The sequence below is a fragment of the Populus nigra genome, chromosome 8 (assembly GCF_951802175.1).
Source record: "Populus nigra chromosome 8, ddPopNigr1.1, whole genome shotgun sequence".
Lineage (NCBI taxonomy): Eukaryota > Viridiplantae > Streptophyta > Magnoliopsida > Malpighiales > Salicaceae > Populus > Populus nigra.
The window spans coordinates 11682431-11752926 of NC_084859.1; the positions used below are offsets into that span (position 1 = coordinate 11682431).

General features: G+C 34.4%; 6 protein-coding genes and 4 non-coding genes across 26 annotated transcripts; 2 read left to right on the forward strand and 8 right to left on the reverse strand.

Moving 5' to 3' along the window:
* The first annotated feature begins 13762 nt into the window (after positions 1 to 13762).
* On the forward strand, positions 13763 to 24511 carry LOC133701442 (type I inositol polyphosphate 5-phosphatase 2-like). Of its 12 annotated transcripts, none has more exons than XR_009843565.1 (14): positions 13763 to 13785; positions 14678 to 14708; positions 14826 to 14928; positions 15011 to 15103; positions 15481 to 15568; positions 15659 to 15763; positions 18569 to 19430; positions 19913 to 20097; positions 20794 to 20902; positions 21377 to 21525; positions 21744 to 21966; positions 23008 to 23137; positions 23244 to 23417; positions 24007 to 24511. XR_009843565.1 is itself a non-coding variant. In XM_062125362.1 (12 exons), exons 1-11 carry the CDS (start codon positions 13778 to 13780, stop codon positions 21934 to 21936), a joined length of 1926 nt encoding a protein of 641 aa, XP_061981346.1. In that variant the 5' UTR covers positions 13763 to 13777; the 3' UTR covers positions 21937 to 21966; positions 22191 to 22541. The 12 variants fall into 12 exon arrangements, 4 of the variants coding, with proteins under 4 accessions (XP_061981346.1, XP_061981344.1, XP_061981345.1 ...); XR_009843566.1 differs by having other exon boundaries at positions 23097 to 23137; XR_009843568.1 differs by lacking the exon at positions 24007 to 24511 and adding an exon at positions 23489 to 23973.
* A 377-nt stretch (positions 24512 to 24888) lies between these two features.
* On the reverse strand, positions 24889 to 24977 carry LOC133702449 (small nucleolar RNA Z101). Its single transcript, XR_009843739.1, has one exon. It is a non-coding gene; the product is annotated as a small nucleolar RNA Z101 (small nucleolar RNA).
* A 72-nt stretch (positions 24978 to 25049) lies between these two features.
* On the reverse strand, positions 25050 to 25140 carry LOC133702448 (small nucleolar RNA Z101). Its single transcript, XR_009843738.1, has one exon. It is a non-coding gene; the product is annotated as a small nucleolar RNA Z101 (small nucleolar RNA).
* A 58-nt stretch (positions 25141 to 25198) lies between these two features.
* LOC133702454 (small nucleolar RNA snoR14) lies at positions 25199 to 25286 on the reverse strand. Its single transcript, XR_009843744.1, has one exon. It is a non-coding gene; the product is annotated as a small nucleolar RNA snoR14 (small nucleolar RNA).
* A 53-nt stretch (positions 25287 to 25339) lies between these two features.
* LOC133702451 (small nucleolar RNA U61) lies at positions 25340 to 25427 on the reverse strand. Its single transcript, XR_009843741.1, has one exon. It is a non-coding gene; the product is annotated as a small nucleolar RNA U61 (small nucleolar RNA).
* A 1468-nt stretch (positions 25428 to 26895) lies between these two features.
* LOC133700410 (ribose-phosphate pyrophosphokinase 1) lies at positions 26896 to 31241 on the reverse strand. Its single transcript, XM_062123927.1, has 8 exons — positions 30887 to 31241; positions 30098 to 30271; positions 29443 to 29691; positions 28879 to 29022; positions 28627 to 28794; positions 28286 to 28355; positions 28039 to 28120; positions 26896 to 27422 (listed from the first exon to the last, which is right to left on the reverse strand). Exons 1-8 carry the CDS (start codon positions 31031 to 31033, stop codon positions 27242 to 27244), a joined length of 1215 nt encoding a protein of 404 aa, XP_061979911.1. The 5' UTR covers positions 31034 to 31241; the 3' UTR covers positions 26896 to 27241.
* A 1659-nt stretch (positions 31242 to 32900) lies between these two features.
* LOC133702065 (uncharacterized) lies at positions 32901 to 37957 on the reverse strand. 3 transcript variants are annotated; one of them, XM_062126247.1, is made up of 2 exons: positions 36536 to 37957; positions 32901 to 33224 (listed from the first exon to the last, which is right to left on the reverse strand). In XM_062126247.1, exon 1 carries the CDS (start codon positions 37722 to 37724, stop codon positions 36540 to 36542), a length of 1185 nt encoding a protein of 394 aa, XP_061982231.1. In that variant the 5' UTR covers positions 37725 to 37957; the 3' UTR covers positions 32901 to 33224; positions 36536 to 36539. The 3 variants fall into 3 exon arrangements, with proteins under 3 accessions (XP_061982231.1, XP_061982234.1, XP_061982232.1); XM_062126250.1 differs by having other exon boundaries at positions 32901 to 33238; XM_062126248.1 differs by lacking the exon at positions 32901 to 33224 and adding an exon at positions 33390 to 35883.
* A 3052-nt stretch (positions 37958 to 41009) lies between these two features.
* Positions 41010 to 44715, reverse strand: LOC133701111 (pentatricopeptide repeat-containing protein At1g31430). 4 transcript variants are annotated; one of them, XM_062124919.1, is made up of 3 exons: positions 42722 to 44715; positions 41875 to 42595; positions 41010 to 41291 (listed from the first exon to the last, which is right to left on the reverse strand). In XM_062124919.1, the coding sequence occupies exons 1-2, from the start codon at positions 44712 to 44714 to the stop codon at positions 42582 to 42584; spliced, it is 2007 nt and encodes a 668-aa protein (XP_061980903.1). In that variant the 5' UTR covers position 44715; the 3' UTR covers positions 41010 to 41291; positions 41875 to 42581. The 4 variants fall into 4 exon arrangements, with proteins under 4 accessions (XP_061980903.1, XP_061980904.1, XP_061980901.1 ...); XM_062124920.1 differs by having other exon boundaries at positions 41875 to 44273; positions 44408 to 44609; XM_062124917.1 differs by having other exon boundaries at positions 41875 to 44715.
* A 5603-nt stretch (positions 44716 to 50318) lies between these two features.
* On the forward strand, positions 50319 to 56947 carry LOC133700732 (pyruvate kinase isozyme G, chloroplastic). The gene is made up of 12 exons (XM_062124375.1): positions 50319 to 50698; positions 51235 to 51516; positions 51966 to 52131; positions 52837 to 52971; positions 53097 to 53207; positions 53311 to 53399; positions 53610 to 53672; positions 54223 to 54398; positions 55315 to 55414; positions 55641 to 55789; positions 56402 to 56510; positions 56597 to 56947. The coding sequence occupies exons 1-12, from the start codon at positions 50486 to 50488 to the stop codon at positions 56708 to 56710; spliced, it is 1707 nt and encodes a 568-aa protein (XP_061980359.1). The 5' UTR covers positions 50319 to 50485; the 3' UTR covers positions 56711 to 56947.
* Positions 56948 to 60449: 3502 nt separating this feature from the next.
* LOC133700872 (protein NRT1/ PTR FAMILY 7.3-like) lies at positions 60450 to 65428 on the reverse strand. The gene is made up of 5 exons (XM_062124575.1): positions 65402 to 65428; positions 64922 to 65036; positions 62275 to 62492; positions 61539 to 62104; positions 60450 to 61320 (listed from the first exon to the last, which is right to left on the reverse strand). Exons 1-5 carry the CDS (start codon positions 65426 to 65428, stop codon positions 60450 to 60452), a joined length of 1797 nt encoding a protein of 598 aa, XP_061980559.1.
* Positions 65429 to 70496: the final 5068 nt, after the last annotated feature.

Here is a 70496-nt window from a genome sequence, read left to right on the forward strand (position 1 = left end):
CTATACCAGTGATCCACACTTTTCCCACCACAGGCTAGTTTAAATCAATTTCAATGCATATCCTCGCAAATTTCCCTTGTTCGATGTTCACCGTATTCATAGCAACCCTAACTGGAGCTCCCAACGTTGTGGCTAAAGCCAGCAAGAAACTTTCATCATAAGACACCACGGTGAGGTCTGGGATACGTACCCACACTAAGGTGCGATCTAGGCCCAATGGATGACACAAAGCTAGGAGACCATGTCCTCACTGTCAAGTAATGGTAAAAAAATATCCAAGGAATTAACCCCGTTCATCACCTTCATCCTATCGTTCTCCTGATCAAATCTCACCATAAAATATCCGTGCCCCACGTCCATGAGTTCAAAACCACCATTTAGTCTTCATATAAGCTTCAAACGAGAATTCTTTTGAATATAACCAATGTTCTTACCCAAAAATTTAACAATTAACGAATCCCCATGGATAGCACAGCTCATTAAACTTTTCGTCATTTAGAAATATCTTTGGCAGCAACCTATTCCTATTTTCTTGTTCTATCCTCACCAACTGTTTCTCTATCATATCCACCTTTCCTCTAGGGCACAACAGGCTTTTAATTCCAAGCACTTATCCCTAAAGGATACTTTCCCCTGCTACATTTCATCTGCTCCGTCTTTATTGCACAGTCCTCCTCCACCGTCTGGTGGTTTGTCCGGCAAAGGTTCTCCCCTAGAATCACCATTCGCATATTCTGCCTCCATTTATCCTATTAGTTATTTTCTGGACTTATTTAAAAAAATAATTATAATTAAAACAGTGAAATCTTACATAAATAAATGGAATAGAACATGTTGCATGGGCTTTGATGTGAAGATTTTTTTATTTCAGGTCAAAATACATTATAAATTTTGACACACAGATTAGGAATCTCCAACATAAAGGCGGTTCCTCAAAATAAGAAGAAAAAAAAAACAAACATAAATTGATGAGTGGTGAGTGATGAGTCAGTCCACGAAAAGTAAAGATTTATCCTGGCCTAGCAGTACGTGCTGTAAAGTTATATGCATATCCAAGATAAGAACTGTGCCTGCTGCTGGTGGTTTTGTGTTTCTGAGCCAGTGACAGATGCTGCCCAATTGCCTTTATTTCAATTCCTCATGCTTATCCTCTGTTCATTCATGAGCTGGGGCAACTTTTGGATGGTTTTTTCATAATCTCTGTGGCTGTCATGAACAAAAAGACTGGTTGGTGGCCTACAAGAATATTTCCTGATTCGTCACTGTCACGGGGTGCGCGACGTCGCGGCGATCGTCCACCCTCAGGGGGTGTGATGGGGGTATATATCTAGTAAATATGGTGAGACAAGGAGTTCTTTGTCTCTTAGCAGTGAAAAATGGTGTGGGAGTCGCCACCTAGTATTTTGGTCACTAGGAACCCTAACTGGTCTCAGAGATCGGGCACGGGGACTGGTTGCGTAAAGGGAAGGTTTTAGCACCCCAAATACGCCCTACCTAAGGTAAGCTGCTTTTGTTGTTTGTCTGATAAAATCAAGGTCCCGTTGTGTTTCCTAGTTGTTGGTCCATCTATGGTTCAAGAAAAGTCCTCCTCAATAAGGAGGTCCTTATCTTATCGGGTAAAACCTAACCGTGCTAATGTCTATGACAAAAAAACATATTTAACATCAGGAAAAAGTTTTGTGTATAAATTCATAATCCCATATCTAAAAAATAAAACAAAAAGATTTTTTTAGAATTTTTGAAATATTGGCCTAGTTCTCATGGCTTGAATAAACTGGTTATTAAAGCCAAAATGCATGTTAATACATATATCGTTTTGAAATTTTCTTTGTTGTATGAAAAATATGATGTTGTAATATTTATATATATATATTGGAGAGACTAGGCCGTATTTTAAAACAAAACATTTTTTAATTATGTATATATTTTTTGTTTTGACGCAAATCGGGTACTTTAATACCGGGTTTGTATTCTTACGGTACAAAAGTACAACCAAATATTAATCCATTTTGGTGAAAATATGTAGAAAAATCACAAATATTTTTAAAGATATTTAGGAAATTTTTGAAAGCAAAAGACATTTTTATTTTGAAAATCTTTGATGTTTTGACGAAAACCGGGTATTTTAAAACTGAATTTTGTATTTCTATAACATAAAAATACAAACCAAAAGTGATCAAAATACAATAATAAAATTACCAAAAAAACATATATTTTTTAAATAATTTTTACAGAATTTTCTTAAATTTATATATATATATATATATATATAACAAAAATATATATAATATATAATATTAAATCGGGCTGGGCCGGCCCAACTAACTGGGTTGGGCCGGTCTCAGCCCCAAGTGTTGGGCCGATTTCGGCCCAAAATTTACTGGGCCGATTTCGGCCCAAAAAAAAACTATTACTTTCTTCTGGGCCGGAACCGGCCCAGAAGATTAGGCTGGGCCAGGACCAGCCTGGCCCAGCAACAAAGCTGGCGGGGGGAATTATTTTCCCCCCACCCTCCTGCATGCAGAACGTTATTCGTTCTGCATGCAGGAAACAAAACCAAATGCAGCAACGGAGGGGAAGAAAAATTACCTGGCGCGGAGCAGGCGGCGGCTTGCTGCGTTTCTGGCGGTGCTGTGGCGGAGGCCGGTGGCGGTGTCGTGGCTCACGGACGGCGGCTCCAGGCGGCGCTGCGGCTGTTTCCAACGGTTCAGTCCGTTTCCTCTTCTCTTCTTTTTGGTTCGTTCCTCCCTTCCTTCTCTCTCCTTCTTCTTCTCTCTTCCCTTCCCTTTCAATCTCTCCTTCTCCTGCTTCTTCTTTTTTTTTCTGCCTTTTTTTTCTTCTCCTCTGTTTTTCTTTCCTCTGTTTTTTTTCGTTCTTCTTCCCCTCTGTTTTTTTCTTTCTCCCTCTTTCGAGTCCCTTCCCTCCTGGTTTTTTTTTTGGTTCAGCGTCCTTGGCTCCCATTTATAGAGCCAAGGGCATGGCTTTTTTACAGCTCACATGGGGGGGCAGCCGGCTGGTCGGCCATGGGCACGGCTGCCGAGGTTCGGCGAGTGGTGCGCGGTGGGTGGTCGGCCATTGTGTTCGGTCGGTGGGCTCCAGGCGAGAGAGAGAGGGGCCGGCCAAAAAAATTCAAAAAAAAGCAACATTTTTTCCTTCTTCCCCGCTGCCTGTTCGGGGGGGAAGAAGAAAGATGAACAGTGTCGTTCAAAACGACACCGTTCTGCTCTTTCCCTTTTTTTTTTTTTTTTTTTTGAATGGATGAAACGGCGTCGTTTTGGATAAAACGCGCCGTTTCATTTAAATGTGGCGCCAGAACGCGCCAAAGTCCAAATCAGCCCTCAATCATCTTTTGTCCCTTCAATTGCATCCCTGCCGAATTCAAACCCCGTCCCTATATTTGGCCGCGTTTTTCACTTTGGTCCTTGGCCTCTGAATTATGCAATTGAGCCCTCAATTGACCAAATAACTTCAAATTTCTTCAATTAAGTCCCTAATTGGCCCTTAAACTTCAATATTTATGCAATTAAGCCCCTGATTTGACTTAATAAATTCCTAAAAAATATATTTTGGCCCCAGAACTTAAATTTCTTCCAATTAAAGCCCAAATTGACTTAAAAATCAATTTTTCTTGCAATCAAATCCCCTATAAAATCATTTAAAAATCCAATTAAATCCAAAAACATCCAAATTTGGGCTTTTCTCCTCAAATTTCAAATTTTCCTTCTCAACAGGGCTCTCATCCTTCAAGAATATACTGTCAAAAATCCAATCTTTGTATTTTTAACCTCCTTGACTGATTTTTCTGACCATTTGCTGAGCGCTTCTGCCTCCTGTTATTTTTCTAACCTCCTTTGGCTGTTTATTTTATTTCATTTAATTGGGGACCCAAAAATGGGTTACAACAGATGCCCCCTCTTTATAAAGCTTACGGAGCAGAGGTTCTGCGCAGTAAGTTTTATAAAGATAAACCAAAACTGAGCTCCCGAAACTGATTTAGTCGGAGCTCGATTGCTCTGAAACTTTGTCCTTACAACAATCCTCCTTAACCCAAAAACTATGATCAAAATTTAGTCATCTCGAGATCCCTTCTGGTGATCTCCTTTAACCCCAAAAACTTGGAATCTCATCTGGCGATTCCTTTACCCATAACCAAATACAAAAACACGTATGTGGTCTCATTATGACGGGTGACCTGCCCGAATGGGAAAAGGAAAGAGTGGTCTCATTATTATGGGTGACCTACCCAGGGGGAAGAATGGCCTCATTATTATGGGTGACCTACCCAGGTAAAAAAAATGAAGATTGGTCTCATTGTATGGGTGACCTACCCAGGAAAAATGATGGTCTCATTGTATGGGTGACCTACCCAAGAAAAATGATGGTCTCATTGTATGGGTGACGAACCCAAGAAAATGATGGTCTCATTGTATCGGTGACGAACCCAAGAAAAATGATGGTCTCATTGTATGGGTGACTAACCCAAGAAAAATGATGGTCTCATTGTATGGGTGACAAACCCAAGAAAAATGATGGTCTCATTGTATGGGTGACCTACCCAAGAAAAATAATGGTCTCATTGTATGGGTGACCTACCCAAGGGGAAGAATTCTTAGTAAACTCGATGCTTTTCTAAGAAATAGTTTCAATACGAGGTCCCTTCTAGCGACCTTCCTTGATGAATGTCGAAGTACGAGATCCTTTCTGGTGATCTCAAATAACTTGAAATCCCATCGGGCAATTCCTTTTACCAAAGCTAAAACATGAAGTTCCTTCTGGCGACCTTCATCGAAATACAAAATCCCTTCTTGCGATCTCCTTTATCCAAACAACTTGGAATCCCATCTGGCGATTCCTTTTATACAAAAGCTGAAATTTAAGGTCCCTTCTGGCGACCTCCATCGAAATACGAGATCCCTTCTGGCGATCTCAACAACTTGGAATCCCATTTGGCGATTCCTTTTTACCGAATGCTATCGATGTCTTTCTTCCTGCTGGCATGGTTTGAAAACCATTATCTTCTCTTCTTGTTGTTCTAGAATCAACTCAATGATTCTTTCTTCGTCCATAATCTTGTTGGAATGCGCTAAGATCTCCTTCTGTAACGATCCAAAAAAAAAAAAACATACATGCAATGATTTATGATTAGATGCAATGCATGCATTCGTACCTGGTTTTGAAACATAGGCCCCATCCTCTTCTTCTAGTTCATGAGACTCCCTCTTAACATGAACTTTACTTTTGAAGTCGTATGCTGAATTCATCTCTCGTGTTGCCTATCATATTCTTGGAGAAGAAGTTTTTGACTTTCTTCAAGTAGTCCTTTTCTCAAAATGTATGACTTGTATTTGCCTCTTTGTCATGCTTTTGTCAAATGCTTTAGCTTGATTTTCAAAACTATGGGCTTCCCACCAATTTTAAACACGTAAAACTTTTCAAAAAACAACTCGTTTTGCCCCCAGTGTAGGGGTGTGATCCTAGTCTGGGCTTTTATTCATTCAGCCAATGATAAACTTTTTTAGTGCGTGAAGGGATAATGATGATTTTTTTTTCAAAATGCACATTGTTATGGTTGATACAGACAATTACAGATGATTATAAAGTGACCCCTTAATCATTTATCCATTCATTACGCTATCAGAGGTAGGGATGTACTTTAGGGTTAGCTTTTCTTAAATTTCATATTAAACCATTTTATGATATAACCACTCAAACTTGTTCAAAAAGTGCATAATCTCATCATTTATTAAAAAAAAAAAATAGGCTCAAAGACAAACATAAAATCTGGCTGAAAACATGAGCCCTGATTGCTAAATAGAGAAAATAAAAGCAATGACAAAAGCAAATGACAAAAACATGCTAAGGCGAATAAAGTTGTTTTACATTTTGAAAACTACGAGAAGTTATTGGGTCAACCCGTTCTGGAAAGTCAACCGAGGCAATGCTTCATCTTCCTTCCCCACTTGCGTTTCCTTGTCTTCTCCTTCGATCTCGCCTTCTTCATTATTGACGATTCTTGACCAAGGTTTTCCAACCCTTTATCCCCTATTACTTTTGTCATGACCAGGCAATGGATTTGAATTGATATTGGGTGTGTCTTCAAACGACACCCATCCTATCTTGATGAGCTTCAACAACATGTTCTTGAAAGCGTAGCACGTTTCAAGACAATGTCCGGGAATACCAGCATGGTACTCGCAAGTCAACTCGGGCTTATACCAGATGGGGAATGGTGGTTGTAGTGGTAATGTAGGGATAAGAGCTATTTGTCCAATGCTCAGTAGTTTGGCATACATTTCCTTCAAAGGCATGGGTAATGGCGGTAGTTGTTCTGCAATGTACCTTGTATTTGGTCTTTGGTAGTTGTTTTGGTTGTTTGACTGGTTATTTGCTCGATTAGAGGAAAATGGTTTGTTAAAGTTTATGTGGGCAACATGAGAGGTAGGTATTTGTGGGTTGAGTGAATCCACTATATTGCCCTTGGACCCACCTTCAAAGTCATAAATGTGACCTTCCATTTTTCTTCCAATAAAACCCTTCGCCTCCAATGGCTCAACTATACGTCCAGCTTTAATCCCTTGCTCTATTCTTTCAGCTATGCGTACTGCATCGTAGAAATGCTGAGATGAGCTACCCATTAGGTGCTCATAATATGGTGTTTTAAAGGTATTGGCAAACAAGGTCACCATCTCCGTTTCTATCAAAGGGGGTTGGACATGCATTGCCTCATCCCTCCACCTTTGCGCATAGGCCCTTACCGACTCTTGGCTCCTTTTCTCCATTGACATTAGACTTGTTCGATCAGGAGCGATTTCCATGTTAAACTTGTATTGCTTAAGGAAAGCCTCCATCAAGTCTCTCCAGCTCCTGATCCTGACACTGTCTAACCTCATGTACCAGCTCAAAGCGGATCCTGTTAGGCTATCTTGAAAGAAATAGATTAGCAATTTATCGTTATGGATTACTTCCGCCATTTTGTTGCAGTAGGATCGAAGGTGAGTGTTTGGGCATTCCAAACCGGTATACTTAATGAATTCTGGTATCCGGAAATCTTTTGGCACCGCAATGTTTGGTACCAAACATACTTCGGATGCTCGTATAGGGTCAAACCAGTCATTACCCTCAACTGCCCTTAATCTTTCTTCCAAAGCAAACAGTTTGTCTTGGTCCATCAAACTAGGAGACCTATTATCCGGGATTCCCTCCGCTGTTAAGTCCATAGTGATTGGAGCGTGAGTTGGCTGAATAGGGGTGATAGGCACAAAATGTTGTTCATTGGCCGAGTTTGCCCCCTGGTTTTGAGATGCTTGAGGGATGTGAGCTACTGGCGCTCCTTCATGTTGTGCTGATGTTCCCTCCCCATTCTTAGCTCTTAAAAGCTGCTCGAGTAAGTCGATTAGCCGAGAAACTTCATTTTTTACGGACTCCAACTCGGTCTGATAATGTGACTCTAAGTGAGCTCTTTCTTCGTTCTCCATTCTAGACCGGGTGTGGTGGACTTTGGATGTGGGACCTATGTTTCACGATCTGGCGTGCGTGGAAAAATGTAAATGAATGTATGATAAAGAACAATGCATGATGCATATATGATGTGAGCTGAAAAGACCTGAAAACCAAATGCCTTATGGTTAGGTTTTGTCTTATGCAAAAATATTTTGTGGAGCATACACCCTATAGCCGGTTCTAATTCTTTTATGCTTGACGAGGGTAGGTTGGCTATTCAGTCTCTAAAAGGGTCTCTTGTTGTCCCAGTGATTGCCCTCGTGGAGGCAATATGGGGGCTTGTAGGCAATGAGATGGCACATGTACCAACTATTGCCAGTCTAAGCACTCAGCGAAGAGTTGGGGTTTACACAAACTTAAACCTTGACTAACAGTCATAAGGTAAGCTGCTAGTCCCCCACTTAACTTAAAGTTTGTGTGTGCTCTCAATAATCAAAGTATGTGATGCATGTGACAGTTCTATAAGATGTATGAGACAGTTCTACACAAATGCATGAACAATGTGTAAAAATATTTAAAGCATATAAGCAGATAACAAAAGGAAAGGCATATTAACAATAAACACACGAAAACAAAAACAAATCAGACAAAAACAAAGCTTAGTCCACAAGGTCCCCAGTGGAGTCGCCATTCTGTCGCGGGGTGCGCGACGTCGCGGCGATCGTCCACCCTCAGGGGGTGTGATGGGGGGTATATATCTAGTAAATATGGTGAGACAAGGAGTTCTTTGTCTCTTAGCAGTGAAAAATGGTGTGGGAGTCGCCACCTAGTATTTTGGTCACTAGGAACCCTAACTGGTCTCAGAGATCGGGCACGGGGACTGGTTGCGTAAAGGGAAGGTTTTAGCACCCCAAATACGCCCTACCTAAGGTAAGCTGTTTTTTTTGTTTGTCTGATAAAATCAAGGTCCCGTTGTGTTTCCTAGTTGTTGGTCCATCTATGGTTCAAGAAAAGTCCTCCTCAATAAGGAGGTCCTTATCTTATCGGGTAAAACCTAACCGTGCTAATGTCTATGACAAAAAAACATATTTAACATCAGGAAAAAGTTTTGTGTATAAATTCATAATCCCATATCTAAAAAATAAAACAAAAAGATTTTTTTAGAATTTTTGAAATATTGGCCTAGTTCTCATGGCTTGAATAAACTGGTTATTAAAGCCAAAATACATGATAATACATATATCGTTTTGAAATTTTCTTTCTTGTATGAAAAATATGATGTTGTAATATTTATATATATATATTGGAGAGACTAGGCCGTATTTTAAAACAAAACATTTTTTAATTATGTATATATTTTTTGTTTTGACGCAAATCGGGTACTTTAATACCGGGTTTGTATTCTTACGGTACAAAAGTACAACCAAATATTAATCCATTTTGGTGAAAATATGTAGAAAAATCACAAATATTTTTAAAGATATTTAGGAAATTTTTGAAAGCAAAAGACATTTTTATTTTGAAAATCTTTGATGTTTTGACGAAAACCGGGTATTTTAAAACTGAATTTTGTATTTCTATAACATAAAAATACAAACCAAAAGTGATCAAAATACAATAATAAAATTACCAAAAAAACATATATTTTTTAAATAATTTTTACAGAATTTTCTTAAATTTTTATATATATATATATATATATATATATAACAAAAATATATATAATATATAATATTAAATCGGGCTGGGCCGGCCCAACTAACTGGGTTGGGCCGGTCTCAGCCCCAAGTGCTGGGCCGATTTCGGCCCAAAATTTACTGGGCCGATTTCGGCCCAAAAAAAAACTATTACTTTCTTCTGGGCCGGAACCGGCCCAGAAGATTAGGCTGGGCCAGGACCAGCCTGGCCCAGCAACAAAGCTGGCGGGGGGAATTATTTTCCCCCCACCCTCCTGCATGCAGAACGTTATTCGTTCTGCATGCAGGAAACAAAACCAAATGCAGCAACGGAGGGGAAGAAAAATTACCTGGCGCGGAGCAGGCGGCGGCTTGCTGCGTTTCTGGCGGTGCTGTGGCGGAGGCCGGTGGCGGTGTCGTGGCTCACGGACGGCGGCTCCAGGCGGCGCTGCGGCTGTTTCCAACGGTTCGGTCCGTTTCCTCTTCTCTTCTTTTTGGTTCGTTCCTCCCTTCCTTCTCTCTCCTTCTTCTTCTCTCTTCCCTTCCCTTTCAATCTCTCCTTCTCCTGCTTCTTTTTTTTTTCTGCCTTTTTTTTCTTCTCCTCTGTTTTTCTTTCCTCTGTTTTTTTTCGTTCTTCTTCCCCTCTGTTTTTTTCTTTCTCCCTCTTTCGAGTCCCTTCCCTCCTGGTTTTTTTTTTGGTTCAGCGTCCTTGGCTCCCATTTATAGAGCCAAGGGCATGGCTTTTTTACAGCTCACATGGGGGGGCAGCCGGCTGGTCGGCCATGGGCACGGCTGCCGAGGTTCGGCGAGTGGTGCGCGGTGGGTGGTCGGCCATTGTGTTCGGTCGGTGGGCTCCAGGCGAGAGAGAGAGGGGCCGGCCAAAAAAATTCAAAAAAAAGCAACATTTTTTCCTTCTTCCCCGCTGCCTGTTCGGGGGGGAAGAAGAAAGATGAACAGTGTCGTTCAAAACGACACCGTTCTGCTCTTTCCCTTTTTTTTTTTTTTTTTTTTTTGAATGGATGAAACGGCGTCGTTTTGGATAAAACGCGCCGTTTCATTTAAATGTGGCGCCAGAACGCGCCAAAGTCCAAATCATCCCTCAATCATCTTTTGTCCCTTCAATTGCATCCCTGCCGAATTCGAACCCCGTCCCTATATTTGGCCGCGTTTTTCACTTTGGTCCTTGGCCTCTGAATTATGCAATTGAGCCCTCAATTGACCAAATAACTTCAAATTTCTTCAATTAAGTCCCTAATTGGCCCTTAAACTTCAATATTTATGCAATTAAGCCCCTGATTTGACTTAATAAATTCCTAAAAAATATATTTTGGCCCCAGAACTTAAATTTCTTCCAATTAAAGCCCAAATTGACTTAAAAATCAATTTTTCTTGCAATCAAATCCCCTATAAAATCATTTAAAAATCCAATTAAATCCAAAAACATCCAAATTTGGGCTTTTCTCCTCAAATTTCAAATTTTCCTTCTCAACAGGGCTCTCATCCTTCAAGAATATACTGTCAAAAATCCAATCTTTGTATTTTTAACCTCCTTGACTGATTTTTCTGACCATTTGCTGAGCGCTTCTGCCTCCTGTTATTTTTCTAACCTCCTTTGGCTGTTTATTTTATTTCATTTAATTGGGGACCCAAAAATGGGTTACAACAGTCACATTGATTCCATACTGGGTTATACATATATTGAAATGTATATCATTTTTTTTTCTCCTTCATAAAATTTAATTAGATTTTTATTTTAGATTCGTTGGAACAACGTTACCTGATTTTACTGACTAACACATTGTTTCAAATCAATTCTCTACTATAATAAAATTTTCAATTATAGTATTTGGTTTGAATTTATTTGATAAATAAATTAAATACACATGTTTAAATAAAATAAAATTCAATTTATTTTATTTTTTATATTATCATTGTTATTTTTATCTTATTTCTTTAAATAAAAAAATTCTATATATAGTGAAGCTAGTGCGAGCTGGGCCTTCGTTAAAACAACAATATTTTATAAAATGAACTCTTTTATATGAATCTTTTCATAATATTAATTTTGTTACGTGGAATTTCAAATAGTAGGTCTAATGATTAAACAAGTTTGTTAGAATTCTAGGGATTGGGGGAGCAGACATACAAAATTAGAACGAATTTAAAATAAAATAATAAACGAACATATATAATATATTATTTTTGGTTTGCAAAATATGTATTAACAATCCATGATGATCTGAATAGTACAATAAAAAAATTAATGTTTCCACTTTTTGGACCAAATTAATGTTAACTTTTTAAAAGTTCTAAGGATGACATGCCATTTTAAATCTTAATTAGATCCCTTGACTTCATGATTGTGAATTTGAAAATTGACATCTAGACAAAAAAAACTATTTTCTTAAATATAATTAAGAAGATATACCTGCGCTTAGCTATTGACTGGATTGCAAGGGATCGAGCTAAGATGAGCTTTGATGTGGTCAACAATATACAACAAAAACCACAATGAATTGGTGAGTTTTGATATCAATTTATAAGGTTTTATTTGTTTTTGTATTTTAAAAGTATTTTTGAAAAAATTTAAATTTTTTTAATTTTTTTATTTACTTCAAATTAATATTTTTTGATGTTTTTAAATCATTTTGATGCGCCAATTTTAAAAATAATTTAAAAAAATAAAAAAAAACCATTTTGATATATTTTTTAGAGTGTTTGTCACACATCAACACCTTCAAATATTCACATGTTTATTTCAAGTCAAAACCCTCAAAAACTCCACTAGATTTCTAACATATTAAAACCTTCAAAGACCAAGCATACCCATAACTATAGAGAGACATCAAAATACATAATTTTATTTATTCATCCACTAAAATATAAACCCAATAACCCTATTTATACCAATTCTAGATTTCCTTATAAATGAAAAGGAACCTAAGAAATAATTATAGAGTTAATATATAGGGATTCCTAAACTAAATAGAAAAAACAAAATTATAAAGGCAATATTTTATTTTTTAAAATTGCTCTTGTATCAGTATTGACGCATGTGAAATTAAAGAATAAAAGGTTTATTACAAGTTAAATTTCTTAAAAATAGAAAAAAAAAACACCTTAAGTATGAGAAGATAATCAAAATATTTAATATTTATTTATATATATCTCCACTTGCCCAAATTCTATTTCAATTATTTATATTGAAAACAAATACTAGAAAGCCCTAATAATTTGAATAAGAAAAATAAACCATAAAAGATATTCCTAGAAAATAAATCCTAGAAAAACATTATAATAAATAATAGAAAACTATCTATTTTTTTTCTAAAAACAAGCTCCTGCATCAAATCTTTTACTTTAAATTAAAAAGAAAATATTATTCTTTTTCCAAAACAAAATAGTATAAGAAAGTAGTAGAAAGAATAAATTATTTTTTATATATAAATTAAATTTGTTTTTTATATTCGAGTATCTCAAAATCTATGGTCAAGATGTATGCAATGAAACTTAATGTTCTCATAAGAACCAAAGTGCATAATATATGGTCAAGATGTATGCAGGGAGGAGGAGAAGAGAAATGGGGGCTGGAGTTTTAGTTCATTTGGATTCGTATTCAACTCGCTACTTGCATATATGACATGCGACTCGTCAAATTATGTATTTTTTCTAAATACTTTTTAGACTATGTAATTTTTTTTTAAAAAAATTATTATGCTAAATTTTAAATAAAAAAAAAACTCCTACGGAGGAATGACATTGTTACCAGAATGTCCAATCCATGTCAGTGCCGACAAGCTCCATTTTGTGGATATCCATGGTAGTCTACCTAATGTTCTTGCTGTGTCCAACAACTCTAGATCCTAAAATGGCACCTGTCAACAACGGTACAGGCCACTGTACACACGTCCACATGGCCAAGTTCAGCAGCGAAAAAAGCAAGGATCAAATAATAATGATTTTCTCAAAAAAGAACTTTTTTTGCCTCCCATCCCCCTTCTCATTTTGCTCGTATTTATACATGGCTGGCTATCTTCCAAATTCTAAGTTTTAAACAAGCAAAAGGCTGTCATGATAACTTTGATCACCAACTTCCTATGTATTTCTTCGCCTTATGTAATCTACCTATTACGTATGTATTAGGGAACTTTGATCAAACACTACGTTTTGCATGCCTTGATATAAAATCTGGATTTTTCCATTATCAGTGATATTGCGAAGTCTGTCAACTTCAACAAAAATACTGATAGACTCCCTAATTATATGCAAGGCCTTAAAAATAAATAAATAAACAAATAGGAATAGCAGAAAACAGATGGACTCTTAAATTTAATAGTTGGAAAACATGGGAGAGGGCTTCCCCTTCACATATAGTGCGCTTGCCCCATCTTTTGTTGTCCGTTTTGCATCAGTTCAAGGATCATTTTTCTTACACACAACACATGCACATATTATATATATACACCACCGTCCTACCAATGAATCACAGCTGTCCTTTGAATGTAATCTGTTTTTCTTTTTTTTTTCTAAAACATAACTTTCTCGGTGATAATCTGTTGATTTAAACCCTATATTAATTGTAGCACTGTCAATCCCACTTTTGGTTATTTAAATATTTGCATGTATGAAGCTGTTTTTTACTGGTGCGTTTCAAATCTAGGATGCGATGGTATGCTCAGTTTTGTTTATATATGTTTCTGCTTACATAATACTAATTTGTCTTCTTAACGTAAAATCTTTGTCACTGGTCTAAATTAGCTGAGTAAATGTCTGGTTTATGGATGTATTAGATTGATGTGGGCCAGGGCTTACTGCAGTCGGTTCACCTTGATTTGGATTTTTCGATATGATTTAAGAATTAGTAATATGCATGATCATGGTAACTTAACATTTAGGATGAATATCCTCCAGGTTTGATTAGGTTGGGGGGGGGGGGGTTAATTTAACGTTTTAGGCAATTTATATATATATATTTCCAGCTTTAGAATTCTTTGTTGTTCATGTTCTTATTATTTTTTAGTTTACTGCTGTGCTTAACTGTCAACTTCGCGGCCTACTTGCCTGTACGTTTCTAATTGTAATGGCTGTACCGTCCATTGATTTTAAGAATATTTTTAGGAGTGTAGGGTTGTTAAGGAGAAAGTGACATTTTGATTTTCATAGAACTTGATTTAAGACATGTTGAAATTTCTATAATATCATGCTGGGATGCTTTCGTATCTGAAGATTTTACGACGTATTGCTGGATCAGTGAATTATTCTCCTTTTGCAAGTTGAGGTTGTGGATGACTATTAAATATGTCCATACCTTTTCTGTCCTTTCTGTTTGCTCCCAGTATGAATCTTTCTTTGAGTTTGGCATCACAAAAAGCATACCCTTAGGTCTTGTAGTTCTGTAATGGCCTCCATAGTCTCTTAATTATTCGAACACTTTATCTCCTAGGATGCTGACAAGCCCACGTTCGGTCCTGCTTCCTTTCTGAAGGGCTTGCTCTGATTTCAAAGTCTGCTATATAAATTGTTTATAGAGCCTCAACTGAAAATACTTGTTCTTGATTCAGGATGAGGACCAGGAGAGGAAAGCGTGCTGAGGTATGCTTAATTGCTCCTTGACTTGGTACTGCTTGTAATTCTTCTTCTTCTTCTTCTTCTTTCTTTCTTTAGATGGCCTGCATGTTGTTTATTTTGGAGAGCTGCATTTCATTGCAGGCTTTCTGGCCTTCACTTGTGATGAAGAAATGGTTGAACATAAAGCACAAGGTTAATGATTTTAGTGAAGATGAATACACAGAAACTGAGAGTGAAGATGATGGTATGGTTTTAAAGTGTTTACTTGTGATGGTCTTTCTTAGTTATTTTCTGTGCTTGATCATGTTCTGTCAATTTTCATACAGCTCCCTCTGTTAAAGATGACAGAGTTAATGTGGATGAGGATCGAGCACATAGGATTCAGGGGAACCAATCTGTGTTTCGGAGTCAAATTTCAGGCAATAATCTGTTTTGTATCTGTTATTAAACCTGTTTTTGCATGTTCAATGCATTCAAAGCTCAAAAGCATTTGAGTCTGCTGTATGTATCGCTTAATCCTTGTGTCTGTCACCAATCCCCCTCTTCATCAAGATTGTTTCAGAGACTTGAGCTCCACAGGAGTAAGCTTTTGAGGTTTACTTACAAAAGACTAAGCTTCTCGAGGTGTTTGTAAAAGGGGTCAGAAATTTGAGCTCTGCCGGCTTGTAATTCGAAGCCTCTAGCAATCATGCAGCTCTCTTCTCCGTGATGCTGCTTTACATGTTAATATAGTTGTGTATCTTATGCTTCCTTGTGGCCTTGATGATAATGGAAAGATAGTTTTTAATTTACACAGATGCACCTTCTAAGGGCTATTCATCAGGACATAGGAGAGGGAAATCTGAAACTCTGCGTGCTCAATACATAAATACAAAGGATGTGAGGTTTGGATTTTTTATGTGCTTGTTCTTCGAATATTAGACTGAAAGTTTTTGATTCTTAAGAACACAGCTTGAACATTTTGGTTATTGCAGGGTGACAATAGGTACTTGGAATGTCGCTGGAAGGCTTCCGAACGAGGATCTTGATATTGATTGTTGGCTTTGTACAGAAGAACCAGCAGATATTTACATCATCGGGTAAGTATTTCGTTACTTCGTTTTCTTATTTTGAAGACTGGACATATTATAAGAATTTCAATGTGCGGTATATCACAACATTAATATATACATAAATTTTAATTTAAAATTTTATTTTAGGCAATATCAAAAAGTCTTACTAATCTTTGATTGTTATAAAATTTTAACCATATAGAAAACAAGGCCTCTAAAACTTCTTAGACAACTTTTATCCCGATCCAACAATTTTTTATAAAATTGTAAATTAGAAAAAATAAATCTTTTGCATAAGTTTTTCTAGGTTAAATTTTTTTTTTTCTACACTAGTCTTCTTACTATAAAGACCAAGCACCCATTTATTTTTTATATCATCATCAACAAGAAGATGTGTGATGGTTTCTCCACTAAGAGCTGGACTCTTGCTTTACAATATTTATCTAAAGTTTAAGAATATCAACACTTGCTTTACAACTTTTATTTAAAGTTTAAGAATATTAATTCTGACCCTATCAATTTTAAAATTTTCATAAGCATAAGCACATTCTTCTTTACAATGTGCTTCATCAAAAATTACTTCTCAAAGCATATTGTAACTCTGTTTGTTTTTGCGTTTTAAAAGCATTTTAAAAAAAATTAAAAATTTTTAATTTGTTTGTTTGCTTCAAATTAATATTTGTTTTGTTTTCAGATCATTTTGATGCAATGATGTCAAAAATTATTTTTTTAAAAAAATTATTTTAATGCATTTTCAAGTGAGAAATACTTTAAAAAGCAACCACAACTACACTTCCAAACACCCCCAGCTAATTTGGTTCTCTTCTCATTGACATTGCAAACCATGAACTTTGTATTTCAATCTTCTTTTTCAACATTATCTTTATCATCCTCATCAAGTTTTGATGGTTGATTCTAATCCACAAAGGAATTAGAATCATCATAACTCTCAGTTTTAACATTATATTCATCATAATCAAGAAGTTGCTTCCTATGTCTGTACCTCTGAAACAGGTTCTCAAAATTGATCATGGATTCGTGATCGCTCTTCTCATGATCTCTTGGACTTCTCAACTCCGCCAACTGACGAGTTTATTTTGCAATATGTCTCCCCATGCCTTTTATTATCAATTCATCAACACCTCTTTTCAATTCTACAATTACTTTTCTATCACAAGCTCATTTCTTTTCTGAGTTGAACCTCCTCATCCCTTCTTACCCGAACACATTATGCTTTGTAGCATCTTCTAGACATGGTTATTTAGTAGCACACAACAAGCAATAACGTGGGATCGTTGGGCTCTGTTACCAACCGATATAAATGAAAGCAACACAAAAAAAAAACATAAAAACACAAAATTTTGTCGAAAATGGATCACAAAGAAACCTAATTCAAAATTTTATTACTGTATATTTTTATTTTCAGATAATTTATTTCTATAAAAAGTTTACAACTCCTTAAACAAACCTAAAACTTCACCTAAACCAACAAGGAAACCCAAAAATAAAGAAAGAGTAATAAAGTCATAAATAAACTAGGGAAAAATCCTAAACAAAGCTGGAAAAAAAAAGTCTAAACCAATTAGAAAAAAGAATCCCAAGCTAAGTAGAAAAATATAACAAATCTTGAATAATAACTTTTAAGCATTATCAAAAGGCCTTTAAGATCTTTAATTGTTGTGAAAATATGTTTTATTAGAAACAAGACATCTAGAATCTCTTATTAAAATTTCAATAATTGTCAAATAAAAAATTATAACCAATAATATGAAGTTGTACATTAAAAAAAAATCTCTTACATCATACACCCATACCCAGCTTGTTTGTGTATGCCATCGCTTCTATATTCTCTGATCTGTTTGATTCATTGTGTATAAGATTTTGGGATCTTAAATGCCTGAGGATTTCCCCTTGTAGAGAATTAGATTTGAAGTGAAACTATTGAAGCTGTTATGTTATTATGGTCCAGTCCTCCCAGAATTTGACATTAATTCGTCAAGTATATATGCACCCTAGACTAAAAGCTGATCGGGAATCTAAGGTTTTAAGTGGATCCTCTGCCATCCAAGCAGCATTTCTGTTGTCATTTGTTTCTAGAGCATATGCATGAAAATAATTACGAAAACAAATATGGTTGTAACCCACAAAGTGTTTTTTTTTTAATTCATTATTTTTTAATATTAAAAAATAATATAAAACTATTTTTTAGATCTCTCCTACCAATTTAAATTGAGATTGTTCTTTTACACTCAGCAAGTTGATGATATCAGAGGGCCGGTTTGCACCTCTCAGCCCACACCTGATCAGTTCCTCGATCAAATTTATCCAAAAATGTCATACTAGTAATTACCAGGTCCTGGCTGCTTGAGTCCAGAACGTCCAGTTTTAGAAACAACTCCCTTAAAGCGGTCATCCACTCCTGACATATCTTGGGAGATCAAATGTGTCAATAACAAAAACCAGAATTTCATACTGAATTGGAATGTTTCGTCACCTTTAAAGAAGCAGATACTCGATTCAAACTCTATGTGCTTGCTTGTATCTCCCGACTTACCATCAAACACTAGATGGCTGCTGCCATTCTTCTCAAAATTCTATGTCCTTGCTTATATCTACTCATGTACCGTCAAATGCTAGATGACTGCTGCTAATAATCATTCTTCAAGTTTTCAACGGTTTAAATTGCTGCGTTAAGGGAATCCATTGTTAGCACACCTATGGTCTGAGAGTCATTTTATCACATGAACGAAACTCTTGGATGCGCCTGTGTGCTTTGATTCTTTATACAACAGGTAGAGATTTTAGCATTCTGTTTATTTTTACCTCGAACAGTTTCCAAGAGGTGGTCCCTTTGAATGCTGGGAATGTACTGGGAGCAGAGAGTAGCAGACCAATTCCAAAATGGGAGGCAATCATTAGAAGGACTCTGAACAAATCTCACCAAGCTGAAAGCAAACACAAATGTTTTAGTGCCCCACCCTCACCAGTATTAAGAACTTCTTCAGTTGCCGATGAACTTGCCGACGAGGTTGATTCTCTACCATTAGAGGTGATGAATGAGGAATATATTGAAGCTGCTGATGGTTGTGAATCTGACATACTTGAATTTGGCAAAGCTATTGGTATTGGAAAGAATTTACACTTGAAGAGAGTATATGGCATCGATTGTGATGGTAAGTTAGACTGGCCTGAACATTCATTGGCTGCGACCCCACAAGTTATCTCTTCCAATTCCAAGCTACGGAGAGTGTCTAGCAGTTCTGCAAGAATAGGTTTCAATTGGTCAGAGAATCCCTCATTATTTAGTCCTCAGCATATTGCATTGAACAGGAGTGGACTAAAAAGATCTCACCAGAGTTCTGGAAATTTAGGCTCAATGTGGTTGGAGCGGGAGCAGAGGCATGAGGTTCCTGAAGTCCCAGAAGTTCCTGAGGTTATTGATTCATTCTCCGAGGTCTCTGATTGGTTATCTGAAGCAGAGGATGACACTTTCTTAGAAGTACCAAGCGAACAATATTACAGTGAAATCATCAAAGATAATGATGATCCACGCCCAAAGTATGTGCGAATTGTTAGCAAGCAAATGGTAGGAATATATGTATCAATTTGGGTGCGTAAGAGATTGAGGAGGCATATAAACAACTTGGAGGTCTCTCCTGTTGGGGTAGGTCTTATGGGCTATATGGGAAACAAGGTACTTCCTGCTCTTCCATTTTTTTGTTCAGCATGATAGTTGACAAAGAAATTTCATTTCTACATGCATTATATAAAGTATTTAGACTTTTTCGTGCAGATATTTTTGTGAAACTTAAGCAGATATACACATGGACCATAAAATGGAAAGATAAATAATAAAGCAGTGTTGTAATTTTTATAACAAGATAGTTGTAAATGCAATAGTTGTGGCAGTGAAAGACATCTCTCATCATGTCATGCTATGGAGGCTGCTGTCTTAATTTTGCTAAAATATTGAATAAATGTTTTATACATTGTTACATTTTGTATTTTAAATGGGATGAGATTAGGTCCTCCATGTTGTGATATAATGCCGGTGTGATGGCTTCATGCTGAAGAATATTGCATAGAACGTAGAGAAGACAACATGTGCGTTGATCATGGTTGAACATGCTTGCCTTTGCTTTACCAGCATCTTATTAGAGGCTACTGCTGATGCAGGGATCTGTTTCTGTTAGCATGTCTGTTTTCCAGTCAAGGCTTTGCTTTGTTTGTTCCCATCTGACCTCAGGTCAGAAAGATGGGGCTGAACAAAGGCGTAATGCTGATGTCTGTGAAATTATTCGACGCACCCGTTTCTCATCTATCTTGGACACCAATCAAGCACAGACAATTCCATCCCATGAGTAAGAAACCTTCTCTAATTGAACTTCAATATTCACTATGTTTCATGACTTTGCTTCTTTATAGTATTTCCAAATGATACTGCAGCATAGAATACTGAATTGCTACAGCACCAAGCATCTGTTTGCTTATTCATCCCATGAATGAATTTGTGTAATGCATGTTTGAATGCTGTGTGTGGATACTCACAGCAGGCGGCGTCTTATCTTCTCAGGGATTATCTTTCCTAGCTTATTAAAATATGATGACGTGAGTCTTGAGCTCCATCCTCCTGCTTAATATTTTTTCATGATTTGTCTAGGGAATTAAAGTGGTTGGAGTAACCTAGGAAATCAATGTGTATGTTTTTTTTTTTTTTTTCAAATTAAGAGCGATGTCATTGAGAAAACCTAGTTCCAGGAGATTAATAACTGAACTAAACAAGAATGCTGTTCCTTGCACATTTCTCATCCAATACAGGTATAAGCAACGTGCTATTCTTGCTCTTTTTCCTATCCTTTTGTATGTACAACGACATTTACTTGCCAGAATAAAAATGCACATTGGTTGTTTCAGCGTAAACTTTCCAATAATCATGATGTGATGACAAAGATGTTTTGATTTATCATCATGGCTGGATGTGTTATTAGTAACTTTAAATATTCCTTTTCCTCATGTGATTGTCATTGAAATTTACAATCGGATGCTTCTGCACACAGTCAGATATTCTGGTTTGGAGATTTGAATTATCGTCTCAATATGTTGGACACAGAAGTCAGGAAACTTGTTGCTATGAAGCAATGGGATGAACTCATCAATAGTGATCAGGTGAGACTCATAAACGATCAAATTTTCTCCTGATAAGCATGTTGTACTAGCTAGGAGCCCAGGACAGATTATCTAGATATAACGTGGATCACACAGAACATATAGCTTTCATCCTTGCTATAACAACGAAAAAAATCACCAAATCATAGGAGGAAACTATTGCTTCAGGAACTCCTGGATCTTTAACCATGAATGTTCTAATAGAAGTACAATAAAAGGGCTTATCTTTGAAGGAGACCTGTGTAGTATTTTAGTTGGTAATTAAGTATTCTGGATAGATTTTTACCAACTGTGATCAAACATGTTAGAAATAACTTCTTCACACATTGATTTGTCCTTCAGAAGTAATAGCTTTCTCATACGTGAGTAGTGTAATGACTTGCCCTTTCTGCAAATAATGCTCTCCATTTTCTTCTAAGCATCGTCTTGCTTGTTTTCTGGAGGAGCTGTTAACAGATTCATCTTGTGTGGCAGCTAAGCAAAGAACTCTGCGGTGGGCGTGTATTTGAAGGATGGAAAGAGGGAGCGATAAACTTTCCGCCAACTTACAAATATGAAATAAACTCTGATACATATGTTGGGGAGAACCCCAAAGAAGGGGAGAAGAAGAGATCTCCGGCATGGTATGTACAGGTTATATGGAAATAACAGTTTGCCTCTTTTTCTTTTCTTTTCTTTTCTTTAACCACAGTTAGGAAAAAGAGATTGGTAGGAAGAAATCCAAGATTTCTGGTAAAAGTCAGCTCTTGTTCTCGTAGTTTGGATGTTAGAGAAGTAAATCATAGAATCGAACATTTGAATGGTCGTGGTCACCTAATTATGTACTTGGCATCATATGCAGGTGTGATCGAATACTTTGGTTAGGAAAAGGTATAAAACAACTTTCTTACAAGCGGTCAGAATTAAGGCTCTCAGATCATCGACCAGTCAGTTCAATGTTCTTAGTTGAAGTTGAAGTCTTGGATCATCGGAAGCTGAAGAAAGCTCTCAATGTCAATAGTGCGGCAGTGCATCCTGAGATTTTCCTCGACTGATGTGGGAATTAGAACTTTAGCAGATAAAAGGTAAAAATCTAGACTGATTTGTAGGTTAGATTGGACTACATGAAGACTTATTAACGACCAGGTGGTGAATGCAACAATCTAGGCTCAAATAAAGTTAGCTACCTTATACACAAAATATGAATTTGGGGTCACAATTGGTACTAAATGCAGGCCTAACCATGGATCTTGCTGGTTTTTCGTTTTCCTTCGAGGGTATGCTGATTTTGTTGTCATATTCTTTGAAGCAGGGAATCGCTGATCACTCTAACAAGCTGAAGATAGAAATACTCTTCCATTTCCTTGGACATAGGCCTATTTTATATATGCAAGAAACACAAGCTTTTTTTTGAATTTTTTGGAGATGAAGGCAGGAATAGGGAGTCATTTGTTATGAATTTTAGTTGTAACAGACGTAGCATTGTGTCTCTCGCTTCTTTGGAATTAAACCTTCAAAATATATGTTCTTTGTATGGTTCATTGGTATTGTATAGTAACTTTAATAACCAGGCGTTCTCTGCACATAGAAATTTTGGAGTCACGGTCTGTGGACAACTAAAATTTCTGTGATTAATACATGACAAAAGTTGTTATCGCAATTTTTTTATTTTTTATTTTTTTCTTCATATGTTTCTCTCTTCCTTTCTATTTTATTTTGATGGCATGTTGAAGATTGCTTCATGATTGCTACAAGTCCACGTTACATTTTTTTTATTAGCTTTAGATTTTATGTTTCCAGCAAATAAAGTTGGCATATTCTTTAGGAGTTGGTAGTAGATCATAGCATGATTTGTGGTTTAGTTAGCAGAACCTAACGTAAACTCATGGCGTAGATTTGAAGTCATTGATAGGATATTTAAGTATCTATTAGAAGAAGCATGCCCCCTCACTGTGTGCAGATCTGAAAGCTCTAGACAAAACTATAAATGGAACCTTTTAAAATATTCAAGAAATATTTTTTTATTTTTTATGAATGTCTGGCAAGTAGACTTTGCGCAATTTTCATTCCATACTGGGGATCTTCTGTTAAGTAAAGAAAATCTTATACCTGACTTATTTTTGTAGCTTTTTATTGAATAGAAGAAGCCTTGGACCATTGTCCAAATGACCTTAGCTTAAACCTGCTCTAACAGTATCATGTGCTGATATTTTAGCCATTGCTGCTGGTGATGCTGCTGCAGCGATATATATAATGGTGAGAAAGAAGGTCATTCGTATGTCACAATTAATTCCTCGTTGACATTAATTTGTTGAGATAAACTAATTTCTTAATACAATTGATAATTGCTCATGTCTTTCAGCTTGGTAGAGAGGTGGCCCAAGTCGGGAAGTTCATCGAGGCAGAAAGGACTCCCTGAAGTCAAGTTCTGACCGCGCCGATCAGTTTATCCCTGCACCAAATCCCACTTTGGAGACTCTAATTGCCAATTTTAAGCAACAGGGTCTGGACATAGGAGACTTGGTTGCTTTATCAGGTAAGATTCTGACAAACCTTTAAAGAATTATTTTTATAGTATTTTTCTTAACAGTACGGTCACTGGATTAGGTTAAAACATGGGCTAAGCTCAATCAGTTACCGACCACTTCAAGATTAAGTGTTGAACTACTTAAACCCAGACAACTAAGACCAAACAGGAAAAAAAACCACATCGGATCCAGGAGCATGTAAGTCCAGACCATATTCCTAGCAAAGGACAGAGGCTGACCAGGAAAAGAAGAAGAAAAGAAAAACGAACAAAATGCACAAGGATAATATATACCACTAGAATTCAATCAAGCCCTTAATAATTTTTGTATGATTTCCAAGAGTAAATATTTTTTTTCCTAAAATTATATAAATACCAGTAAAAACATAGGATGGTGACAATTGCTTGATACCCCATTATTTAACAAGTCGTGGGGTTCCGAGTATTTGTTAGTTAAAGTGTTTATCCTTTTAATATTTTGTGTTTTAGGGTTTTTTTGTTTTTTATTTAATTTTTTTTACTTTAAAAAATGCAAAATAATAATGTGTTTTGGGGTTTGTTTTTATTTTCTTGTTATTTCTTTTTTCTACATGGAAAGAGATTGGAAGAACGAGTGCAAAGAATTCATGAAGAATTCCAAGAATAGCTAGAACAAAGACATGAGGATTCCTTGTAGAATCAGAAACAATGGGAGGAACAGTTCAAGAATGAATAATTCAAAACACATTTGGATTCAATAATGACTGCACTGCAAACCATGGTGTAAAACCCTGAGAAAGAAGAAATGAGGAATCATAACTCTAATGGAAGAATCGGTCCTTCCATGGAGTGTAAAGAATAGCGTTGTAGATATCTTGTGGTGCGTAAAGTTGTATGTATCTCATAATGAGTGAGGCAATAATGGAGATTGATCTTGTAGAAAATGAAGAAAAAATAAATAGAATTGATAGGAAAAAAAAATTGGTGGGTCGAGTCGGATATCATGCTGGAGTGTTTGGCTGTTTGGGGGCTGGCTCAAATGTCCTAGACTTCCGAGCCCAAACGGCTAGGTAATTTTATTGTAAAGCCCATTCTAGATCTATGAAACAACTTCATCTTTGTTATGGATTTTGCATCTAAATCTAGGATTTTATGTCTCCGCAAGTCCTGCAATGAAAGAGATTTGTTGAGTTTAGTTTACCAAATTCCAAGAAGCAGAAAAGGTTGAGGATGATGGCTAATTTTCTCAAGTGCAAAAGCAAACAAATTAGTTTGATTTAGGGTTTTAGTTTTCCAACAAGGAAGAAGAACAAGTTATAATTATATTTTTGTTAAGGAATTTGAATGTGATTTTTGTGAATTGATTAAAAACACCTTCTATCTTTTGTTTGAAACAATGAAGAGACAAAGAAGAAGAAGAAGGAAGAAAAGAAAGGGCAAGAGATTGATTAAAACAAACATATAAAATCATACTAGAAACAGACCCAAACAAGGTGGCAAAGAAGGGCATCAGTGTTCAAGGTGTTGAAGCATCAACGAAATTCAGATGCAAATTACCCATTAAAACACAAGATTCATCATCTGCCCGATTCAACAGAGCATCGTAAAAATTAAGAGATTGATAGCGATCAAAGAGATCAAGAAAAAAAAACGAGTTAAAGAAAAGGGCATCAGGTCTCCAAGGTGATAGAGCATCAACAAAAATTCAGACGCAAATTACCCATTAAAAAATGAGATTCATCATACGCCCCAAGAAATAAAACCCTGCTATACAAGCAAACAAAGACTAAACAAGACTTCCAAGATAGAAAGCGATCAGAACCTGTCGGGATTCACGGTAACATCACACAGTTACTTAGTCAGTGGATTGACAGACATGAACTTCTATCGTCACCTCGCTTTCTATCATCAACAAACCAAACACACACACACATATACACACACAAAAGGGTAAGCTCAGAACTTCTTAGAGGGTTGTGTAACCGTCAAAGACGACCTCATCTGAGACCGTCTCTGGAACACAGAATTTCATCACAGCATAAGTTTTAAAATTAAAACATAACGTAAGAGTAGAGAAACGCAAATCTCTCGGGAAAAAAATCTGCAAAGAAACTAAGAAAAGAGTTAATGAGAGGGTTAGTACAGAGGGAAATAGGCGACGGGGGGCAGTGGGATTTGGAGGTGGGATAGTAAGGATATTTATAGATACACCAAACGGCGGAAGAAGCAGAAAAGAAAACAAGGCTAAACCCTAATTTATCACGTCACGTGAAAACACGTGACTAAATTGTATGTATATTCACCCAATAAAACCGGTAAAAAAGCAAGAAAAAGGATTAAAAAAAAATCTATTTGTTTATATCGATGATAGAATAGGGATGATCAAACAGAGAATTTAAAGAAAAAAAATGGAAATGGAAAAACGAAATTTGGAATTTTTTTATATTTTTTATTTATAAAACTAAAAAATTACTTTGAAAACACATCTTAAAGGTTTTTTTTTAATAGTTTTTAGTATAAGTTTTTCATTGTTTTCAAATGAAAAAAAAAAACATGAAAATTATAATTTTTCTCTTTTATGGTATTAGAGACTTTATTTAATCAGCCTTTGCTCCATCACTAACAACCTGAATCGTGTCTCTTTGCCCAAGCCTTATTTAACTATAGCAGTTCGTTGTAGAGTTAATTTTGAGTTTACCTATAGTTTAACTTATTAGTTTTTAGGTTTGTTTTTTAATAATTATGAGTTTAATTTTTTAAGATTATTAAAAATTTATATAATTATTAACTTCAGGACCTATAAAATTAGTTGAGATACATTCAAGCTATTTAAAATACCCACATTAATCTAAAAAAAATATTAAATTTACCTATATTATGGGAAGTATACAACGGATGAATTAATAGCAGCCCAGACAATGTTGAACTCACTTACATGGAACCCTGTAATGGCTTCAAACAATGTGAAAAGACTTCAATGCTCTTGGTAAACGGCGTTAATTTTTTTTTTTTGTGAAAAGGCAAAACCGTCAAACAATATCTTTGAATATAAAGCTCCAATGTTCTTCCAACACCAATAAGGTTCTTTTAATGTAATTTTTACAAAAAAAAAAATATCAGGATCAAATTCAATTTTATATATGCAAATCTCATCAAATAATAAAAACTCAATTAGATATGTATAACCTATCGTATAATAAGGATTAAAATATATTAAATGCTGCATACAAAGAACATCCATGAACAGTGTTCATCATTTTGTTCCCGGTCCTCAATTTTGCATATAAAGAACATCCATGAAGCTAGAAGCAAAGAACAGGCTTGGTTGCTTATCTAAAAATTTCTTTGTAGAAGCCCCGGGAATTATCCATTCTTTCTATAAAATCACAGCTGACACGAACAAGGCTCTTAAAGACCAGAGATGCAAGCCAACAATTTCTACTTTCACACATTCATACAAAGAGTGCAAGTAGTATCCAAATCAATGATAGAAGGCTAAAAACAGGAATTGGGTAAAATCTTTGTATTATTAATGAGACTGCTGTAGAGGTTCATTTGTAAGACAATTGAAATTTTGCCTGCAAATATTATAAATACCCGAAGCCAAGTCAAGGACAAGTCCCTGGCGTAGAATATAGAAGCAGACAATAGCAGATAGCAATATTCAACGATCCAGCCTACTAGGAATCGAACAAAAGAAACATGTTACTGGGTGGGGGAGAAGATGAAGAAGCCCCAGGTATTGATTTTCTTCTACTTTGAGATATTTAAACCTACAATCTCTGCCTCCGCCATCTGGCTAGGGAATCCATGTGTGAACTAAAGGGATCTACCGCCATTGGATATTTCCTATGTTATTGAAAAATGCTACTTACGGAACAGTCATCATGAACACGCCAAATTGTCTCGCCCAACAGATTTGCGACAGAAAGCACAGTCAACTGGGGAAAGTAGTTCTTCTCTGCCACTGGAATTGTGTTTGTAATGATAACCTCTTGAAATAGGCCACTGGACAACCTCTCAATTGCAGGAGGGCTTCCCAGAAAAAGGGTAAAAATGTAAACAATGACAAGAATAAAATGGTTAATGTAGATTGAGAGTTGAAGTTACAAGTTTCCAAGAGAAAGTCTAAAGCTCTTGAACTAACAATTACTTATCTCGATTCTATATTATCATAAATTTGTATGCCTAGGCAGAAAATGCTTATTCAGTGGATATCCAACACTCTAACAAGAGAACCGCAACTATGATCCATACAGGAAACCACGTTGTAAAATCTTTCTGTGATTTATTTTTTAAATACAGGATGCTAAGTCCATAAAAATTCAGAACTCTGAACTGAAAAATCAAAAAGTTATATTGCAGGTTGACAGCTTGAAAAAAAAATGCTATTAGGAACACAGAAAAGGAAGAAGGACAAAACCACTGCTGTCTTTAACATTTCACTTTGGACATTGAACTATCAGTACCTCCTATCTAGTGGATCTTGAAAACATGTTTTTACTTGATAAATGATTAAAATTTATGTTGATGATATGTAAAAGAATCTCCAGCTAATCCAAGAAATCAATTCAATTATACATGGGAAAAGTAGAAATTATTTATACACACATCAAAAAAGTTAATCAGATATTGTAAATGAACTGAGTACCTAAAAACAGCATGAGTACAGCATGCATAAACTTCCCTGGCCCCCTCTTCATGTAAAAGAGCTGCTCCTTTTGCAATTGTACCTACAGTGCACAACCGATTTTTTGGTCATATATTAATAAATTATAAAAGGAATTGGATATAATCATCTAACAAAAACTCTTTTTGAAAAGTCAACAAATCATCTGCCAAGTAAAATTTCAATTTTCCCTTGTCTTGGATTAGAATTTGAAATCAAGATTGCTCACCAGCAGTGTCAATCATGTCATCCACCATAACTGCAACCTTTCCTTTTACATCACCAATAAGGTTCATAACCTGCAGTATCAGATTAGGCATAGTCTTGAGATTCCGAAGTAGATAATAAACCAAAAAAAAAACATCTACAATACAGCAAACTGAATATCTGCTTATATGAAAAGGCAAAGTAACAGAATTCATACATAATCTTTCAAGTGAGATAACAAAGTTAAAAACATCATTTGGATGTGTAAAAAAGCAAACAGCTTACCTGATAACGTAGTGCAGTCATCAAGTTATAAATACAGAAAATACTGTCAGCTCAGCAGTGATGTGGTTAGGAGATTACCTCAGCAACATTGTGTCCATGACGCCTTTTATCCACTATAGCTAAAGGAGCATCTGACAGTTTTTTGGCAAAAGCCCGTGCTCTTGCAACTCCACCAACATCAGGTGAAACCACTACCAAATCACTAAAACAAATTGTCTTGCTTGCAAGATAATCAAGAATCACAGGCTAGAATCACAAAAGCAACATAAAAGAAATCAGTAAAAATCTGGATGAGTAATGATCAACAACTAAAACCTGCAGAGTAATTACCTGGCCATACACATGGTCCACGGGAATATCAAAGTAACCCATAGACTGTCCAGAATGAAGATCACAGGCAAGAATGCGGTTTGCACCTGCTTCTGTGATAAGGTTTGCGACAAGTTTGGCTGCAATGGATTCACGACCCTGAGTCTGCAAATAAAATGAAAGAAAACAGTAAATATACACAACAGGAGAAGATCATAGTTTAATATCTTAAACAGTCATGATAAAACAATTAAAGGCGCCAATCATACCAAAACCTGCCTACAACCACATCAAACCGTATTGAAATAGAGCACAAACATGAAACAGATGTTAAAAGCTAGACTGATCCTTGACATAATGATTTTCCATTCTATATGCCAGACAACTTATCTAGCATCAATCTTTTCTTCTGGAAGAAAAGGATATTGAAATACTTGTTCATCTAATTTGGTTGATGCATGACTGGTGCAAGCACTTAAATAGACGCCCAGCAAATATTTAATTTCCATGACCAAGCTTTTGCAGGAATTCCCCAGTAATAGTTGTAAATATTACTCTTTAGGTAAACCCAGCCATAAAACTTGCCTTTCGATCAGCTCTGGCATATCCAAAGTATGGGATCACAGCAGTGATGTTCTTGGCTGATGCTCTCCGACAAGCATCTATCATGATCAGAAGTTCCATGAGATTCTCATTTGCCTGAGGACAGGTGGGCTGCAGTAGAAAAACATCGCATCCTCTAACACTCTCTTGCAACTGAACGTATATTTCACCATCAGCAAATCGCTTTATGTTGATCTTTCCCAGTTCTAGGCCCATATACCAAGCAACTTCCTAGGGATGAAAGAGGAACGTTAACAGATAGCAAAATTCCAATCATATAGAAAACCACGTTAGTTCAGAAATATAGTTTATGAGTTTGTCAGAGTATTTAACTAGAACGGTGCATGAAATACCACCAAAAACAATCCCAATTTGATGCTGGAGAATAAGCTTTTCATCAAAGGCAACGAGGAAAATGACAGCTTCACACATGAGGAACTAAATCAAATGAATATCTTACAAGATTTCAGCATGAGGAGCAAAGTCCATTTGAGTTTATAACATGATGAGATTTTTGTACAAGCTAAAGTCTTAATATTCCAGCAGTTGAATTTATCACACGAGGAGCAAAATCAAGATGATAGAGCAATATAAACATAACTCGTTTGTATACAACTATCAAGAACTAAATACTTACCTGAGATAGAGCAGGATTTGCTGTGCCAGAAAACAATTTCAGCCTGGTATCATTTCTGTTAACAGTTTTATCCACTCGGGCAGATTCCAAGAACTTGGGCAAGGTCTGGTTGTTAAGGACAGGAATAGTAGGCTTCCCGTTTCCAAAATTCAATGGTTCAGAAATATCGCATTTCTGGCACAATAAATAACTTGGAATCAGTAAGCAACAAACACAACTCCGTTTTCTTCTTCCACAAAGACACTATACATGCACAGCTACCACCATAACACAGAATTTACTTCCCATCCCCTGGCGCTCCGTTTGCAGTAAGAAAAAAAGCAAAAAGAAATGAATTTGAGTTTAATGTAGCTAAAAATTTATCCTTTATCCATTTTATATATATATATATATATGCGCAACCGATTTTTATAACTTTCGACACCAAAACAAAATAAAGTAAAATTCACGAATACAATCATAATCAAACATATTCATCAAAACCATCCTCAAATGCTTCGAGGAAATCAGGTTTGTTCTATTAAGAACCCAAATTCAATTATTAAATAAGGAAAAAGAAACAAGTGAAAAAATTTTAAAAAAAACGTGGAAACACAAATAAAATAGTATTAAAAACAACATATCATTATCAATTTCAATAGAATGTCTCTAACTTTGTGTGCGTGTCTGTGTCTCATTAGTTTTACCAAGCACGCAACAAGCTTTGAGCCTACGAATAAAAAAAAGGCTTAAAACAGGAAAACAAAAGAAAGATTATTATTATTATTACTTGATTCTATTCTAGCTTACAATGGTGTTTGTAGAGGAAATTCGGGTGCGAGCGCCATTGAAACTCAAACTTGTCTGTCTAGAACAGCAACGAGACAACGACGAAGAGGGCTTCAAAAACGACGCCGTTCGTGAAGGAGACGATTGCATGCCCAATGAAGAAGCCATTTTTTTTTCCTTTCTCAAAATTTAGGGTTGAGGATTGGCTTAACTTTTGTTTATTACTAAATAATTTGAGTAGACAAGACTAATGCCAAACACACGATGAGGGAGAGAGAAAGACGAAAGAAATCTAAAGAGGAGGAGACGGTGGAGGTGTTTCTTTCTCACCTTTCACCCTCCTGTGTTCTCTTTACCTCCTTTAGGATTTGCTTTGTTTTTATAGTAGACCTACTGCTAAGTACTACTTAGAGGAGAATTGGAGTTTTGTTGTGTTTTAAAAATATTTTTTTATATAGAAGATTTTAAAATAATTTTATTTTTAAAATAAAATATATTTTTTATATTAGTATAATTTAAAAATATTAATTTTTGAAAAAAAATCACAGCTCTAGTGCCAAATAAACCCTTTAAAAAACATTCAACATGAAAAAAAAATTAATAATTTTAATATCTTAATATTAAAAATAAAAAATATTATTATCAAATAAAAAATATTTTAAAAATAATATAATCAGTATAATAACAGGAAAAAATAATAAATTATTGTCAAGTAAATAATAGCAGCCAAAGATCACAAATTCACAACTCACTTAATTAGCATGTCATTCTTGTAATTAATATTTTTTTTAATTTAAATTCTAGTATTTAGAAATTTACTGGACTTTGATAAAACCGGGTAAATTTACTAAAAGATAAAATTTTCTCAACAATAATATAGTCTATTTACAAAACTCAAAATCTTATTTTAAAAAAATAATCATCAAACCGGTTGAACCAGATGTTTTTGTAATTAATTAGTCCTTAATCTGTTATTAGTAGAAAGAAGTGATTAAAATTAAGTGATTAGGATTCGTTAGGTTGCCGAATTAGGATCGAGTGATTTGGGTTTGTTAGAGTCAGAAAGAATGGGAAAAAGGGTTGATTGATGCTACTTCTAGTGTTATACTGCCGCCACGTGTGTGGGGACCAAATCCAAGTGGCAGCTCTAGGGATTCTCTACTCTACTCTACTAACGTGTGTGAGCGCTTGCTTTGGTCGGTTGGAATACGAGGCAGCGAGCACTTTTGGGATTCTTTTCTATTTCTTTGACTTGTGGAAAATATTCGCAAATTCTTCCCTCGTGGGTTCAATAATTGGATGCCCTTGCAGGCTCCATACGCAATTCAATCCCACGATATTTAAATATCAATTATTATATTTTAAATAAGATTAAATGTTTAAAAATTATATATATAAAAAAACACACGCACGCACAAAGCGAAGACAGCCCCAGGACTCATCGGGAGGCGCATGTTTTTCCAGCCGCATGGCTCCTTATGATGATGATCTCCTGGGATGCATACATGGATTTTGGCCTGTATTGTCGCATTAAAAACAAGGAAGCATGAAGACAGAAGGATTGCTTCAAGTGCCATGCTACTAGCAGTCTGCACTCCTCTGCTTGGAAGGGAGAGCAAAATCAACCGCGACAAAATAGACGTCCTGCTAGAACTTTCAAGGAAAAATCATGCAGGCTATAGGATATTTTTTTGAGTCAAAAGCGTGCTTCATGTGCTTGGGGTTGACTTGATGACTCAGATTCCTAGAGATTCCTGAGAGAGAGAGAGATGATGCTACCGGTTGTATACATTCAGAGCAGTCATCGGTTAAGCATAGCAGTAAATGGTCTATTCAGCTGATCAGTACTGTAAAATTTGGTCATTGTTCTTGATCGTAGAGGCTATTGCCAGAAGGTTCCTTGGGAGCTTTGTCAGCTTGGCCTAAATTAGAGAAAGAGGGCTGCATGCATATGTCAATGGTTAATCTTTCTTTTTGCAAATTATGTTACAGGTATTTAAATCTTTAGCTCAAGTCTGTTTCAGTGTTTCCACTCTTTCCCATACAAGGCCACCAAAAACGCTTTATAAAAATGTCCTGAAATTCGAACGTCAGCAGCAAAATACAGATTGAGTTACAGTCTCTTAAAGTTCATCCTAAACCTTTTCTCTGTTTCCATGAAGCAGAATTCTGAAAATGCTAAGCAGAGTCAAGTGCCAAGGACCCTTCTCATCCCCTCAACATTTTTCGAGTGCTTGTGCACACAAGCAATCCTATACGTTTTTCCTTTGCACCCATTTCCTCTCAGCGCAGAGAGCCTAAAGATGCAGTATTTGGCTTGTCTAGAAAAGCTTGTTCCGCCAATGCTCACATATAATTCCTACCAAAAACACACTAATGATCAGAGATTAAAATCCCATTACATCTTCTTCTTCATAATCACATAGCTTAATACAAATTCACTATACTATCAGTTTTTTAATAAATAGTCCTATATGAACATAACCAAAAACTGACTGTTTAATACAAAACTGAACAAACCCACTTGGCCAACGTTCATCAACATCATTTTATTTCCACATCCTATCTCAAAATCAAACCCCGTGACTTCTAACACACTAACACGGAGAAGATGAAGAGTGCAAAAGATGCAAGAAGAAGATAATTAAAAAAAAATACAATAAGCATGAAGTATCTTAATGAGCATGTAGGAAGGGAGGTACATGGGAAGGAAGGGTTGTTGAATGAGGTGAAGGAGATTGGAGGTGGATTGTACAGCATGAGAAATTTGATCAGCCACTATTGATTTTGCTGTGCCTTCTCTTGCACTTGCACTTCCAGCTGATGATGTTGATCTTGCCATTGCTCTCTCCATTTACTTTGCTTGTACTCCAGTAACAGACATCACATGAGATGTCTCTGATCACTGATCACTGATCATCAACCAATGCCAATGGACATAGCATTCATTCTTTATTTCTTGATTTATTGTCTTTTTTTATATATGTATAGTACAAAGTTTTGGGCTTTTTACTAAACTATCCTCTGCTTACCTGCAGTCTCCTTCCTAGGTAAGGTAAACTCTCGAATCCCCAGCATTGGGGACCAGACCAGACAAGACCAGGTCTAGGATAAGAGCAGAAATGTCATGATCCATGCACCACTGTAGCAGCAACCTTATATTACAATTCTAATATTCTCTAATATTTCCATTCATTTATGAAATGATAACATATTCCAAAACAAAATGCAATTGGATGGCCTAGAGGTTTTGGGTTTCTAGATTGTTTAATGTTAACAACCAAGTGGATTGGCTTGCAATAAAATTATGATCTAGACAGCAGTAACGTACAACAAGTCTCTAACGAGTGCCGAGCACTATAATCTTAATCGAACTGTCAATGTTCAAGCAATATAGCATGGAATATGGATATTGATTGAGCTGCCGAAAAACTCAATGAGGATTGGCCTTTTCATGATGGGCTGATGAACAAAAAGGTTGGATTGGCTAGAAATATCAGACATCGATGCCATTGTTCTACACTGCCATATATTACGCACCTCAACCCCGTTCCAGGCACCCCAAACGAAGCGCAAAACCTGTTATAGGTAACGCATGACTCCCTACGGAGGAGTTAAAATGGTGGTTCAAGTTCCATCATTTGATTCCTGTTAGTTTAAGGCCACCGAGGTTGAATAATTCGTTCATTAGAAATGCCTTCTGCTAATGAAAACATCACATGCAACATAGCTATGCATATCTTCATTTTGAAGCTATTAAAATCTACCAAAGCTTTTATGGTAGAAAAGGCCTTCCAAGTCCAAAATCATCTTCTCCCTACAAAATCAGCACACACGTCTTGCTATAGTTCAAGAACTATACAGCAGATGCAGTGGATTTATATTGGTCTCCGCCAACTGATTGGCTTGGTCATTCAACGTCAGGGCATCTCCTGTGGAGTGAGTGGCTTATTAATGGTATTCACAAATCCCTGTAGACACAGAAAGACGTTTTGTAGGACACCTTCATCTTGCCAATTGACCGATTAGGTGAAAGTCGTGCCCGGTATTGTTATCCTATTCCCTCCAAATCCAGTTGTTATGGGTAACTGTGCTTTCACAAGAGCTAGTCCAGCACCTTATATCAACGCCCCAGCCAGCAATTCATTTTCACCAGGGCATAAGAGCTTTGAAAAGAAAACTAGGGAACCTTGAAGATCAATATTTAGCTGAATGACTTCCAATATGCAAGGGTAATCATAAAACGCATGAGTGCACATAATCCAAATAAGTCTCACCATTTTACTTGGTAAAGCTCAGTCAAAATGAATACATGCTGATTTTGGAAGAGCAATAATACCGTGCACACTGAAAGAACCTGCCAATCTAAGTACACCGGAGCAACTGGATCCACACATCCTATGGTGATCTCATGCAAATTCTCTTAACAACCAAGAACATGAAACCTCTTCTGACCAACACAACGTAAGAAACAGAGCTTGGGATTGATTTTGTGGCAAATGAATTTGAAATATTAACATCTCAGCTTGTAAAAAACATCTGGTTTTAATGGAAGGTAGGTAAGTCCATTACCAGGCTCTTTAGACCACTTGTGCTCAGAGATCAAGCAAGGATTCAAAATCAGTTATCTTCACCATGACAGACCATGAAAAGAGAGATAGCTATAGCAATGACGTTTTCTTCCCAGATGTAAACACTTGTTACTTTACTTATCAACAAATAAATTTCGAGTAAATAATCTCAAAATCACATGATATTTAGGAGTTGTTGTTAAGTGATGATCAAGACACCTTTACATCCTCTAGGTTAATAGCTAATCAGTTTTTTGCACATACTCCTAACTTACTAGACACAAACCTGATATCATTCAAATAATAGCAAACCATCTACTGATATAAACCATTGGAGAAAAAGAAAAGCAAAAACAAGGAAACGAGGAGCTAACACATACAAGACAACCCTGATATCTTCTGAAGAAAGTATAAATTTCTAATACATCATCCACTTTCCAGCAAAACCTGTAAGCATTGCTAAAGTGGTGAGAACTTAATCAGATATTTCATAATTTGATTAACAAATATCAGTCAATAAGCTCCATTATTCACATGTAACTAACATACAGCTACACACAGATTGGAATAAATTGTTCGCACACACTGCTACCTTTTCTTTCCTTGAAATGAAGTTTTTTAGCCTACACTTCAGCAGATAAATAAACATCTGGCCATTTTAGGTGTCATATAATAGGTTATTCTATATACTGAAAAACAAACTGAAATTTCATCAAAAACCAGTTAAAAATATGTTAACTCTATTGGAAGTACCAAACGCAGATCTAAAAATTTAGCACTTGAAAGGACGAAAATAGCTCAAAGGGCTACCAAAATAAAGCAATCATAAATGCAGAAGTTTATTTGAATTTCTTGATCATTTGAACCTTTTTGTGTTCGAAGAAATACAAATATTTATCATCAATCCCTACTTTTAACATAATGGGTTGGCAATGATTTCAAACCAAAACCCTAAACTACTATAATAAAGCCCGCTATACCACCCATTTTAAATCCTTGCCGCAAGCTGGTCGTGGCATAGTTTACATAAAACTGAAAGCTCAATTAATATATACATTCAAGTACAAACTAGAGGTCATACATTGTAGGCATTTCAAACCTGGTTAAGAGGAAGCAGCTTTAATAGCTTTTTGCAACTCACTTTCCAAGTCAGTCACCTTCTTTGCAGGCTTCTTCAATTCTTCTCTTTGCCCATTTCCTTCTCCATTATTTTTGTTGCTCCTCCACTGCTCAAACCCACCAAGATTACCACTTGAAGCTGGCACCACTCTCTTAACAAAACCATTGATCTCTTTGCGCGAATTCCTCGCCAAAATTCCCAGTCTCATATTCTCTAAATAGTGCTTCATCTCCCTATTCTCAGCCTCTAACACCTCCAAATCCCTTTTCATCCAAAAGCACATTCCTTTCAACAACTCTAAATCTCCCGAATTACTCTCATTGCCTTTTTCCTTCTTTACTTCCTTTAACTCCTCAACCCTCTCAATCCCAATCTTATTCACTATCAAGTAGGGCATTTTTATTCCCAACTCACCAGGAAAATTCACAGCCCACCTCAAATTCATCGATACCCTTTTAGTTAATGGCAACGCTGTTTTTGCCTTTACACCAACTCCACTAAAAAACCCTCTCTTCTTTCCATATTTCCACACCAATTGCCTCTCCGGAGAAAACCCAATTCCATAAGCATCATCAATGTAATTATGATTCACAAACCCCTCTTTCCCTTTACCATTACATGGCTCTAATTTCAATTCTTGCCAACCTGATGACCCCTCTGAGGCAAACCCATTTCCAGGTTCATATTTTAAAGGTGACCCAGATTCCAAATGGGGCCTATTTGTGGTTTGGGACCCACAATTAAGATCATAGTTAGGGTTTGAAGATGGAGCGGTGGTTCTTTTGTGGAGTGAGAAATGGCCGAATTGTGGCTTGAAATGGAGAGAGAAAGAAGGTAAAATCAAGTTGGAGCTGGAATTGGGTAGAGAAAAATTAGCAGAGAAAACAAGAGGGGAATCGTGTGGAGATCCAAAAAGGCCTAAGCCTGATTTAAGAGAGAGAGAGAAAGGAGAAATGGCTGTTGTTGTGGATGGAGTGTAGGTAAACTTGAGAGAAGGGCCTGAAGGGAAGTTCGTAGAGAGAGCAAGAGTGAGGTCAGAAATGGAGTTCGTTGTGGTGGTAGTGAGGATAGAAGTGAAAGGTTGATTGAGTATTGAAATGGGTAGTTTGGCCTTCAAGAGAGGGTTTTGGATTTGGTGGTCATCTTGAAGATTGAGGGAGAGCTTCATTTTCGTTTTTTAGTACGTTTGGCTTCTTGATGGGTTAAAGAAGAACAGAAAGGAAAGTGAAAAAACTTTGATTGGCGGATTTTAATCTTTATCAACAATGGAAACTGGAACTGGACAGAGGCTGTGATTTGGTTTGGGATTGGGAGAGGGGGAGAGAGTTAAAGAGAGCAGTGGTCTTTTTAGGTGGCTAGAAAAGTCGAAAGATACTTTTTACACAAAGTTCCGAAAGCCAGTCTCCAACGAGAAAGCTCGCGCCTTAGTCTCGCATAACAGATAGTTTCGGGATAAGAACATTCGCTTTCATGTGTTTTATTTTCTAGCTAAAATTTAGTTAAAAAAAATATATATATTTTAACTAGGTTTTTAAAAACTACCATCACACTCATACTCTTTGAATAAATAACAAATAATAACATAGATATTCATAATAAATTTTAAAAGAGAATTTCATACTTTTTTATTTTTATTTTTTTCAATCATTAAATACAAGACAAATAAATTATTTATAAAATTATATATATATATATATATAAACACTAAAAAACTCATATCTCATAAATAAAAAATTTAAGAAACTGAATCCAAGAGTTATTGACGTCGGAAAGACTCTAATGACACATTTAATATATATAATTATAGATTTTATAATATTTTTTTTTAATGATCATGTACTAAAAATATATGTCATTAAATCTTTGTAAAGAAAAACCTGATGAGAAAAAAAAAACCAGGAAAAAAAACATTCTTATGTGATTTCTAAATACTTTAAAATTCAATAGAGAATTTTATATAAATACTTCAAGATCTATATTTAAATACTTTAAAAAAAATTTTAAAAAAGAAGGTCAAATCCCCTTATTAAAACCTTGCAAAGTAAAATTCAATAGGAAAAAACCTAAGAAGTATAATTTGAATTGATTTCACCTCAAAAAAATATATCTTATGATAAATCTTGAAGATGGCGCATTCCAATATTAGAGACAAGTTTCTTGAAAATCAAGGTGGATAGATTTCATAAATAAATTTACTAAATTATCATTTGACCTGATTTCTTTAATATTAATTTTTTTTTTGTTGAAGCTCGTGAGTATAAAAAAACTTTAATAAGATATGTTTTGTTAGCCTACTCTAAGACGAGTGATGCAATCAACATTATATTCAAATAATATTGTGAGACCATCTTCAATAGTTAACAATTCATATTTTACTTATATGTGATGAATAATTGACTTTAACTATATACTTTATCTACTTGCTTCATGGATTATAATAATTTTTGAATGATTTGATGAAGAAGTCACTAATGATAAGTAAAAACTAAACTGGAAAAATTAAAAGATAGATGTATCAAGATATTTGATCTTACAACACGAGTCATGTATCGAGTTTTATTTAATAATTTTATTTATTAGAATAATTTGTTTATTTAATCAAACAATTATATGTGCCAATAAAATGTAAAAGAAGTTGTCAACAATAGCTATAGACTAAACTTGAAAAATAGAGAAATAAATATATATCAAGATATTTGATCTCGCAAAACAAGTTATGTACCCAGCTATGTCTAATAATTTTTTTTCCTATAATAAATTCTTTATTAATCAAATAATAATAGAATTGGCTCGCATTACATCATAGGTTAGAGCAATAGAAAAAATCCTAAAAAATGAATATATTTTAACCATGAATTCAAAATTAATTGCATATTGAATGCTATTTTTATCTAATATTGAAATGGAAACATAGTGGGTTTATTTAAGTCAAATCAAGTTGAATAACAAAACCCACGAGGATAATCTTGCAAAAAAAAAAACAAATTGGAAAGTTCAATCTCTAATTAACTTAATGTTGATGAACAAAATTGATAAAAAGAATCACTAAAAAAACACAAGTGAACTCGAGTCAACCAACCAAACTCGCGATGCAAGTCATGCACGTCATTGAATTCAATAAGATTTTTATCCCAGAGATCATTTTTTTTATTTAATTATACAACAATAAAGTACATAATAATTTTTTTTATATGGAATGTTTTTTTAGAAAAAAAAACCATAATAAATGCTTGAGAATGAGCTAGCAAAAGTATATCATTGATAACAAATAGTAAAATTATAATTTTTTTTAGTTTAAAGTTAAATAAAAAAAATATATAGTTTTGAACATCAAACTATAACTAATCTAGGTAGTTTTGAACTTCAAGTATTTTTTCACTAAACCAAATGATCATAAAAGTTATTATCCATTCACTTCCAAATTGAAATAATAAAATAAGCATAATATTTCCTATACATATAGACATTTTATAATTATACCATCATTAAGAAATCAATTAATTCAAAAATCTATATGGAATTACTTGTCACGTATTGATATAATTTATCATGATGTAATCTAGTAAATGGCATGTCAATAGTCTATTTATCATTTGTTTTACTATTTTATATTGATTGATTGATGCTTAAGTATTATATTTTTTTTAACAATGCAATATCTAATTGCTTGACATTGTAGTTTGAGTGCTCTTTAAAATAATTTACCTAAAAAAATTAAATTGATATTTGTTTTTAGATTTTTTATGATTTTAATATAAGAATGTCAAAACCATAAAAAAAATCCATTTGATATTTAAAAAAAAAAAACTATTTTAAAAAATATATTTAATCAACCATATTACCAAACAAATCAACTTAGTTACTTAGACCATCATTCTTTAAAAGTTTTGTTAGTTTTTTTTAGAAAACAACTAAACTATCTTTGAGTTTATTTCAATCAATATACAATAAAAAGTAAATTTTAAAAAGAAAAATAACTCAACTGATGACATTTTCAATGTCTTTATTAAGGGATACTTAATGCATGGACTCAAATACAAAGGGAAATAAAAGTATAAGGATTATATTTAGCTTTCCAAACCACAAAGACTAATCATTTATTTGCAAAATAAATAAATATGGATGAGATAATAATTTACTATGCATGCTTTAAGAGCTCATTTAGTAATGTAATTATGGTTATATTTTAAAATATTTTTTATTTTGAAATATATTAAAATATTTTTTTAAAAAAATTATTTTTAATATTAGTATATAAAAACTATATGAAAATAATAATAAAAAATGATTTAAAATAAAAAATTAAATAATTTTAAAACATAAAAACATGTTGGGAGTCAACTTTTTAATTCTCCATACAGTCAAAGTTTATTTTTGGAGTTGGGATCCACTCCTCATCAGTTGCGTGCTTCACTGCTTCCCATAAAATGATTTATTAAAAGAAACAAATAAATTAGCTAGAAGAGAAGCAGATAAATGAATAAAGAGAATATCCTAATCCAACCGGAAATAAGCAAATGAATCGCCTTCTTTTCAAGTATCGTTTATGCAGCTTTGCAAAGCAAAATCCAACCGCTGCAATCAAAAGCTTTTCCTCAATGACAAACACTAGACAAGCTACCCACAAGAACAAATAACTGGGCATGAATAAAAACGAAGAAACCGTGGAGATGAAATAATTCTGGCCAAGACAATCCTCCCTCAGCACATGCTTGACAACGGAAGAAGAATGCAGCTGCCAAATGTAGAAGAAAGTAAGGATTATGCAGATAGTTTACAGATTATCATAAACCACATTGAAAAAGAAAAGGATATACTTCAGTGATAGAGATTCAGGATTGTGGGGTGCATATTTGCTTAACAATTATGAACCTTCCATATATCAAAGAACATCAAAGCTCGAACTAGTTGAAACACACATCCTGGAGAAGAAGAGAACACATGCTGCTTGTACTAAGTAGATTACTTATTAATGCACAAACCAAGGTAAATACTAGTAGTCATAATTCCTTCAACAGGAAAGCATACCTATCAATTGTTTATATTTACCACAAAAATCAAGTGTATCATTGATTACAATGTTTGGTACTCCAAAAGGCTGTAAGAAAGGATGGTATAATGTCAACGCCCAGGAAAATCTCGCAAAGCTTGTATTTACAAGAGCAAAATGGAAAAGGAACTCCCTAGGTTCTGTGTAAAGGAAATATGCGGTGCGAGGAAATATTCATTTATAGACAGAAAATACAGAGATAAACAAAATAGCTACAATCATGGAGAATCACTGATATCTTGGTTATTATCAGAAGAATCTGATTTACCTCTAATATCCCCCTCAAAGTTGGCGTGGTGGAAAAAGGCACAACTTGCCACGATCCAATAAAAACTGTAATCTGGCCACCCCTTTTGTGAAAACATTAACCAGCTGGAGGTGTGAGGTGACAAAGCTGAGACCAATAACCTTTTGAGCAACAAGTTCCTGAATGAAATGATAGTCAATATCAATATTTTTGGAGCGAGATTTGGTCATCGAGTTGGAAGCAATGAAAATAGCATTGTTTTTGTGGCATAAAAGTCTGGGAGGAGAAGAAAGACTGATTTGGAGTTGTCTGAAAAGTTTAAGTATCCAAAAGAGTTCCGCAACAACATAGGCAAGAGCATGGTACTTGGCCTCAGCACTAGAACGGGCAACAGTAGTTTGCATTTGAGAGCACCATGAAATCAAATTACAGCCAAGATAAACATCAAATCCAGTTCAACAACTGTTGAGTGTTGAGATAGCCGCCCAGACAGAATCAGAGTAGCCGAGCAAGGTCCAAGAAGAATCCCATGAGAGTTGCAGGCCATAATATATTGATTCATAAACCACATATTCCACACTTCACAAGACGGATATAGAATGTACCAAGAGCTATAAACAACCTCATTTTCTCCAATAATCTTGAGCAAGATTTGTAGAAACAACTTTAAAAGCATATTCATCTTCAAATAGCCAGTTCATAATGGTTTGCCTTCCATGCTTCAGTCCTTATTCCTCAAGCACTAATGATTCAAAAAACAATAAAAAAAAGTAAAAAAGATAACGAAATAAATTAAAAAGAAAAAGAAAAAATCAGAAATGGTTTAACTATTTCGTTCAAAACTTAATTCAGCAACTGTTCATGGCACCTGTTTCTTCTCTTTCCATTTCATTCTCTTCTGAATTGAATAATGGCTTCACCATCCTATCCAACATGGAGTATATTTCTCTCATCTCTGAACAAGATGGATTCCCAACAAGAAACTCATGGACTATGCCATCAACCTCAATTGAGCTACAACCAGGTACCTTTTTTACTCCAAGATCTTTCATTTCCCGTCTCACCCTGTTTACATCCACCCATCTACCAGCAGAGGCATAGATATTTGCGAGAAGCGTGTGAACACTAGAGTCCCTTGACTCAATTTTCACGAGCTGTTCGGCCACCCGCTCACCCATTTGAACATTTTTATAGATTCTGCAAGCACTGAGCAAAGAACCATAAAGCGGAACTATGATCTCATTATTTGCGTTCACTATTTTTTTTATCAACTCTTCTGCTTCATCCAATTGTCCAGCTCGACCAAGTAAGTCAATCAGACACCCATAGTGCTCTAACTTAGGCTCAATATTATAAATACTTGACATGGAATTAAAGAACTCACGGCCTTCTTCGACCAGTCCTCCATGGCTGCATGCACTTAAAACACCAATGAAGGTAACTTCATCAGGTATGGCCTCGACTTGTTTCATTTTTGAGAACAATTCAAGTGCCTTGCTTGTTTTCCCATTCATAGCAAGCCCGCATATAATTGAAGTCCATGTAGCTGTATCTTTTTCTCTCAACCCACAGAAAATCCTCAAAGCTTTTTCAATGCACCCACATTTGGAATACATTTCTATAAGAGAAGTTCCAACAACTGCATCAACTGGAATTCCTTTCTCGTCTATGTATCCATGAATCCAAGTCCCCTGCTCAAGAGCTCCCATTTGAGCACAACCTGTGAGAAGAGCAACCAGTACGAACTTATCTGGCTTAACCCTTTGGATTTGCATTTCTTGAAACAGGGCCACTGCCTCGTCAAAATGATTAAACTGCACATACCCATTAATCATCGCCGTCCAAAGAACAACGTCCTTAACTGGACTCCTCTCAAACAACTGTCTAGCCTTATCCAGCTCACCATAGTTTACATAACCTGACACCATACTAGTCCAACAAATAACATTTTTATGAGGCATCTCGTCAAATATTTTTCGGGCTACACTCAAACAACCACACTTACAGTACATGTCCAATAATGCACTGCCAATAATAGAAGTGAGTTCAAGTCTATCCCTTACATAACAATGAATTTCCTTGCCGAGTTCCAAGCACTTCAATGCCGCACAAGCTGAAAGAGTGCTCACCACCGTCGGCTCATTAGGCCTCAAATAACTCTCTTCTCTCATACAACAAAAAACATCAATAGCATCCTCAAATCTTCTACGCTTGACATACCCGGAAATCAACACATTCCAAGAAACCACATCTCTCTCAGGCATTTCATCAAACAACTTCCTCATAACATCGACTTGACCCAATTCAGCACACATATCAATGAGTGAGTTACACACATAAGTATCAGATTCAAGCCCGGTTTTCATCACAAATCCATGAAGTTTTTCAGCTTCTAAAACCTCTCCTAAGCACCCAATCGCCTTCAAAACAAAAGGGTAAGTAAAATTATCAGGCCACAGACCATCCTCCCTCAATTTATTGAACAACATTAAACATTTTCTAAAGATACCCTTCTTTGCAAAGGCTTTAATCATAATATTATAAACAAATAAACCTGGGTTTTCAATATAATTGAAGATTCTTTCAGCATGAACCAAGCTTCCATTAGATGGGTCTGCACAAAAAACCATGAGCTTCTTCAGAGTGTCTGTGCTTTGATGAAGGCCGCCCCGGAAAATCTGGGCCTGGATTTGTTTAAGTTGGTTCATTGTTTTGCAGTGTCGAAGAAGAGAAATGCAGCATTGTTGGTTGAGTTTTGTGGATTTTGCAAGAGTAGAAATTTGTTTGGGTCTTGAGAAGCACTGGCGGGAAAGTAACCGCATTAAGAGAAGGGCGTTGCCTTCAGTAAGGCATGTTGACATCCTGTTGAATGGCAAATATTTGGAGCTACGTTTCCGTCGCCACCTTTTATAGTGTCCAAAAATATGATGTGACCCTCAACAGTTTAGATTACAGTAGCTTTAAAACCCGCGCTATATCTAGAATAAGATTTTAAATTAATTTTTAATATAATAAAAGAATATATTAATATTATAAATACATTTTATTGTTTCCTATTTTTTTAATTAAAAAATACAAAAATCTTATTTCTGTTTAATAAAATAAATTTTAAAAATAGATAAATGTGAAAAAATAATGCTAATTAAATACTAAATTGTTAAGCCAATGTTTTTTTTTAAAAAAATAGATGAATAAGTATTTAACATTTACTTTTCTTTTGAATTTATGCATTTTTTATTTTTTTATCTTAAATATTTTTTTTCTTATTAGGAATAAAATATTTTAAAAAATTACCTCATGCAAATAAAATTTATTTATATTAGATATAAAAATATATAAATTACTATAGTCTCTTTAAAATATTATAAAAATTAAAAAAAATTAAAAAAAATAAATACTATATTAAAAATGAAAGAAATATTGAATTAATTCAAATTGATATAAAAATTAATTTAAACTAAAAACTAAGAGAGGAAGAATATTAATTAAAAAAATATAAAAGATAAAGAAGGATACATGTACTCTTGGCCAACTATTCTAGCTCAAGCTTGATTGGGCTTGGAAGCCACTAAGCATTTGAGTTTATAATTTTTTTTCTACAATAAAAGGGACATACAAAATATCATTTGTCTTTTTTTATTTTAAAAAAATAAATTAAATAATACATCACTTACTATTCAATTTTTGAGCACTAGTGGTAAAAACCTACTAGAAACTCAAGTTTTCAACTTTTAAATATAAAAAAATTATTTTCAACTAATTTTTCACATGAAAACATATATAAAACATTTTAGAAACCTCGATAAACCAATATACAGCTTTACTAGTATATAAGCAACCTAAAAGAGTTGTGATTAAAATATTATATGGTAAATTATTCAGTAATAAAATTTTGAATTAAGGTTTGTGATGTGACCCTATTCAACATAATTTTTTGTTGGATGTTCCTATTATTTTTCTTTTGTTGTTTTTATTTGTGTTAATTAGTATTAAAACCCAATAATCTTAGGTTATTGCTTGCTATGTGCTACAACTTCGTGGCTATTTGTTTGCTTGTTATGTGCTGCTAACAACTATAGTAATAAGAGGTTACAGAGTAGAGTGTGGTTAAAAAGAGGATGAAGAGATTCTCTTGAGAGAGAAAAATATCCAAGAGCTCGTGATAGAGGACATGTAGAGATATATCACAAAGTTGACTCGTTTGTTGGACCAAAGAGATCTATAAGAACAAGGTCAAAAGAAGAGTGACCATGAGTCTATAGGCAATATCATAAACACTTTCCAGGGAAAATAACAGAGGAGGCAATTTCTTGATTAAAAAGAAAATAGAATTGGAGATTTTGGATTAAAATCCCTAAATTCATGGAAACTTAACACGCAAAGGAATTCATGTATTGGTTAAATGAGGTAGAATATATTTTTTAATACAAGGAGGTCCGAATAGGAAAGAGTAAAATTGGTTATGATCAGATTGAAAAACTAGGCTTCTACCTAATAGGAGCAGTTGAAAAAGACTAAAGAGAAACAAGAGAAATTGAAGATTAATTACCAGGATAAAATAAAAGAGAAGATGAAGGAGAACTTCCTCCTTTTTGGGTATACATAAACCTTATACCAAAGGCTCCACACACTAAAATAAAGGGTAAGTTAATTGATGAGTATACTGACGAGTTCTTCCAATTAGTGACAATGAATGATTCATCAAAAATAAAAAAGTAGTTGGTTGTCATGTACTTAAGTGGATTGTGATAGTCCATTCAAGACATGATGTGTTTGCAATTTTTTTTTTTTGCACAGTTTTAGAAGCTTATTAGAGGGCTTTGATTGTGGAGAAACAATAAATTATCAAGGTAACTAATAAAGGTGGCTTTGGGTTTGACCAAAATAATAGAGAGGTGCACACTAATGAACAAAAATCTTCCACTCAACTAGAATCAACATCGAAACAAACCACACATCAAGGTTCTGGTTTTAAATTTTGGTGTTTTAAATATGATAAGTTAGGGCATCAAATTGCTGAGTGCTATAAGGTAAAGAGTCGTTCGAGTAAAAATCTGTTTGTAAAAGAATTTAATAAAGAGGAAGGTGATCTTATTTATGATGATTCAAATGATAGTAAGAAGGTTTTGTAAGGTGATGATAATGATACATTAATCATTCAAAAAACATGCTTGCTTCTAAGAGTAATTCAAACAAAGATTAGCTATACACTAATCTCTTCCATTCAACTTGCACTATTAAGGACAAGATATATAATTTGATTATTAATAATGGTATTTATGAGAATATGGTGTTGGTTGAGGCAATAAAGAAGCAGCTCAAGAAAAAAACATTCCAGGCCCTACAAATTAAAGTGGTTGAATCAAGATAGCATGGTAATCGTGGACGAACATTGTCTTGTTTTATTTTCTACAAGTAAGAGATGTTTTAATAATATTTGGTATGATATGGTATCTGCCATTTACTATTAGGTAGACCATGATAATATAACAGAAATATCGTGCGTGACAGACCACATAATATGTATATTCTTAATATAAAAAGAAAGCATATAATATTGGTGCCTAAAAGAGAGGACAATTGTTGAGAGCAAGGGTAAAATTATGTTATTTTTATCCTAGTTTATAGAGAGAAAAAAAAGGAGATTGAAGAGAATCAGTATGGTATGAGAAATAATATGATATGGAACAAGCAACTATTGATTAGTAATGATCTTGTAAAGATTAAAATTGTTTTAAAAATTAATTCTTTGCCTATTTTATCTGAGCCAGTTAATTGTATAGTGTCAGCACGTCAGATGTCAATACGAGAATTCTAAAATCTTTTTTAATGATTGAAGACAACATCATCATATGTGAATGGATGAACATAACTCGAAAACGATATCTTTCTAATCCTAGAAGACTAATGTAGGATATTTTTTTTTCTTTTAAATATGCAGTTTTATGTTAACAAGTATAAATTGTTATCTAAACCATTAAATCAGACTGAAATTTTGCTAGAAGATTTAAAAATTCTAGTTTCTTTTAGAGTGAAAATAAGATCTATGAATTAATGTTTAAAATTTACTATATTTTTTTAATTAATTTAATATTATTTTATCTATTTGAACGAAAAAAAATTTCAACTTTGTTTATAATTTTTTCCGGTGTACAAGCAGGCTACAATAATTGTAATCGAGAGTTTGATCAGAATATTTGTGTGATGAAATATTCAGTAACAACAAAATTTTATGTTGTTTTTCTTTTTTATTTTTTTCACATGCATGAATAAAATAATAACTCAATGAGGTAAATTAATAATTCAATATGTTATTTCTCATTGCATGTAGATGGATGTGAGAATGTCAGTATTCATGGCTTTCGTCTTTCTTCTCCAAAGTCAGTGGCTAAAACCTCTCTTCTTCCTGCTAACCCATAAATAAATAAATAAATAAATAAATAAAAATCACGAGTGAAACATAATTACAACCTTATCCTTTTTATCCCAGGAACGTATGGACTATAATTTTCCCGAGCTGAGATCTTCATGTCGTTGTCTCCTCTCCCTGCAGGAAAAGATTTGCACGAAGCGCAGCACGTGCTTGGCTTCCTTCGATATTCTCGACGGATGAACAGAATATACCAAGCCTAAATTATAAATGTTTGCGCGTACAAATTTGATATACTCGCTGGCAGTGGCAAGAAAATGTCGCCGTCTGATGACAAAATCGACACGTGTTCGAGTTTGTTTTGAATTATAAATATCTATAGGAGTTGAGGAGTTTGTTAGCCTTTGTTATCTTCGCCGTTCGATGATGGTTAGTATACGTGGCGGAGATCCGTGGTGTTTATTATGAGATGGTCGACAAAGACCAATGAGACGATATTTCCAATGATCGGGGGGAGCCTCAGACGAGCTTTCTTGTTTTGGTGATGCCCTGATGATTGAAAAAATTAAACCCACTTGCCTCTTGCCGCTCGTTACACACAGCCATTTGTATTAGCGTTTAAAATTTTAATTTTTTTAATTTAAAATTAAAAGTGATATTAAAAATAAATTTTAAAAATAATTATTTTCTAAGTAAAAAACATTTTAAAATATAATATTTATCCTACTTCTAACTAGACACTTATTATGATGCTGCATTCAGTATATCTTAAAATCAGTTGGATTTTTTTTTTTAAGAATTTAACTTTTTTATGTCACATAATCACTTAATTTTTCAAAATTATATGAACTAAAAGAGATTTTCTTATTACTGTTTCAAAATTTGATATATCAAAATTAATCTTCTTTGACTTGATTATTTGTACGCAAAAAAGAAGAATATTTTTTTAAGATGTATTTATTATTTAATTTAATTTAGAAAATCAAATATTATGTTTCTTAATTTTATTTAGTTTAGAAATCCTTATAATAACTCTATCATTATTTATTATGATTTTTCTCCTCCATCTCAAAATAGACATAAAATTATTATAAATAATATTATTTAGCTTATATTTTAGCAAATTACTTAATAATAAAATTTTAAATTAATATTCTCATGTGGTGATTAATTCAATAAGATTCCGTGTTGTTTATGTTTATTATCTTTTTTATGTTATTCCTATACATTAGCAATTACTATAATACCCAAACAAGCATTATTCATATCATGAATGAAATAATTATATTTATTATATAATTGGTTATGAGCTCTATATAAATCATGCATCACAAGGCCTTCATTAAAAATCTTAAAAAAATTATGTCCGGTCAACAATTTTTAAATGTCACTCCAATCTAGAAATAAATATTATATGCTCTAGAACTAATTTATATTGAAATCAAGAGGTTTAATGAGTATAACACAAATCTATCATGATAAAACTAGAAAAGTTAAAGGTCAAATGTTAATTAATAATTTATTATAAGATAAATAAAGGTAGGATTTAAAGATGAAAATTTAATATGAATATGATAGATATTGACTTGATCTGACTTGAATGAATGAGTATTTTCTAGACCTAATAAATAATGAGTAGAAAATAAATATTGTTAAACCCAACCAAAAACTTGCACGAATCGAACCTAAAATATATGAATAATATTTATCATTTTATATACATATACATACTTCAAATATAAATACTAACTATTTTATTTTTTATTAATTAAAAAATAATAATAAATAATAAATACTTATTGGATACTCCAATAAATAATTTATTTATATCTAATTTTTATTAAATAGATAATATATAAGATATAAATATTAAATTTTTTGTCTCGCGGATATCCTTCTCTAGTAGGATCTATGGAGAAAAAATAAATTTATTAAGAAAGTAAATTACACAAAACATAATAATGTAAATAACTCACAAAGTAAACGGTGTCACACACTCGCAACCCTGCGAGTAAGATAGTAGTTTTCTCCGTTTGAAAAACTCCCACAGGCCACAAGGAAGCCAACTGTCCTAACAAGAATAGAACTCTCTACTCGTTGTTTTTTTTTTCAAGTAGCAGAGCCACATAACATAAACGCTTCCCTCTCTATAAACACTGTCTCTGTTTCTCTCAGGAGCTTATCAGTCTTCACTGTCCCTCTCCTCTCCTTCTATCTCTACATTTATATCACGGAGCAGGAAACGCCAAAACCTGAGAAGAAATGGCAACGATCAACAATATGTCGACGAGAATGTGTAAGGATCATCGGATTTTGTCGTCGTCGGGTAACTTGAGTGATGTGTTTGTGTTGGAATCAAGGTTTAGAAAGAGACGTTTCTTCCAAAATTCCAAATTTACTGTTAGATCTATGAAAGTCAATGAGCAGAACCAGACGAGAAAGCTTGCGTCTTCTAACGGACCCTTAACGGCTTCTGTGAGTTCTTTTTAAGGTCTTTTATTTTTCTTTTATGGACTATATACCCTGTTTGGATTCTGAGATGCTATTCGGAGAGAGATGAAAATATTTTATTTTGAATTTGGAGAATTTTTTCTCCCACCGAGCTAAAACTTGAAAATATGGCTTGCTTTAGTTTGTAGGACCATGTTTTGTTTATCATTAATAATCAATTTGATGTAGTACAGAAAACTAATAATTGGAAAGGCTGCACATCAATCAGTTATAGCGTGGAAGTTGAATAGTTATCATAGGGACATCAACTTCCCAGGGAAATATCTTGCTAATAGCGTAATCTTAATTAAGCATTCATCTTCAGTGATTATGACTTGTTCTTGCAAATTGGGGAAGACGGAAGGACTCTTTAATCCTAGACTTGCAAAAATCACACGTCAAATGCTCTGTTTTGTAGTGCTGCTTTATTATACTATCCTGCTTCTACCTTTTCCCTTTCGAGTGTTAACATTGTGTTTGTTTTCTTTGCAAGTTTGTAACTTGAGATTCTATTGTTTTAGGAAAAGGTGAGCTATCCTTTTGAGCTTCTGACCAACAATCAAACTCTGGGAAAGGAAAATATAAATCCAATTGCTCGAAGGAAAACAAAAATAGTTTGTACAATTGGTCCTTCCACAAGCTCGCGTGAAATGATATGGAAACTGGCAGAAACTGGAATGAACGTGGCCCGGTTGAATATGTCGCATGGAGACCATGCTTCCCACAAGAAAACTATCGATCTGGTCAAAGAGTATAATGCACAATCTGACGACAATGTTATTGCCATAATGCTAGACACTAAGGTATACTGATTTCTGAAAATCTTGATTCAATTTTTCTCCTTTTCGGTTTCTGATCAACAGATATTTAATAAATTCAAATTTGATCATTTTATCCTTGTTTCTGTGGTGAAACCGATTTATGATCATTTGTTACTACATAACCAATTTGTTAATTTTTAACCAAATATGTAGTTGGGGAAATCTTGTGGGTTTCTCCTTTCATTTCTATTATTTATATTCACCAAGCGACATCTGAGTTCGGATGCCCCAAGTTTTCTTCGGAATATGTTTTGGGGGAATCTGTTCGAAGAGGTTTAGTGATTGCATGCCAAGAAACTTGCACATCAATTATTGCCATTGGTTCAAATGCACTCATCCAACATCATGCTCTTTGTTCTTGCCTGATGTGCTGCATGTTTAGACCTACTGTGAAAATGTCAAAGTCCTATGTGTTTTTTAATGTAATGCAGGGTCCTGAGGTTAGAAGTGGAGATGTGCCTCAACCAATTATTCTCAAGGAGGGACAAGAGTTTAATTTCACCATCAAAAGAGGAGTCAGCACTGAAGACACTGTTAGTGTAAACTATGATGACTTTATAAATGATGTGGAGGCTGGGGACATGCTACTGGTGGATGGTAAGTGAACATATTCTACACTGGCTTTTCATTGATTGTAGGTCAGTTATGTTATCTCCGTACTTCTGTACCATCTGATAGGTTTGGTGTAATTGGAATCTATAGTTAGAAATAGATGAGTTGTATAATAGAAAGATGCATATGATAATAAAAACCAGAAACACATCTATAAATCTCTAATTTCAATCATTGATTTGATGTGTTATATGTGTTTTCTTTTACTTTCTGATAACTTCTTTTTACAGTGGCCAATATTTATATATGATGGCCATATGAGGAACCGGACTTTTATTATAGTTTAACTGGCTTGGAGGCTTTGCAACCACCAAATTATCAGGACACCTGTGTAGTTTTTTCTTAATATGGATAATTCATCATAGATGGAAAAAGTTAACCAACTCATTTTGGTATTTCTCTTTTAGATTTGCTTTTGGGATTTGCAAATTGTTATTTAATGGATTGGTTGATGGCTTTTCTTACAGTATATATGTTAGTTGCTAGTACTGTATGGTAGCATAATACATTTTATTTCCTGATGTTTGGGTTCTATTCTATCTGTGGATTCTCAAGAATCATGAATCAGCTTCTATTTCTTTCCTGTTCCCATATATTCACGAAGGGAATGCTCTACAAAGTATTCACCGAAGTCTAAAGTTCCTCTGCTGGTCACAAGACATGAAGAGCTATTTTCTGTGAATTTTATAGGTGGAATGATGTCATTATCTGTGAAGTCAAAGACAAAGGATGCAGTTAAATGTGTGGTAGTTGATGGTGGAGAACTAAAATCAAGGCGCCATTTAAATGTGCGGGGAAAAAGTGCAACTTTGCCTTCAATTACAGGTTTCTTATCTGTTTCAATTTCTTATTGTAACAGTATGATGTGAAGATTTAATTATTCATTTATCCTCTGTTATCTTCTGAACACTATGCTCTGTTTTTGTGTGCTACGTTGTCATTATCTACAGACAAAGACTGGGAAGATATCAAATTTGGGGTGGATAACCAAGTCGATTTTTATGCCGTGTCCTTTGTAAAGGATGCAAAGGTGGTTCACGAGTTGAAAGATTATCTCACAAGTAAAGTTTTTTCTTCATATAAACAGGTCTTCAAGTTACAGCTGTATTTGAGAGTACATGTCTCTTCAGTTCGTCTATTTGAACTGTCGCAAACATCATGCAGGCTGCAATGCTGACATCCATGTGATTGTAAAAATTGAAAGTGCCGACTCCATACCAAATCTCCAGTCAATAATTTCTGCATCAGACGGGGTCAGTTTTGATATTCTTAATGGATTACTGTAGATCTATCTATCTATCTACATGTGTTTTAGAGTTCTTAATGGGAGACTACAAATTTCTCTTCTTTGTGTGAAGATGTGTTGTGTGCTCATACCTTGTGCATGTGTTCGTGTGTTTTATCTATTGCTTGGTATAATAATGTTCAGCTCCCTTTTAACTGTTTTTCATTGGCTTTGATAGGCAATGGTTGCTCGTGGAGACCTCGGTGCTGAACTTCCAATAGAGGATGTCCCTTTATTACAGGTAATTGAACAGAATGTGGCATGTCCGATACCAACTTCCATAGTGCACTTAATAAATGCATGTCAAATTTGGATCTGGGACTTGATTAAGATGGAAAAGCTTGAGGTTGAGACTCACCTCTTTCTTGGATATATGGAGTTATTTCTGAATCTAAGAAAAAAGATTATAGTAGTAATAGCTTGAAATGAATTCTTGAGATTCTACATATGGATCAATTTTTCATTTTGTCTAAATACATTTTATTTGCCGACTTAGTACATGTTGTGAGGAAGGTTGCAAAAGGATCCATAAAACCGACCCCAACTAGTTTGGGATTGAGGCTTGGTTGCTTTTGTTGGTGGTCATCTAAATCCACTTTATTTCTTAGCATAACCTGCTTACCATGCATGGTTGATCCTACCTGGTAAAGTCATAGCAGGTGAAACTGCTGTCCTTACCCGAATGCAGCCTTACTAACAGCACTTACCTTTTTAATACTTGTATTGTTTAGAGTTTAATCACTTCACTTGAATTCTTTGTTTAGTCAAGTGCTTTATGATCATGCAAACAGGAAGACATCATTAGAAGGTGTCACAACATGCAGAAGCCTGTTATTGTAGCAACAAACATGCTGGAAAGCATGATTGATCATCCTACACCAACAAGGGCTGAGGTTTCTGACATAGCAATTGCAGTACGTGAAGGTGCTGATGCAGTCATGCTTTCAGGAGAAACTGCCCATGGAAAGTAAGTGAAATTGGTCCAAATCAAGTGATTCAGAAAACAGCAACAGAATATTTTTCTTTTCTTTTGTCCTTTTCTTCCCTCTCTGTGTTTGATGACAGAACATAAACTGGGAACATAATGTTTTTCTGGCTAGTGGAGAGCTGGCTCAAATTTCTAGACTGCTTTGTGTTGCAAGCCTTCAACTATTATAGGATATATAGTCTTACCTCTCGGTTGATTTGGCTTTCAGCTTTACTGTAGGCATTTCCCATTGGCCTACCATTGTGCATTACTGAGTGCCATCCTTCACCAACTAATGGCAATTGCTGCTATGGTCACCACAATCACTTTTGTCACTTGACTCAATGTCAGTTGTCTACCATTGCTGGAAACAACCACCAGCCACCACCTAAATTCCATCTAAAATAATGATAACATATGATTTTTTCTTAAGATGGATCAGAAAATTACAAAATCATTTTTAAAACATGTTTTCCATCAAAAATATTTTTCAGCGAGCACATGTTATGAGCTTATCGAGTTATATAAAACTAGAGAAGTTCCCTTTTTTAAAACCTTCAAGCGCCAGTAACACAACATAAATTTGACTTTCATGCTCTCTCTCTGTCAAGTCATAGCTCGTATTTCAATTAGCTCCTCTGATGAAATGAGTATGAAGATATCATCAATGATAGTGGTGGTTAAGTTTCAGTATGGTGCATCCTTATGATAACTAACTCATAATCGTTTTTTCTAGGTAAACTTATATTATTACTAAGAATTTTGATCCTAACAGGTTTAATGGCATGTTTCGCAATCATGTTTTACTTAGTTTCCTCGTAGTTATGATTTTGTTTTTTCAATCTTTCATGCAGACAACTTAATTTTACTTTTCTTTAGCAATTGATTTATTTGTTATTTATGACAATGAATTTAGGTATCCACTTAAAGCTGTTAAAGTCATGCACACAGTGGCATTGAGAACAGAATCAAGTCTGCCATTTAACACAACAGCTCCAACCCACAATGTCTATAAGGTATGCATTGAGAAGGGGGGGGGGGGGGGGGGGGCTTCTAATTCTTGTTCTTCAAGTTTTTTGGACAAATAGAATCAGATTTTATGTCAATTGTACATCAGAGTTGTGACGACTCATGTCGAACTTGGCCACTGCTGCTACTGTCCAAGTGACCGGTTCTAATTTCCAACTCTTTTCATGCTTTCATTGCCTGAACACCTTATGGATACACTTTTTTTTTTGGCAGAGCCATATGGGTGAAATGTTTGCTTTCCATGCCACAATTATGGCTAACACTCTCAATACACCTATCATTGTCTTCACAAGAACAGGGTCCATGGCTATACTTTTAAGCCATTATCGGCCTGCCTCAACAATATTTGCCTTCACAAATGAGTGAGTTCCAAAAGCTCTACAAATTCAGTAGTTTTTGCTTTTTAAATTACTTGAGACTGTAAATTGAATAAAGGTCCTTTCAAATACAATGTTGTTCAAAGCTTTAACCGAGTTAGAAAGCTTGAAATGCTACACGTGCATGTTTCCAAATATTTTAACAATGAATGCTTTATGGTGAGAGTATTAGATAGAAGATTAGTCACACTAAAATTGGTAATTTGTTTATAGTGGTGTAATACTGTGCACCCTTCTGTTTGGTATAATAGTTTTCAATAATTTGTTTATATGGTTTTCAATAACCACTGTACATTCTTCAATTTGTTTATACTAGTTATCTTTCTCGTGGAAGAGAACATTTCTTTGATGCCAATACATTTCCTGTCTTTCTGCCATCATGCTAAAGATTTTAAATGGCCTTGTTGATGATATGCACTTATGATTAGAATATCGTTATTCACCACTATTTCATGCTCTGTGCTATCTTTTAGCTTTCGTGCATACTTTTATATTATCTGTGTGTTGAATTCTTTTAGTTACTGTCTTGATGTTGTAGTGTAAATTAGGATAAGGTCTTCATTTCTTAATATTCACAACATTCTCTATGCCTGGCAGAGAAAGGATAAAGCAGAGGCTGGCACTTTATCAGGGTGCCATGCCAATATACATGCAGTTTTCAGACGACGCTGAGGAGACCTTTGCCCGAGCACTCAAGCTATTATTGGTTGGTGATTCCTCCATCTGTCTAGTTTCTACACTTGGATGAGCATCTCCTGAAACTAATATTTTTAAGTATTTTCCATGCTTTAGAGTAAGGGTCTGTTGATGGAAGGACAGAATGTTACTCTTGTCCAGAGTGGAGCGCAACCTATATGGCGTCGAGAATCTACTCATCATATTCAAGTTCGCAAGGTCCAGGCCTAACTTCGTACCAGTAAAGGGTTTTTGTTTGAGCAGCTGATATTTATCTTGAAATTTATTTTTATTTTTGTCTAATTACTAGTAATAGTAATTTGCTGTTCCAAGTATGAACTCAAAAAAATCCTAATGAGTTTGAATACCACAAAGGCTAATTTTGTTGCAAATATGTTCATGTAGAAAGAAAATTATTTACTGATTATGAAGGCATCCGATAAAATCTTGCAATGATTTCTTCTGGTATGTTGAAATGTTCTTAGCGCTTTTTTGGCTGCCCAACACATGGTTGATAAATCCGGTACAGATACGTTGTTTTTGTTCTGAGTTGTTCTTGGCTCATAGTTGAAAGCAGTGGAAATATTGTGCTGGTGGTTGGGGCTTGAGACCATCATACTGGAAGAATAAATTATAGTCTGATCCCGGAGTGGAAATCCATGATCATTCTGCACTGTTGTCTTGACCTTCCACGATTAGGACGCGGCAATCTCAGCTTCGGTCTCTGTGACCATTGGATTTCAATGGTGCCATTCTTTGGGGGCATCAACGTGTTCATGTCAGTGGATAGTTAAGAGTGTCTCCAAGGAGACACCCACTAGCCGGTGTGCGTGGTAACGTAGGGCATGGAGAGCTTTATCCCAAGGTGTTTGTTTAATCTAAAAGTAAAATGGAAATATTCAACCTAACTTTCAGTCTTATCAGCCCAACATGCAGTCGAACCAGCCCAATATCCGGTCATTAATTGAACCTATCTAAATCAATATTGAGTTATCTAACCCAACATCTAGTTAATAAACCAACCGAATCTCTCCTTCCTTTTAGCCAAACCCTCTAAAGAAGTAGTCGAACTGAACTAGTCGAACCCTCTCTAGGCTAAGCCAAGTCCAACCAAACCCTCTTCTTTTGGCTTAACCTAATTATCTCATCTCCCAACCAAACCCTCTTCTCTCTAAACCTAATTGAACCCTTTTAAACATTGGCCCAATTAAACTCCGCACCTATGCCTTCCTTTCTCGCCAATGAACCTCTTTTAAAGTTTCTCAGGCCATTCTTTCCATCGGATGTTAAATCTAAGTATGGCTTTGCCAGACCACCATTTTTATTAATGGCTACTTCTAAGCCAGACTCTGTACCAACTTTCCTTGCTTGCCACTTTTACCATCAATGACTTATTTTCAAGCATCAACTTATCTACCAATAGAAAACATAGCATGTCAATCAATGAATTAGTTTTTTAAAAAAGAAAATATTTCCTATCATTTTTTTTCTTCCCACTAGTTAAACTTACATGACCTCTGATATCTATAAATACCATAGGTCACCAAGTAAAAAGAGAGGCTAAGACAGACTCATTCAAGCTACACCATACACCACTCTCTCTGCTCTATGCACTCTCTCTTTACACATATTCAACTCATTATATATTTTATACCTTAAGCATAAAAGGGTCTCTTATCCTAATATGAGACTTGTTTTGTAGAGAAACTAATGACCAATGATCTAGTTTCTTCTCTAACTCAAGATTATAGCTTTGGAAAGCCCAATTTGTATGAGTTTTTTCATGACTTAATCATTAGCGCTATCTATGAGAATATAAATAAAAGCTAGTTCATTCATTTTTACTCCTTACTAAAATTTCCTTTCATAGTTGATAAAACTCTAAGATAAGAGAGAATATATGGGGACAAATAAAGATTTAAGAGAAGAAAAATAAAAGAAGAAGAAAAACTTAGAATTTAGAAGAAATTAATTGAAGAAGAGAAAGAATAGAGTTGAAAAAGAGAGGAAAATGAGGGTTGAAAAACCAAAAGCTTGTAACTTTTTTTATCAATTCATCATAATCTAATCATAATGTCAAAAATCTATGTTTAAATAATAAAACCCTAAAACAAGTAGCCTTTAGGCTCAAGATATACTAAAAATATATTAAAATCCAAAATAGAATAACATCAAACCTGATAATAAAATTTTAAATAAATTATACATGATAGCATAAACTAAAACCCAATATTCTAATCAATAAACAATGATCGGGCTACCCTCCATCACTGAAGATTATAAGCATGCGTGAACTGTGACTTGGGTCTAGTGTCCCTATTAACTCTCTCGGAGTTGGAAAAACTTAACTCTGTCGATTATAGCTCCAAATGGCTATGATAAGACTCTTTAAGATCAAAATCAAACAACTATAATGTCTCTTTTATAATTCAAGTGGAGTCTAAATATGATTATCTAGCTCATGAATTAGGATTCGTTGAACTTTACCATCACTAGTAAAAATAACTTGTGTATTTAAAGTAGTATTAATATGTTTATTTTGTGCCAATGATAAGGATAATAAAAAAAGGGTTTCAAAAGAATTATCATGAATATGTTGTTGTCTTTTATACATATCTAGGTCCTTCATGTTAAAAATAGATCTAATATCAGAGTCTGGTAGTAGTTTAATGACCTAACTACTTGTTTAAAATGTTTTAGTGATTTTTAAAGGACACTCTTTAGGTATAATTCGTATCATAAAATAATCTCCAATATTAAAGGCATTATGATATTTATATAAATAAGCTTGGAATTTATATTGTTTATTATTTGCTTGAATTTGTTTTATAATTTTAACATGCAAGCTATGAACTCTACATGAAAAAGCTTCAGATGACTCAAACAACCTAACATGGGAAAAAAGCCTATAGGCTTCTTAGGTTTGTAAACTTGAACACTAAATGACTGAGGGTGATGAGTGCAAAAAATACTATTCAAAATTTGAGTAGATATGAATTGGACACAACCTAAAAATTTAGAATTATCTTCATCTTCCTTATCATATATAAGGATGTAAAAGGCAAGGGATGAACTTAGAAATCAGATAGTTTATAAGAACTGATTTCACAAGACTCTTCTAACATTATATTTATCTTTTTAGATAATTCAACCAGAGAGTTTTCTAAAACTTATCCTAAACATTTTATTATCAACTCATTTATCCTGGTCTTCTTTATAAAGGTTGGAAGGATTAGGTTTATAGGGTGGACTGCCTAACATAGAATTATTATTCTTAAATATGAGTGCTTGTTTATATTGCCATCAAGATAAGATTTTATAACATCTCACCTGCAACTTTTACAACTTTAGTTTTATTGAGCTGTTTCTATTGTGTTTCTCTTGGTTAGCTTCACAATGATCCTATACTGAAGTCTAAGTCTATTGTTTTTTATAATTATAGAATCAATGCTTGCATGATCATGAGAAAATTGCTTTAGGTATATTGGGGAACTAGGACTTCCATTGTCTTGTCAGCCCCAGCCCCCTGGAAGTTTAGCGTTGTAGTCCAAAAGGTCATGAAGTGAAAACTTGGAGGGAAGATACACTTGTATTATTGTCAAACATGGCAGCTTCATAGATGGTAGGAATTCATTCTAGAAGGTAATTCCATGGTTAGCAACAGGATCAACAAATGATAATGAGGCAAATTGAAACAAAAGCTGCCCAGCCTCATTGAACTCCTTAATTTCTACTTACCTAACTTCAGAAACAGAGTGAACGGGGGAGTTAAGGTGTTGCAGTAACCGAGAGAAATAGGTGTTATGGGAGTTCAGCGAATAGGTTATATGTACTCTCCCACAGCACGACTTTTTGTTTATCCGAAAGTTTCTGCAAATTGTTATCCATCACCCCCACACTCTCCCTCTTATTTATATATGCTGGTACCATAATCATTAACATTTTTCTGGTGGAAATCTCATCGTGTACATCAGACTCTGAAGTTCTCTTCATGATCATTCTCCTCGCATTTCTTTTCCAGCTTGATACTCTTGTACCACCTAGCACATGCCATATACACAACTAAGTCTATAGTCGTCAAGCCTGCTAAGAGGAAGTAAAACCTGTCAAGGTGACCTGTGTTCAGATTTCCTGGGATCCATCCGGGCATATGATCCTCAGTTGAGATCTTCACAACCATAGTCACAAGCAAGCTACTCACATAATTCCCTAGCGAGATAGAAGTCATGCAAAGTGCACTCCCAAAGCTCTTTAATCCATCGGGTGTTTGTGCATTAAAGAACTCCAGTTGACCAACATACATGAAAACTTCAGAAGCTCCAATAAGTGCATACTGAGGAGCTTGCCAGAAGATGCTCAAGGAGCTTGAGCCTTCACAGTGTTTGCAATCTTTTCTTGCATACTTGAGTCTATAACACTCCACAAGCCCAGCCGAAACCATTGCCATTATTGCGATCACAAGGCCAACACCCATTCTTTGAAGTTCAGTTAGTCCTTTTGAGCTTGTCTGTTTAAAACTGCTCACAAGTGGATCAAGAACTCGCCGATATAGGAAAATAAAAAATGCAACACTGAGAATATCGAAGGTAGACATGCTGGCAGGAGGGATTTTGAAGTTAGAAATGGTTGTTTTCATTGCAGCACCTTGTTCCACAAACAGAGAGGCCATCTGTGTGAAAACCACTGAATAGATTATGGTGCAGAGCCAAATCGGCAGTAGTCTCAGTATGCATTTAACTTCTTCTACTTGTGTAATTGGGCAGAGACGCCATGGGTTGCGACAGCCCCGCTTTTGATCATCAATATCTCTTGAAGAGATAAAAGCTGCTCTATCTAAGAACCTAAAATACATAGATGAACAGTTAGCATTGTTATAGATCAAAAGGAACTTGCAATGCTTGATTCATGGAATCTACGAAACCCAGTTTTTTCGAATGATGAACTGGATAATATGGCTTCTTAGACATAACGGATGCTGAATTTAGTCAAGGATTATCAATTCTGTGTACTTCGGATAAATCAAGTTTTATGAGTCTGTGACCGTTCTCTCATTACTTACTTGAATCCGTCAGTGTGGAGAATCTTTCTGTTGCCATTCATTGAGCAATCTTTTCTATCCACATCGTACAGCTCCTCCTCTCCATCTGGTGGCATCTCGACTCTACATTTCTTCATCGCGGCTATGATAACTTGGCCGAACCTGGAGAGAGGGTTACCACTTGGTTTAAAGTGCCGGTATCTAGCTGTTCCTCCTAGAAACAATACCAGTGCTGCAAAGGCAGAACCTGCAGACATCCAGAATCCTAGTGCCCACATCCCTTCATCCTCAAAATACCCCAATATGGTGTTGGAAAAGAGGGAACCAAGGTTCAGGGCGAGGTAGAAATAGCTGAAAAATGCAACCTTTGAATGTCCTTCCCTAGGGTCGTCTTCATCAAACTGATCGGCCCCGAATGTAGCAATGTTAGGTTGATACCCTCCATTTCCTAGAGCAATGAGGTAAATGGAGAGGTAAAACAATGAAACTTCCATGCTTGAATGGGATCCACATGGAGTCAGCTCATCTCCACATCCTTTTGGTCTGATTAAAAATAGGTATGATGCGAGTGATAGGATTACCAGACCCTGCCATACAAAACAAAAGCAGCAATATTTAGCATAAATGCATGCAATTAAATTGCAGCACCTGGATCTGCTTACTGTACGAAATCTTCCTGTATTTTTTGAGGTGAAATATGAAAGTTACACTTTTAATGCAAAATGTAAAGAAAAGGTTCAGGGTCAAAGTAACTTACTATGACAAAGATGACCTGAAAAACTGCACAAGTCTTGTATCTTCCCCAGTAGGAATCACTAAGGAAAGCACCGACAAGAGAGAAGATGTAGACCGTTCCAGTCCATTTGCTAACGTTATTAGCAGCATCGGCGTTGCTTTGTTGCAAAACCCTTGTCAGGAACAGAACTAAGTTCACACCAACACCAAAGAATGCAAGTGTTGCCAGGCCCTGGTTCACTGGAATTTATTGAACAGAACAAAACACACAATTCACGTTTAGAGGCTTTATTTGTAGGGAATTCTAAACTTGCAGATAACTCAGTACAAGATTTTTTCAAGCGTTTGTTACAATTAATGGCAATTTTAATTGATTAATCATCAGTAACATCACCAGGCATGCATTTGTAAAGTGGCTAGATGGATTGTTGACATTTACTACTGTCCGAATTCCCCAGAGGGTTAGGATGAACTGAAGTTCTTTGATTATGTTACGAAAGAATTAATAAGCTTATGCTCACATAGCATGTTTTTATATTTCATCATTTCCAATATTTCTTCAGAAGGTAAAAGAAAGACCCCAACTATATCTCACCAAGGTGATGAAAGGGGTTGTACACCTAGAAACAAATTACGTGCCTAGAATAATCAATTTTGAAGATCAAAACGTCCCATCAACAGTATATTGTCATGTGCTCTTCTTTCCACTGAATTTAACGTTAACAATCGTTTGAACAAATTGCCTGGCCTGGCCAACCATGATACTTACACCCCTCTTTCACTGTTCATGTGCTGGGGAAGCTCATATTTAGCAACATGACAAGTACGTTAGAATTTGATATTTTTATACCTAATTTATATAAAAGAGTGGCCAGGAGCTCCACCAAATTAATGTCAAGCACATTAATAAGCTGAGACGCAACTCTCGATGATTATATAAAAAAAATAAGCTGAGACGCAATAATTTCGTATCTAACTGGCCTCACTCAAAAGCTTCCTTCTTTCTTCTTCCACCACCACTGAATTTTAATGCCAATGGTTGGCCAACTAGTGGGAGTTCTAACTTTTATGGGTGTAAAGCCAGAGGAAAAGGAACTTGCCCCTAGCTTTATCTCTTCCTTTCAATCATTTTTTTTTACTTGTTGAGTAGTACTGTATATTAATTATATATACATAATCTCTGTAGATGAAAAAAATGAGTACCTTTTGATTAAGATGATGACAAGGATTTCCGCCGCCGACCTAAACAAACTATGATCGATCCGGCTAATATTGTTTTTTGAGATTTATGGCCGTATAACTTAAGCAGGTGTGATAAACAGCAGAACGCTGTTGTTTATGATAATACAAGCATATATGCATGTGACACGTTTAATCTAGTGAAAGGTTAAAGATTTTTTTTTTTTTTTTTATGATTCTCAATTTATAATTTTTGAAAGAGATAAACAAAATAAAATAGAAAGTTATTTCAATACCACTAAAAAATATAATAACTCTTCTCTTATATTTCTATTTTTCTTTTATCTCTATCTCTTAATATAATAATAAATACTATAATTATCTTCTTTTTTTATATACACCAGTGAAATATAGACACAAAAGCACTTATCTTGCCAAAATAAAATTAAAGGAAAAATGTTATCGTATTCAATTAGATTTTCTTAGGCACGTGGCTGAAACCCAGAGACCATGCAGAGAACTACACATATTTACGTGCCAGATGAATCTTAATGCATGGTTTCCTCGCCCCTCTCTCCAGTAGTAATGGAAGTTGGTGGCTTAGTGGAAAACCAAGAAAAGATCAGTTCCATGTCTTCCTGTCTTTATTTCTGTCCAGAACTCGAGAGGGTTCTTCTTGTTTCTATCTTCTCTAAGAGATGTTCTGTGGCTTCCATTTATTCATTGGCTGTGCCGAAGCCCGGCATTAATGAGAGTTTTAACACTTGTTTTTGTTTTCAACTCTTTAGCTACCTTAATTTTGTCATCTTTTCCAAGATTTGAAGTGCATACTGCTACTAGTAAAGAAGAAAGAAGAGAGGAGCATTTACTTATCATAACAACTCATCTCTCTTCTTTTTTTCCCAAAATATTTGGTGATAAATTTATTTTGCAAGAACAATTTCATCGAAAATAAACATGGACATAATACTTAATTACACACACGTATGCTATATGTGTTTTTGTGGATGGATCATTGGACATATTCCCTAGTGCGTTGCGAGTAAGCAATAAATATAGGATAGAACAAGGGATGTTATGACAATATACATCCCAAAATTCACCCATAATACCAGGAGTTTGCATTTTGAGTTGTTTGATATTTTGCTTGTGATTGTTTTTTAAAATATTGTTTGTTTGAAAATATATTAAAATAATATTTTTTTTATTTTTTAAAATATATTTTTGATATAAGTACAATATCAAAATAATTTTAAAATATTAAAAAATAATTAATTTAAACTAAAAAATAAAATAATTTTTTAAAATATAAAAACAAACAAGCTCGTGAAGTAATCTATAAAGCTAGAAAAGAATAAGGAAATGTAAAATATTTGTAATGAGAAGACAAACCATAAATCAACCAGGCAAGAGTCATCTCGAGATAGTACTATTCTTGGTCATATTTAATGATCTTATATTAGACGGTGTTAGTTAGAATTTGTGCTTACAGAGTATAATGATTCCAGCAGCCCACTGCCCAGATTTGGCTTTGATAGCAGGACGACCATGCCAATCAACTGTTCCATCAAAAGTGCATTCTCCTTCTCCCTCTTTGAACTTATCCTGCGTATGAACATTTTTCACCTCATTGTTATACAGCTACTGAATTCATCTTCAAACTAGAAGAGATACTAGTAAATTAAATGAATTTTAATCATAATTAACCACTCAACATTGTAATGTATATGCTTTATGTTATGCATCGGATTGATTAAACCTCGTACTAATAAGCTAGCTACCATCTACAAAAAATAAAACAAAAATGGTGATCCCCATTTTGTAAGCTAGCCAACAAATGCAAAAAAGGAGAAGAGAAAAGATTTTAAGATCATCGATCCCTTTAATATTTTGTGGCCAAGACCTATCAAGGGGAGCTTATCAAAGAAGATTTACGAGGAGAAGAAAATAGCTAGAAGCTTTCGACTAACCTCCTTACACACCTCCAAACAAGCCATTAATTATCTTGAAAAGAGAGAGCTCTTCTGTTGTGATGCTTGATGAGAAAAGGAGGTGTTTTCTATGAAGAAGAGAAGGGAAGTTGGGACTGAAAGAGAAGAGGAAAGGGTGTATAAATAGAGAGTGAGCGGGTGGTGCGAACGGTGTAGATTTTGGAGGACAAAAGGAGGGGTCAAATCATCGAAATTAATAGTTTATGTAATATGCAATTTGTTTGAAGTCAGAAAAGGATCCGTCTTTTTCCTCGAGCCTTGTCACAGAGAATGTTTTTTTTTCAATTTATAAAAATATTTTATTTAAATACAAATTTCATTTTTAATGTTTTTTCTTTTTAAAAATACTCCATTTATTGAGCAAATTGATGGTATTTTTTTTCTGAAGTAATACTCAAGTACTGAACAAATTATTTATGTTTTTTCTCTTTTTCCAATGATATATTATCTCTCTTCCTCCTTTCTGTTTTTCCATTTTATCCATTGCTTGTACCCTATCTAGATTTATTTGGGATAATCACAAGCACCTTTTTATATTAATATTAAATATACAAAACACTAAACCGTAGAAACTATTGTAGTATTTTTATTATTATTATTTATTCTCTAACAAATCACTATCCATCGATTGATATAATAATTTTTAAAAAAATTAATTTGATTCTTAATTTTTTTTTACAATTAAACTATTTTAAGTTCAAATTTGCACATGGTTGCATTTTTTAAAAGAAATAATTGAATTGAAAAACATGGGATTAAATAATTTTGGTTGAAGAGTAGAAAATGAAAACATAAAATAAATTACTTTATCATCTAGCATGTACCCTTTAGTATAATGAACTACAAATTGCTTGAATGACTGTTGCCATAATTCACCTAAAAAAAAAGAAGGTATTTTCATATATGATTTAAATAAATTTCATTTTTTTGTGGTAATTAAATAATTTCATATTTGATGGATGAAAAGGTTATTTTTTATATGACTAGGTGTTTGATATATGTATTAATTCTTTTATAAGTAATTAACTAGTTATTAAATCTAAGATAAAATGTGATTTTCTTTCTTAAAATAGAAAATAAGATTTAATATGGAAAAAAATTTATCCTTATATAAAACGTAAGGCATTTTTATATATTTTTTTTGGTGTCATAGAGCATTTAAAAGATAAAAAAATACATGACCAAGAAAATATAAAGTAAATAAGAAGATATAATTATAAAATAACAACCTAATTAGATATTGAATACATATTGAAAGTATATTGATAATAAAATGTAGCTCAACTAGTATTAACTAGTTTGCGATCCATGCTTGTAAGGGTTATTTGTTATTCTTTGTCGGTAAAGAAACATCATAAATTGTAAATCTTTAATTTTGAACTTACTATTAGATGAAGGTGGAAATACATAAATAACACAGAAAAAACAATAAAATAACACACCAACACAACAAGATAAATATAATTTTGTAAACAAAAATAGAGATGAACAATACATTAAAATTCCAGCTGAAACCATTAAAATTCAATTAAAATATAATCAAATCAACAATGTGAAGTATATATATCCTACACATCAAATCTGAAGTGGAGGGGGAGAAAAATATATGTTCATAACTGTATTTTGTTGAGCCCAATACATTTTATTTTTTTATAGAACTTATGCTTTCATATTTTGCATCTCAATAACCATTTGTTAATGAATCTTTTTTTGAACAATCTCATCAAAGTCTTGTGATGTAATGCTTGGGTCAGGATGTGATGTGTCTAAAGTTAAACCAGTATGACTCACCATCAATTCTCGAGTTGATATTATAAGCAAACCATAAACTTAATTTATATTGAGTTCGTCACTTGCAAAAGTCTCCAACCACATTTGAGGATTATAGGGATGATGGATGTAAGTGTCTTTGTCAAATTTTGCAACCATGTTGGGGTTATATATATGTCTCTTATAAAAAAAAAACAAAAGAAAAAGTCAAATTCTTAAATTCAATTATATTTCATATTTTTTATGCAAATAAACAATCTTAAATCAATGATAACTATTAAAAAAACTTACAACGAACACTTTTGCTTTTGTATCAATAATTTCTTTCTCCATTTCCCCTATCCTCATTCTTTGTATGTTTCATCATATAACTTCATTGGAATCGATTCTCACTCAAGCTGTTTTTCATGCAATTAAATATTTTGTTAAAAGTCTCACAAATAAACATGTAATTAAAACTTTTAAAAAAATAATAAAATATATAACAACAAGCTCTTACTAGGTGTTTTGCATGATTGAGAAATGAAATCGCTCATCTGATATGCTTGCTCATCGAACCATAAGTTTCTTTACTTTTATTTTGTATATCGGATGATGAACGCTTTGTAAAACCTTTTAAAACCATAAATTGTTGATACAAAGCCCAATTATGCTTGGTGACGTGCCTCGATTTATAGCTTTTCCACTTCTTTACATCATTTAACTCGGCCTTTTTAATTACTTGTTTGTTGGCATCATAACAAAAAACACGTAACTTGATATAAGAATTTATTAAACAGAAATTAGGTAAGGAAATAAAAGAATATAAGTTTACAATAATATAACATTAATTGATTTAAACTTACCTAGTTATATTATGATTTTTCCACACTTTCCTGACAAATGCTTTGTTACTCTCTTTCCACCAAAATTTTTTTTAATTGATTTTATATATTAATTAGAAACTGGTAACTCAAATTAAAGATTATTCATTTAACCTTAAACTTTCTCCACCAAGCATTTACTATATACATCCATTCAAAATTATCATGAAATTGACTTCATTGAAACAATGATTCTTTAAATGATCATTTTATTGTAAAGGTGATGGAACAAGTAACTTCAATATTAGATCATTTTCTTGTCTTTATGACTACTTGTGTGTCCTTAAATGCATATACAAACTATATTATGTACTTCTATAGTTATTTTTTGAAGATTTATTTTTAACAAAAAAAATTAAAATCTCTTCTTTTTGCAGAAACATTAACAAAAATTTACATGAAATTTTTTTAAAGGAAAACATTAACAAAAGCCATATATAGGTATAGGCACGATAACAAAAGGTAATATTTATATACTAACTATTTTTCTCTTCATTTTTTATTATCATAGTCTTCTAAACACTTTTGTTTAAAAAACTTAAAGAGGAAAAACGATGATGCACGAAAAAAATAAAGATATATTTTTCTAGCCCTTTAGGCTAGCCTAAATGGTTGGAATTTCATCCCAAAACTCCACCCTAATCCAATTTGTCTAATCTTATTTAACACGTTTTTTTTTATGATTTTTTTGAGTTTATGGAAGCTACACACATAAACTTTTCATGCACATATTTTTTTCTATGCTCACACTACTTTATATGCATGGCAGATACCATTTTCCATGCCAAAAAAACACATGACATAACAATTATAGAACGACACATCAACCAACAAGCAACCATGGCTAGCCAATGGTTCTTCATATACAAAAAGCATTGATAGCACTAATAAAAACATCATTTTTCTTCTACCAACTCCACAACCAAGGTTAAATACATATTTCTATATCAATGATATGACCTCTTTCTCTATTAAAAAGTTTCTAGGTTTTAGTGTATAAATACACCCGGTCACCAAACAATAAAGAGAATAACTAAACTTTCAACCCTAGACCATTATAGCCATTCAAGGCATTCACAACCATAAGAACTAGAGCTACATCATTGAATTGTTTTTGGCCAGCACATGTAGATACACATTACTTAACTTTCATTTTATTTTTTCCTCTTTCTTTATGTTTTTTCCTCTTAACACAATTATTGCCTTAAATATTAGAGAGTCTTCTGTCTCTCCGAGAACTTATTTCTTTAACGCAAATCATATAGCTACCAGCCAAGCCTATCAGCTAGTGGTTAGTCTAATCATACTATCTATCAACCCAACCATAAAAAGTCTAATTTTTTTGTGAAACTTTTTTCATGAATTCATCACTTAGTAAACTTTGTAATGTTCATTCAAAAAACAAGAGCACGTAAATGCCAAGTTCATCAATTTTGCGAATTGTAAGTGTTATGTTTTTTTCAGCTGTAAAGTTGCTTTTATAAAATATGTCCTCCATGTACTAAATAAATAATTTAGTTTTCTCAATGCTCCATTTTTCAAATATGAAGAAGTAAATCCTCGAGAGGAATTATTGTTTGAAATATACTTTTTCGATGTATAATATTTTTTATTATGTATTTCATCCTAGCATTTCAAATTAAAGAAGAAGAAAACAAAAAACTTTATCAACTTGCAAATTAAAGAAATGAGTAGGATTATCACCGGTAACAAGAGGAGTGGCAATAGCAGCATCCTGTATGGATATGGATCTATTGGTCGAGGCATTTCAGCTAATATATGATTTTTAACTTCATTTTTCATTATCTTTCCGAAAATCCTGATGAACTCCAAAAGAGGTCCGAGTCAGCTACTTTTATACACAAGTTTATAAAGATAAAAGGCTTGATATGTAATAAGGAATACAACTGTTAAGCATGATTAACACACACCTCCAAACCAAAAAAGAGAATTTGATCCGTGGGAAACCGATCGAGGCATTGCATAAAGCAACAATAAGGACAAGAGCTCGATCGTAATCTAGGCATGACTGTGCCTCTCTTTTTTCCTTGTTTAATTTGTATGCTGAATGGAAAACCTAACCAGTTTTTTGAACCAGAAAACCTAACCCTTGTGTTGTTTGATATATTATTCCATTTACCTTAAAAATTGAATTCAAGAAGTAAAATATAAGTGAAATGATGGGTAAGATCAAATAGAAAAGCTTGTTCTATAGAAAAGCAAGTCCAGGAATATCATTATTATCAATTTACTAGATTGAAATGGTCAAATCTTGGCGTGCCCAGTTGTTAATTACCAAGATAATATTTTTAAACGTAGATTGAAATATACGAAAGTCAGCGAGACGTGCCATAATAGAAAACAAAAGATAGCTAAGAGGCATGAACTTCACGTCATATTTGTCCATTCTAATTGATGGTTCATTACAGTAATTAATACTA

What these genes read in the sequence shown, in the direction of transcription:
- LOC133700872 (XM_062124575.1), bottom strand. Translation starts at nt 65,428, where the DNA reads ATGGCTTGTTTGGAGGTGTGTAAGGAG. An exon ending in TGCTGGAATCATTATACTCT is followed by an intron (nt 62,493 to 64,921) that starts GTAAGCACAAAT and finishes AATAAATTCCAG; the next exon opens with TGAACCAGGGCCTGGCAACA. An exon ending in TTCAGGTCATCTTTGTCATA is followed by an intron (nt 62,105 to 62,274) that starts GTAAGTTACTTT and finishes TTTGTATGGCAG; the next exon opens with GGTCTGGTAATCCTATCACT.
- LOC133702065 (XM_062126247.1), bottom strand. Translation starts at nt 37,724, where the DNA reads ATGAAGCTCTCCCTCAATCTTCAAGATGACCACCAAATCCAAAACCCT.
- LOC133700410 (XM_062123927.1), bottom strand. Translation starts at nt 31,033, where the DNA reads ATGGCTTCTTCATTGGGCATGCAATCGTCTCCTTCACGAACGGCGTCG. An exon ending in TTTCCTCTACAAACACCATT is followed by an intron (nt 30,272 to 30,886) that starts GTAAGCTAGAAT and finishes TTATTGTGCCAG; the next exon opens with AAATGCGATATTTCTGAACC. An exon ending in ATGCCAGAGCTGATCGAAAG is followed by an intron (nt 29,023 to 29,442) that starts GCAAGTTTTATG and finishes TTTTATTTGCAG; the next exon opens with ACTCAGGGTCGTGAATCCAT.
- LOC133700732 (XM_062124375.1), top strand. Translation starts at nt 50,486, where the DNA reads ATGGCAACGATCAACAATATGTCGACGAGAATGTGTAAGGATCATCGG. An exon ending in GGAGAAACTGCCCATGGAAA is followed by an intron (nt 54,399 to 55,314) that starts GTAAGTGAAATT and finishes CAATGAATTTAG; the next exon opens with GTATCCACTTAAAGCTGTTA. An exon ending in ATATTTGCCTTCACAAATGA is followed by an intron (nt 55,790 to 56,401) that starts GTGAGTTCCAAA and finishes TATGCCTGGCAG; the next exon opens with AGAAAGGATAAAGCAGAGGC.
- LOC133701442 (XM_062125361.1), top strand. An exon ending in ATAAATACAAAGGATGTGAG is followed by an intron (nt 15,569 to 15,658) that starts GTTTGGATTTTT and finishes TGGTTATTGCAG; the next exon opens with GGTGACAATAGGTACTTGGA. An exon ending in TGGGCTATATGGGAAACAAG is followed by an intron (nt 19,431 to 19,912) that starts GTACTTCCTGCT and finishes CTGCTGATGCAG; the next exon opens with GGATCTGTTTCTGTTAGCAT.
- LOC133701111 (XM_062124917.1), bottom strand. Translation starts at nt 44,714, where the DNA reads ATGTCAACATGCCTTACTGAAGGCAACGCCCTTCTCTTAATGCGGTTA.